This window comes from Acomys russatus, chromosome 17, assembly GCF_903995435.1.
Source record: "Acomys russatus chromosome 17, mAcoRus1.1, whole genome shotgun sequence".
NCBI lineage: Eukaryota > Metazoa > Chordata > Mammalia > Rodentia > Muridae > Acomys > Acomys russatus.
Genome location: NC_067153.1, coordinates 64635600 through 64704516, shown reverse-complemented (window position 1 = coordinate 64704516; position 68917 = coordinate 64635600). Strand labels below are relative to the sequence as shown.

Sequence of the window (68917 nt, the reverse complement as noted above, 5' to 3'; positions counted from 1 at the left end):
TCTTTCTGTAACTCCCCCCGCCCCGTCTGCCTGCCTCTGCTTGGGGAGTCAACACCAGAGTTCAGTCTGCCATTCTCGGATCTTCCTTCTCTCTTCCTCACTATAGCAGGCACCTGGCAGAGGCCTTGCAAGTTTCTGTGGCGCTCAGAGCAACTCCTACAGCAACAAGAGAGTAGCTGTTCCAGAGGACTGGTCTATATGGTCCAATTACTCAACAGATCCCTGAGGTGGAGGAGTGCCTGGGGGCATATTGGCAGCAGTGGAGGCCTAGCTGTAGGGGGAATCAATTCCCACCTCTGGTGGAAACTCTGATGCCAGGGGCAAGTTGCAATTGCTATAATAATAGTCATAATAATAACAATAATAATTTATTTAGCATATCATTAGATGTGTATTTACTGTTTTCCCTCTGCTTTTCTCACAAGTGTCTCCTAAGGAATTCTCACAACACCCAGGGGAACCAATAATAAGCTAATTACCACCTTTCAGCTCAGCTCCTTCTCTTCCCATCCACAAAGTTACCCTCTCAGAGCATTTACCAAACTCCCTCTTGCGGGGGTTTTTTTGTTTTTGTTTTTGGTTTTTTTTAACCTGCCTAACACATTCTTTCCCCTGTTCCCACTTCCTCTCTCCTATTCCTGGTTTCACTCCCACAGTTCTGGAGAAAGGGCTGGGAAGGGGAGTGGTTGAGGCCCAGAGACATCCACTTTTCTGTGGCTGTTGTGTTAATACTTTTTTCCCCTGTTATTGCAACAGTGTTTGGGAGGAGAAACAATTCCTTACCCCTCTGGCTTGTGCTGCTATGACGTGAAGGGGCAGGCGAGGTAGAGGCCAGAGCCAATCTTGCAAAGAAAACATCCACTAAGTGCCTTTCAGTGTTTAGATCAGACCTCAGATCTGCCTGATGCCACATATCTTTTGGACTCTTATTTGCAAGGGGAAGGCAGGAAAGAGTAGAGGGGAGAAGGGAGCAGGGGGGAGGGAAGAGGAAGAGGAGTGTGTGTGTGTGTGTGTGTGTGTGTGTGTGTGTGTGTGTGTGTCTTGTATTTCCTTGCTGGGAATATAAAATAAATATTTTTCCTGAGTATATAATCACAAGAGTGGCTATTCCCTCACAATGCTGAGAATCAAACCGAGATACTCATATATGCTAGACAATTACTCTACCACTGAGCTCTGTCTCCTTGGTTACACTTTTAGAATATTAATTTCAGATCATGGTGGCTCATATTTGTAATCCCAGCACTCAGAGGGCTGAGGCAGGAGGATTGTCAAACTTTAAGGCTAGCATGAGCTACAAAGTGGAACCTTATCTCAGCAACCCCCACCACAATAAAACATTAATGTATTTGCATTGTTTGTTTTTTGGTTTTTCAAGACAGGGTCTCTCTGTGTAGCCTTGGCTGTCCTGGACTCTCTTTGTAGACCAGGCTGGCCTCGAACTCACAGTAATCCGCCTGCCTCTGCCTCCCTCCAACTGCTGGGATTAAAGGTGTGCGCCACCGCCACCCAGCAATGTATTTGCATTATAAAGTGTACATTTATATATTTCCAGAGATTATAATGAAGAGACAGGACAGACACATGCTTTGGGGTGTTGGATTCTGACTGGACTTCTGGGCCAGCTGAGGAGGCCCTGGGGTCCCAGCGATCTGCAAAGCACAGCCTTTGTTACCCATTTCCTTGCGGAATCATCCACCAGCCCTTAAGTCACAGGGAAGTGGATGCCTGGCATTCTCAGTGGGTCCCATCCTCATTTGGTGTCTTTTTCCCTTGTTATTTCCCTAGACCGTTTGCTGCCCATGCCTTCCACTGTGTGCCTCCTGAATAGTGGAAGTCTGTGCTCTGGCCCGTTGGTAGCGCCAGTCCTGTTCAAACCGAACTTGCCCTGAGTCGCAGTCTCCTCTTCTTCACTGGTTAGCAGCCAGGTTAGGAAGCCTCCACTAATGTGTTGACACACATTCTTCTAGGCAACTTTTTTTTTTTTGCTTAAAGTCTTCAGAAGCCACTGTCCAGGAGGAGGGAAATGGGTATAAATGATGGAGTTTCATACCCATGTCTCAGAACCCATGACACAATTGTTTTCGCTGAAAATAATTTTTTTCACATACTATGTTCTCCATGATACAAATGTGAGTGAGGGCAGTGGTTTTTTTTTCCCCTTAAACCATAGCCACCCATCTTGTCTGTGGCCGACGCCAGTCTTACCCCAGGTTCCCAGGTTACATGGAAAGGCACAGGACTTTCTGTTTCCTTAATTACCAGATCTCAAAAGGTTAAAGTACGTTGCGTTGCCTAAACTCATCCAGGTAAGAAGACTACACATTAGTTGATCAGAGCCTTCTGCTATATTGGACCACAGTGGTCCAATTTATTCTATAATTTATTTCCAAATTACAGATAGTGTCCTTCAGCTCCCTCAACGTTTATGACTATGATAGTTTCCATTTACAAAGACTGCTATTTGCAAGATGCCTTATGCTGTATTTGATGAAGAAACATAATCTCAGGAGGCAAATTCACCTGCTTAAAGGTCACATAGTGGGACTTGAACCCTGGTAGTAGCTTCCCTATTACTGTGTGTCAACACTTCCACATGGATTACATAAAATGGCGGTAGTTATGGGAACGCAATAGATTTGGGGGGGTGTCCAAAAGTAGTTTTATATCCTATGAGCATGTTCACCTTATTTTTGGCTTTTGGGTCAACGTTTCTCTGTGTAGGCCTGGCTGTCCTGACACCTCCTTTGTAGACCAGGCTGGCCTCAAACTCAGAGATTCCCCTGCCTCTGTCTCCCGAGTGCTGGGATTAAAGTGTGCACCACCCCACTTAGCTTCAGGAGGTGTTTCTGCACTGCCCTCTCCAGTGACTGCCCTCACGTATACCACGGAGCTCTGCTTCCCTGAATTCAGCTTTACCACAGCCCATGTCATTTTCCAGTCTGATCAACCACTTTGAACCCACCCCTTCCTCAGACATAGCATACACCCATAATTGCAGGCATATGTTTTCTCAGGGAACCCCTGAATTCCCACCACCTCCTCCAAGCTCAGCTTCCCCACAAGGGTCAGCTGGCGAAACGGAAGGGCTAGCAATTGATCATGCCCCGGAACTCCCCCAGCACTACTTTTCGGACTCTATCCTTGTTTGATAAACTATCCCGGTGGTGCAGTTCTATTTTAAAGATGTGGCCTGCAGAGAGCTGTACTTAACACCATGTGCTCTAATGGTGGAACTTAAGGCATTTCGGCAGCAGGATAATTGGGGAGGGGGAAACAGAGCTTTCCCAGAGGCTAAAACTGCATCACTCATAAGGCTGATCCTGTATCTCATTATCCACGTACTCCAGATGAAAGCAACAAAATTGGATCCCTTTATTCTCATATTTGAAGCTAAGCAGATAGTGAGCTGCTTTTTTTGTCTTCACCTGACTGCTGGCATCACAGAGACACACTGGGCCCCCAGCTATCTACCCCATCTCCCCCCTCTCCCCAGTGAGCAGGGTCCTCAAGGGAAACAGCTCCCCACGGCGTGTCTGCAGGGGCCCTGTGGAGAAGGTTGAGTCGTGAAATGAGGAGGCACCACAGCAAACACCCTACTCCCCCACCCCCCACCAACTCTGGAATGAAGATGGAGAGTTTTCTGTGCCTGGTTTGGTTCACAGAGACACGTAGTCCATCATTTGATTTGCTACAAAGTATTCCTTCTCCCTGCCCCCAGCATCCTCCATCCAGCCTTTACTTAAATCTCAGAGCTGGAAGGATCTCTGTGCTGCCTAATCAAAGCGCCTTACTTTGAAGGAAGGGAAACTGAGGCCCAGAGCGGGACCACCATTCAGGCTCTCTGCTTCCGGTAAGTTCTCTCCAAAGCTCTCCCTTGAAGGTGGTTTTCTTTATTCTTCAGCTGGATAGCTTCCAAAAACTGAAACTTGATCTCCAATGGCTAAGGAACTGGCACATCCTAAGTCAGTGGGTCCTTATTCTTAGTTGTGTCCACTTTGGGGCACGCGCTACATCGTCACACACGGTTCTCTATAATCACGTGATTTCTGTGGCCACTTTGCTACTGTGTCTGCCCCACCTTACGAAGTTTCTTTCCTAGAGCCAGCTTAGGGTTCCAGGGCCAAGGAGTGAGGGCAGCCCTCCTCCCACCCCCCCACCCCCACAGGGTTTCTCTGTGTAGCCTTGGCTGTCCTGGACTCACTTGTAGACCAGCCTGGCCTCGAACTCACAGGAATACACCTGCCTCTGCCTCCCAAGTGCTGAGATTAAAGGTGTGCGCTGCCACCGCCCCGGCTTTGAGGGCAGCTCTTATGCCCACCCCCACCCCCTACCCCATCCCCATCCCGGACTGAGAAGAAGATAGAATAAGACTCTTGCCTGGCTCTGGATGCAGCCAGCCTGTCCAGCAACCTGGAGGCAGGTGATAGGGCTGAGCTCAGCACGGGGCACTCTGGTCACATTCTGGAGAGAACTTGTCAGATGTGACAGTTGCCAGATACCTGGCTTCTCTGAGCATCTCAGGCAGGGTTCTCACTGAGTTTATTTCAGTCAAGTGAGTCTAGTTTTAAATACCTGCCTATGGGGTGGAGAGGTGGCTCGGTGGTTAAGAGTTCTTGTTGGGACGATGGAGGGGTTCAGTTCCCAGCACTCACATGCTGATTTCCAGCCACCCTTACCCTCCAGTCCTAGGGGAACCAACAATCTCTCTTGAACTCTATGGGTACACAAGTCTGTACACAGTGCACATACATACATGCAGGCAAAACACTCACACACATAAAAAATTAAATAGTTCTAAGAAAAAAAATCCTGTATAGCCACAGGGCTTTCCTCCTGGTTTGCTCTGCCTTCCCCTAGGCCTTGACAGCAAGAAATGCTTTTCAGTCTCTTGTTGACTCTAAAGGGGTCTGGAACTCCATTTGGATCTCCTATCTGCAAAGTTATTTGGTAGTCTGAAGCAGGAAGATTCAAAGTTCAAGCTTTGCATCAATTACACAGTGAGTTCAAAGCTGGCCTGAGCAATTAGTAAGAAGAAACATGGCTGGGGCTGGATAGATGGCTCAGAGGTTAAGAGCACTGGCTGCTCTTCCAGAGGTCCTGAGTTCAATTCCCAGCAACCACATGGTGGCTCACAACCATCTACAATGTGATCTGATGTCCTCTTCTGGAGTGCAGGTGTACACGCAGGCTGAACACTGTATATGTAATAAATAAATAAATCTTTAAAAAGAAAGAAGAAGAAGAAACATGGCTATGGGTTAGTACAGAGCATTTGCCTAGCTTGCATAGGCCCTAGGTCCAATTTCTAGCACCAGAAAGAAAAATAAAAATTTTACATTATTATTATTTTTTTTTAAAGACAAGGTCTCTCTATTATGCAGCTCCGGCTGTCCTTGAGCACACTATGTAGACCAGGTTGACCTCAAGTTCATAGAGATCCACATGCCTCTGCCTTCCAAGTGCTGGGGCTAAAGGCTCACACCACCACACTTGGCTCAATTTAAAAATTAATAAATGAAGAAACAACTTTCTCAGAACTAGGAAGCAAATAAGAGTTGACTAAAGCGGAAGCCGATTCACCTGATTTCTCAGTCTGATGTGAGCTGACATCATGGCTGGAAGTCCAAGGCTGGGGTCAGTTATGGGCTCAGCCTCAACATTCAAAAATTAAAAAAAAAAAAGCCCTTTAATTTTCATACATTGAGTTCCTAATTTCTAGTGCTTCCAACTGTGACTGTGGTTTGTAAGGAGGTCATCGGTTTCAAATGCGATTCTGAAGGTAGACCCCCTACATCCAGGATGAACTATGTCCCTTTTAAAAGAGGCAACTGTCTGATGTCTGAAGGACATGCCAGTCACCTCTAATCCAAGTAAAGGGGCCTTAGGAGACACCAACACAGCTAACCCCTTGGTTTTGGGCTTCAAGCCAGCAGGATTTGAGAAATGACATTTCTGCTGTTCAGGTCCCTCAGCCTGTGGTAGACTGTTACAGTAACCCCAACAAACCAACACAGTCTCTAAATATATCGAAGCCACATGCTCATTCTGTGCTTTTGAAAGAGTCACTTAAAACTCTCCAAGTTCAGCTGGGCCATGGTGGCACACGCCTTTAATCCCAGCACTTGGGAGGCAGAGGCGGGCGTATCGCTGTGAGTTCGAGGCCAGCCTGGTCTACAAAGAGAGTCCAGGACAGCCAAGGCTACACAGAGAAACCCTGTCTCAAAAACAGAACAACAACAACAAAACAACTCTCCAAATTCAGCTTCTACATGGTCTCAAAGGCTCTTCCACGCCTTCTGTTCTGTGGTGTTAGCCTCGGCCATGGTACATGATCACATACTCACGTGATCACAGACATAGCCTATGTCACTGCCTTATCCTTCCAAATACAAGTCACTGGTACAACCCCCCCTTCCCCACTGCCAGGGGAGGGTCAGGGTCAGACACATGTGGGTCCTGAAACCATCAGATGTTGTTGCTGCATCTCTTAAAAATGGGTTTGAAGGGGGCTGGAGAGGTGGCTCAGAGGCTAAGAGCACTGGCTGCTCTTCCAAAGGTCCTGAGTTCAATTCCCAGCAACCACATAGTGGCTCATAGCCATCTATACTGGGGTCGGACGCCCTCTTCTGGCATGCAGATAGAGTGCTTATATATGTAATAAATAAATCTTTAAAAAAAATGGGTTTGAAGGGGCTGGTGAGAGGGCTCAGTGAGGAAAGGGGGTGCTTGCTGCCAAATCTGATCACCTGAGATGAGCCCAAGAATGTATGTGATGGAAGGACAGAACCAACTTCTACAAATTGTCCTCAGACCTACACACACACACACACACACACACACACACACACACACTACAAAAATTGGCTGAAAAGAAACCTTTCAGTTAGTCTGCTGATGCTTAACACAGTGCCACCAGGTCTTACTGGGTGACCTCTCTTCAATCTGTGGATCTCATTTTTAGCACTGTCAGATTCTAGCCTTTCTGACTCAGAATCACTCTGTGGTCAGGCCTGGCCTGGTCAACCACTGAATCCAGCCATTCCATCACCCCAAACAACCGTCACAGCCTCACTCAAGCCCAAATGAAAGTACATCTATAAGATACCAAAACACCCTCCTAGGTCCTCAGTGCAGTGAAAAGTCAGTCTAACCCACAGCAAACACAGGTCTCGTGCCTGTGTGTGGCTTGTATCACTCCTCCCCTCACCTAGCTGACTCTGTGTTTAGGAGGGTACCACATGCACATGCTCACGGCACACCATGCCACCGTCATCTCTGCCTCCAGAGAGAGGCCTGAGGGATAAAGAGCACGTACTGCTAAGGGCAGAGGAGAGAAGGCCACGGGAAACACGAAAAACAGAAGCACAAATTCAAAAGACTTGGAAACAAAGAAATTATATTCTCTTATGGCCAGGGAAATGCAGTTTGTATTACTCGATATTACAGAGAGTAGAGACTTTTATGTTGTTGGGAATATTAAAAGAATGTTCTTACACACACACACACACACACACACACACACACACACACACACACACACACACGCCACATACACACGCACTCATGTACCCCTCAGAATGTGGGTTTGGTAAAAACTTGGCCCACTTAATGGTACAACAGAGAAAAGAGCTTGGCTCCAGTGCGTTTGAATGTTGTTGCCTTTTGTGTTTGGCCCCAGGGCTGGTGTGCTTGCACCCTCACATATTCATGTGTACTTGGATGTTCAGGTTTGCATCTCACTGAGGTCGCTGATGGGTACTTGTATTTTCGCTTCAACCTCTCAGCCTCGGCGTGGGCTTGAGTAGGTGAGCTCCCCTGTGCCTCCATGCAGTCTCCTTTTGGGTGTTGCTGTGAAGATGCTATTACACCCTATTACATGTAGGGGCCACTAACACCAAGGTGGCTTAAGACACCTCTCAAGCCTTTGGCAAGCCAAGGGAGAAATAAGAGTGGTGGGCAGCCCCTCGGCTCGGACCCTTGTTGGCTCAGGTCCTGTTTTCTTCCAGTTTGAGCCCTTTTTGGCAGCTCCCATATGTGAACCTCCAGGGCCTCCTCTCATTCCGTTTTTAGTAGACTCAGTGAGGAAAGGGGAAGAGGAGCTGGCAGTTGCCTAGGACTTAAAGGCAGAGGTAAACATGGAAATGTCATCCTTTCCCCACTGTTTTCATTTTCTTTTGTTGACATTTATCCACTCTAAACATGAGACACAGGGGAGCTAGCTGCTCTGCATTTCTCAGGCCCCTTTTTACTTTTTAAAGCCAAAGAATTTTCCCTTTAAAAAAATCGATAGCTCGCATAATGACATTGTAGTCCTGTTGCAAAAAATACAAAATAAAAAAGCTTTGTACAAGCATCACTATGTAGACCAGGCTGGCCTTGAACTCACAGCGATCTGCCTGCCTCTGCCTCCCAAGTGTACCGAAGAAGTGGAGACTCTTACCTGGCAAGGGATTTGCTCTAGGCAGCTGGGAGGCTCGGGGCAAAAGGGCTCTTCTCACTGCGTCCCGCACAGCCATGAGCCTCTGAGCTTCATGCCGTCACAAAGTTCACAACATAAACACCTACCAGATTAACAAAAAGGACTGAGGCTGCGGCTGCTCGTACGCCCATATGGGGCTTACCTAAGCAGGTGTATGGACTTCTGAGGGTTCCATTCACACAGATATGATTGCCTTAGTGGAACATTTGTAGGCCACTTAAGCGGAAAAAGTATCTCAAACATGATGGACGAGAAAAGCAATGGAAATAAGATTGCTATCCCCAAGTGAGCTCACTCTGTATGCTCATGTGAAAAGCTGGGCTTTCTGTGTAATGTTGTTAAGAATATGCCAGCAGTGAGCCTGGGAGAAAGAAGTACCCTGAGGTCAGACATATCAGCTTGGGACCTTTGTGAGGATGGAAAAAAAAGACATTAGCAAACTGGTGCTCTGTAACTCAGCAGAGCTGTAACTTAACTTGCAGAGGGAAGAGACGTATTTCTCTCTTTTTATAGATATATTAAAAAAACAAGCAAACAAACACCACATACTTTTATAAATGGTCTTCACACCACACCTGTTTGCCTTTCCGAGACATTCTAAGCCACATGTCTCTACAGAAAGGGCTGTGATGAGGTGAGCACAAATCCAGAGCCAGAGAACTGGAGTTATAATCTGCTCCAGCGTCTGCTAGCTCTAAGTCACAAGAAGTCACATTGCTCTCCTTTGTCTCAGTTTCCCCTTCTGAGAAACAAGATGGATATTAATCATTGAGCCTCCTTAACTCAAACAAGCCCGAGTGTACGAAGGCTGTGTTGCCCACTGATTTATATTTTACTCTATATAGTTCTATTAAAAATGATGAAAAGCGCATTCTGCTTTGCACACCGTTTACTTCCTATGCATCTCTGTGTCTACTTGGGTAATTCTGTGAACTAGAAAAATTTAGAGACATCCCTAAAATAGCTCAAATTTGATGCCATATAGTATAGTGAAATGGTGTTGAGTTTGAGAGTTAGAAGCATCCCTAAAGGACGCAAAGACGTCCGACATAATTGTTACAGTGTACAGGCATCCCTGAGTGTCCCAGGGGCTCTGTGTGGAGCTCTGTAGCGTTCGCACTCCCCTTTCTGTACCAGGCTGTGCGTCTCAGCTACTTCAACCAAACGGATGTGCAGAAACGTAAAAGGACAACATTATGACACTACATTGTTTCTGTCTTAGAAAATGGTCGTTTTTTCCATTAAAAGTTTGTTAGGTATAAATATTATTTTAGAAATATATAATCTATATTAATAATAGACTTATTGAAATTCTTGTTTGTTTGTTTTGAGGGGGCAGGGTTTCTTTGTGTAGCCCTGGCTGTCCTGAAGCTCACAGCTAGCCTTGACCTCAGAGATCTGCCTGCCTCTGCTTCCCAAATGCTGGGATTAAAGGGGTGTACCACCACCACCTAGAGGTCCTTGAAATTCTTTACACACACACACACACACACACACACACACACGCACACACGCACACACATGCGTGCACACTTTTTAGAGATGGTCTCCTCCAGGCCAGGCTGATCTCGACTTCACTGTGTAACTGAGGAGGTTAACACTCTGGTCCTCCTGCCTCCACCTTCTGAGTGCTGGGTCTCTGGGCAGGCATTGCCACGCCTGTGTTATGTCCTACTACGCAAGGCCTCACGCATGGTAGGGCAGTGCTCTAGCAGAGCTGAGCTACATCTTCAGCCTAAATGTCTTCTAACTTGTAAGACCGCACCAAATGTTGGGTCCAGACGTGGAGAACTACCAGGCCAAGGAGGACGAGAACCTGCCAAGGCAAAGGCAGAGGAGAAGGCAAAGCCCAAAGTATTCTAGGTCCTTCCAGTCAAGGCTCCCATGGCCTCACCGTGGCTGCTTGGCCATACTGTCTCACTTTAGCAGCCAGACTCTACATCCATCATAAGCAAGTAAATGGAACAATTCTGAGCATCCAGTCAGAGGTCAGGCAAGTCCAAGTGGATTCTGGGCCCTCCTGGTGCCCAGAATCTTGGTCTCCTGGGGCTTGCTTACCCCACCCCTACCCCTGCCCCCTCATGCTCCAAACTCACTTTGTAGACCAGGCTGGCCTCAAACTCACAGAAATCTGCCTGCCTCTGCCACCCAAGGGCTGAGATGAAAAGCCTGTGCCACCAAGCCTGGTTTCAGTGTCTCTCTTGTTAAAGAGAAATGTAATAACTGTCTTACCATGTTAAGGCTTAAATGAAATAATGAGTCTACTCCAGTGCCTAGTCCATAGCAACTACTTGTTAACAGGAACAACAGACGATGCCCCTGAACAGAGTCTCTAGCATTAATCTATTGGTTCCCTACAACACCATAAATAAGACTGCTAACAGGCCTAGCACAAAGTTATCGGATGTTTGCCATGTTGCTGTGGTGGAGACAGGTTTTAAGGCCTGACCCAGGGGTATAATGTGTAGATTAGAGGGCTAGATGAACATTTTTTAAAAATTTAATTTAATTTTAACATTGAAGCAAGTGAGGCAGGTAAGGGTTCTACCTCCTTTGACTCCTGCCTCCTTCCTCTTAGCCACCCCAGGCCTAGCAGAGTCCTCAGGCCACACAGTCCACAGAATACAGGTAACACAAGCCTCTGGTACCAAGAACATCAGTGGCAAGTGAAAGAATTGACTTCTTAGGTGCCCGGCTTAGATGCTATTCTGTGTCACTTGTGGCTTCTGCACGCATATACACACAGACATACGCTGCCTTCAGCAAAGTTAGCTACACGTGAATAAATGAACAGAGATATTTTGGGTTTTGCATGTGTGTGTGTCCCACGTTTGAAGCTGTGCCTGCACATAAATGTATGTGCCGGGAGAAAGGACCACGGGACAATTAACCAGACAAGACCTTCTCCACTCTCATCCAGGACAGCAAAGACACTTTTGCCATCAAGGTCTACCATGCTCCCACGCATGTGCGTGCATGTGTGCACATGTGTCTTGGTAGGCAGTTCAGCTGCCTTTTGTCACCATGGAAACTGAGGGGTAAGCCACTGGGAGCACAAATCTGAGGCTCTTGACCAATGCTGCTCTTCTAGGATAAGGAAACCAAGACCCCAGCAGGGCTGGACTTCAGGGCAGGGCTGCAGGGAGGCGGGCACTGGGGTGGGGGGGAGTTCCTTAGGCATTAGGATCAGGAACTTCCAAATATTCTATTTAGAGGTCCCGAGGCTCTAAAGCTGACTTTGCTGGAGGCAGCTCTATCCAGCAGTGCTCAAAGATCTTGCACCTGAGTTATCCAGTCCTACACACAACTAAACTGACCAAGAGAGAAGAGATTGGCTATCGCCTACCTGACTGGGACTACCATGATCTCCTCCAGACTTGTGAGGTCAAGTGTTCTCTGAGGCTACATGTTAGGAAAGACGCTGTAATGGAGTTGTCTTAAAATACTTTTTTTTGAAATCGTTCTGGAGGACAGAGAAGAGAGGCCAGCAGTGCCTTGCTGCTCCACTTTAGACGGGAGAGTTCTGAGTGGGACTAGGGCCCTTCTAATTCTGAAGGAAATTACTTTGTGGGAAAGGGATGAAGAGGAAGTAATTAGGAGGAAGAAAGAACTGTGATTTGAAGACGGGCAGGAAGAAATGCACGGGCAGATAGAGAGGTTAGAAAGGCCAAGTCCTGTTGTCTAGGGCCAGAATGTGAAGAAATGTCCAAGCCTCAGCTCACAAAGCCCAGCAGAGAACAAGCTAGCAGCCCAGGCCCAAATGCTTCCAGCCAGAGTTCCTAGGTTTTACCTCAACTTAGTGAATAGTTGTCCTGGTAGAAGGATTGGGTCTTGACAAACCAAGACTTAGACTGTACACACCCAGGACTCTCTAACTGGAAGAGTGGAGGGGGCACAAGTTCTGGACTCAGGGTGTCTGGATAATAATGTGTCAGAGCCTTTTGTAACTGCTGGGGGGGGGGGGAGAGAAGGAGAGTGGGGGGAGGGGCAGACAGGAACAGATGCTTCCAGATCTAAAGAAACAATTTGGGGAAGGGGGTGGAGAGGATCAAAGGGAAGAGGAGGGGGGGGGAGGGAGAAAGGGGAGAAGAACAAAGGTGGAGATTGGAGGCTCTGCCTCGGAGCAAAGATAAAGGGGGATCTGGTGGGATGGCTGAGCCAACATCTGCCCTGCTAATAAAACCTTGTCCTCTTTGCTGCTGGCCAAGGGACAACTCTAGAGTGGTCAGATCCGGTTAGAGGTGGCCAAGCCTGGAGGCCTATCCCAGGAACCTTTGAACCTCAGCTGTCCCTTCCAAACTGTCACCTTTTGGCTCTCCTTCTTCTGGTTTTACAGTTGGGGGCAGGGTTCCTAGAAGAGAAGCCGGGCCTGGCGATTATCTCAGAGGATTATTGCAGGAAAGAAGTAAAAAAACAACGCAGGGAAGGGTAGAAGGCAAGTGCAGAAGGCGGCAGACATGACAGTTAAGAAAAGACAGACCTGGAGGAAGCAGGGTGCAGTCATATTCCAAAATGTTTTGAAACCCTCTGAGACTGAGCCCCACCCCTTCACCCCCACCCCGTAGGAGCCTCTCACCACACCTGACAGGCCCAAGGTGGGGAAAGCACACCCAGATCACAGATCGGCCATACCTATCCCATTTCCCCTCTTCCCAGCTAGAACCCAAACCCCAGTCTGTAATCTTAACTTCCTGAAATCTATTCCACCTGAGCTCAAAGTCTCCCCTTGTATAAAGTTACAGACACAATGTTGCAGGAAGGAGCAGAGTCACTGCTAAGAGCTTAGCTACTACCATGCTGGGGAGGCACCACCCCAACAAGAACAAACTGGTTTTGGGGGGACTCCTCCTAAGTGACTCACCTTCCAGTCCCTTATCAACAGTTTGAGAACGACTTTCTTTTTTAATTTAAAAAAAAAAAAAAAAAAGCCAAACCCTAATCTGGCACAGAGACAAAGGCCACAGCATCTGTGCAGCCCACCTCTTGCAGGAAGTGGCCTTCTGGCCTGCAGTTCTGGTGATGGTCGGTATTAAAGGCCTGTGATTCTTTCTGGCAGGCCCTGGTGCAGCTCACATCAGCCCTTCTATCCAATCCAAGCCCTCAGAGATCTTCTCCAAAGGGTCTCATTTCCTGCCGATTAACTCGGTGAAAACTATAATTTTTTTTAAAGAAAATAAATAAATAAATAATCTCCTTGTTTGGTAGTAGTTAAGTGGCACATTGGTGGAGGAGTAATTGGGAGTCCGCTCAATTTTCCATGAGGTAGCAGGGCAGCTTGGAAAGAAGGTGGTGATAGGAGAAAGAAAGAAAATAGGGACCCACAGGCTTCGGGAGTTCACCGCGCAATGAACCCGCCCAGCCTGGGTCCTATTGTCCGCAGCCAGAGCTCGGGGGTCGTGACCTAGGAGAAGGCGACACCGAGCCCAGGGCAGACTCGGCCTGCTGCCCGGAGCAGCTCTTGCCCGGCTTGGCCCTATTTCCCCATTTCTCCATCCCAAGACACTCTCCCCCAGCTGCCTTCCTCGGGCAGTCCCAAGAAAAGGAGCTGCCTTCTCCTTTTTGCCAGAATATTTTGCGGGGCTTCCCAGGCAGCCAGAGGCCGGGAGGGAGAAGCTAGGGTTTGGCCAGTAGCTTGGCAGTGCCCACACACTCTGTTTCAGGGTATCTGTACCTGCCACCCCCCCCCCCCCCACCATCACCACTACCACCACCACCAAATTCAAATATACTTTTCTCTCCCAGGCTCTAAACTTGGGCTGGGAAAAGAGAGAGTCTGAAACAAGCAGGTGAGCCCCGGTGAAACTGGCTTTGCTTCACCTTACCCCTGGGGCAGGAGGAGCAGAGCTCAGAACACTCTTCAGATTAGAGGGTCCGGCAACGACTGGGGGACATTTAAAACGAGCCCACCCTTTTACTAGACTCTGTAACCCTCTCTCCTTCCCTGAGCCTTGAGCCTGGCAGGAAGGAGGCAGCTTCAGCCTTTCTCCCAGCTTGCATGGGTTTATGTTTCCCTGGATCCTGTGTGGTGAGAAGATGCTAAGCTGACACCAAAGAGAGCAGGGTGAAGTGAGGTAAGGGGTAGGGTTGGCCTGAGAAATGGAGGGAGAGCTCATCTGACCCCCCCACCCCCCACCCCCACCCCGGCCTTGGGAAGTCTATGACCAAACCTCCTTCTCTTTGGCCTTAGTTTCTGCCAGCCTTGCAAGCCCCAAAGGGAATAGTCAGATTATAAGGTGTGCAAGCCTTCAAGTCTCTAGTTCAAACAGCGCATCTTACCACTTTAATTCTCAAGAGCCAATACCCCAAACTTCCACACACCACAGGGGAAAAAAAAAAAAAAAAAAAAAAAAAGATTAAAATGGGATTAGAGATACCAGGAGCAGAAAAAGCAGTCTGAGAGGGGTAGTGAGTTCTGTGAGGAGCTTGGTCAGAGTCAAAGGCATTTTTTCCCACCTAAATTCTGCAAATGTTTATTTTGGGCTTCTGCCCATCCAGATAAATCAAGCTAACAGATTAGGAGGTTCATAAAATTGTATTCTTAGGTAATGACATCCAGAGAGGCAATAAATATTCCATCTGCTTTGGTGGCCGCTGGAGTTAGGGATCTCCAATCGCTTTTTACCAAGCCTAGGACAGGCTTCTAGGAAAAGAGGCATTTTAATTTGAATTAGCTGTCCAAATTGGGGTGCCAGATAAAAGCCGCGGAAAGCCCAGAGAAGTGGCTTTGTCAATACAGCGCCATGCTACCCCAGGACCTGGCAGAAAGCCCGAGAAAAGGATTGAAGTGCCCAGCATACTGCTCCTCCTTGTCATGGTACCCTCCTAAGGGCCCTTTTCCGGATTTGTCCAGAATCTTAGGAAAACAGAGAAACTAGCCCTAGCAGAGGGCACCCTAGCCCACGCTCTGGTAAACTTCTTACACACACGCGCACACACACACACACACACACACACACACACTTCGGATTTCAGTATGCAAGTCCGCCAAAAGAAAATTGAGACATTCAGAACTGTAAGAAACGTCATATAAATGGCAAAGAGATCCTCAGAGAAACAGTGGCCTAGGCCTGTCCCCCAAGCCTTACTCTCTCCACATTACCACAGGTTTTTTTTTTTTTTGAGCAGTTTTCCCACAACATTCCTACTTGTACGGACGCCTATTTACCCCAAGAAGACCTTACCCATCTACATTTGATTTACCATCTTCTCTCTCAAGCAAATGGAGTTGAAACAAAGTTTAGTGCAAGACAAGAGTTTAGACTTGAGCTCCTCTGGCCCCAGAGAAGATTGAGTGCTAGCTACTTACACAGTGAAGGGGTTTGGGGCGTGTGGGCATCTCTCCTGATGCTCGGAAAGGAGGACTTTGGAAGATTGGTGCTTCACAGGTCTTCATGTGGTTTAGCCATTGAAGATGATACAATGCTGGGCCAGCAGGCATTCATGCTGGCTTCCTCTCCCATGAGCCTGGGCAAGAAATCCTCAGCCCTACAAAAGCTGGGGCATCCTATCTGGAGGCCAGGGGCTGAGCAAGGACTGGGCTTAGGAGGGTGGGAGATGGGGGTGGGGGAGAGGTCAGAGGCTCTGCCGAATATAAAAGCAATGGGAGAGAAAATGCTGTGTCCTTCCCGTGAACCTAGGCTGAGTCCTCCTCCCCCCCCAGCCCCCCCACCCCCACCCCCAGCCTTTCCCCACTGCTCTACTCAACTTCAATAAAAGCCTTGCCCTCCACTTCCCTATGAGGCCAGGAAGCATCAGGGGCATTGAGACCAGGACTGCTAGAGCTTGGGGCCTAGGCCCAGGTTAGCTCCTGCCCAGCTAAACTGAAGGCTTTCTGGGTGGTCAGGGCCCAGGCATAGGAAAGCTTTTGGAGAAAGGAGAAGAGATTCCTGGAGGTCAGATGCCCAACTCTTCAAAAAACCCTAGAGTAAAAATATTTTAATTGGTCAGGATTGTATGGATTTGGGACGTTCCTTCCTTTCCAGATCAAGAAAGATAGAAGTAGGAAGATAACCACTACGTGTCACAAGAAGAAAGAATGCAGAAGGCTGCAAAGAAAGGGAAAGAAATGTCCCAGACCTTAGAAGCGGCTTTCCCTGGGTTCCAGAGTGTCCCTTCAGAAAGGATAAGTAGTAGTGACTCTCCCCACCCCACCACATCCCACAGCTCAAAGCTGCCCCTCCAAGCAGGGGACACAGGGGACACAGGGGACACGGGACAGTGGGTCTGAAGACCACCCGCCACCTCTTCCCATCCCACCTTCTTTGCAGGCTAAAGCCACCCTGGCCTGCCCCTCAAGCCTGCCTTCTCTCTCTTCAAGCACAGATAGCAACCTCGACTCACGCCCCCCCCCCAACCCCAAAGGCAATGCCCTCAAGATGATTGGGGCTACAGTCACATCAGGCTCCTAGAGTGCTTGGCTACATAAAAATAACTCCAGATGATGTTGCCTCCGCTTCCTCACACTGGAGACAGCGTGTTTTGCTGTCTCCAGGGAGGAGGAAGTAGTCCCCAAGGACTAGGTGACTCTCAACACATAGCCAAACTCCAGAGACACACAGAGACACTACCAAAGACCAGCTAGCACGTAGTTCAAAGAGAAAAGAACTTTAAAACATGTCAAATAGATTTTCACAACTTGCTGTCTCCCCTGCCTGCTGCTGCCTTCCTCTCCTGGATGCAGAATAGAAGAGGGTCCAGACCCCTGAGTGTCCTCCACCCTGAAGTTTAGATAAATCAAATGCTCACCTCACCTTCACCCGCCTCCCTCCCTGCCCCCCCAAAAAAAGAAAAGAGCAAGCTTAGCTTTGGGCCTGGTCTCTGGGGCCTGATAGACCCACCTGGGATCCTTTAGTGCTTTGGATAATCCGAGGTAGTTTTTTGATTTTGGTTTTGTTTTGTTTTCCTTTTTCTGGTGGTGCACCTCCCCATCCCCAAGACAACTCTGTTGATGTATCTCAGAACCTCAGTATGCTCCCAAGCTCTGCCAGGACGGTTGTAGGAAGAGGGTAGTCCTTGAATTTCTCAGCATTTTCCCTTAACACCTGGCAGACTCTGGTCAAAAGTTCCAGAGAAATATCATAGTCCTTTCTCTGCTAGCTACTCCAGCTTTTGAGGCCTGCCCATGCAAGGGGCCTTCCAGGCCTCTGGCCTCCACTTCACCTTTTCCCCCAAGGCTAAACAAACAGACATGCCATCCTGAGAGGTCACCTTGCAGCTGCAGAGCGACCAGCTTTCAACCCTCCATCCCTTTAGGAGAGTTGTAACTGAGGAAGGGCAGTCTTCCTCAAGGTCTTATTCCAAGAAGTCTTGAAAGATGAAAACTTTTTTTCTTTCTTCTTCCCTTTCCCTAAACTGCCTTCTAGTCTTCAGACTTGTCACTTAAAGGACAGAGAGGCTGGGATGTGAAAAAGGAATGTCAAAAGGGCCTGATTCTGTCTAAGGAAAAGTGAGGGCCCCCTCATGTTCAGCTTCACTGAACCCCCAGGTCTGGTTTCTCTGAGAAGTCTCCACACTCTGCCACGTCCTTTACCCCAGACTCTTTATTGGTTTTCCAATAAGCACTGAACACCTGAAGCCAAATGTTAAGGTTTGTGTGTTTGTTCAGAGTAAACTCAGGCAACTACAGAGACCAGACCAGCCGGTAAGAGATGTCACCAGGCCAGAAGGAGGAGGGTTAAAAAGAAACCATCAGACATCGACATAAAACTAATTCGCAGCCACTGGTTTATTATTGATCACGGGGCATTTCACATCAACACTAAAATTCTTTATTGCAAGTTTTACAATAATCAAGTAAATTCAGTCCAAAAACACAATGACCACAATAGGGGTAGGGGGAGCATCTACCTATAGATTGCCTCTCTGAACTGAAAGTTCATTTTTATTTTCTTTTGGTTCCTCAAACTGAACAGCTCTCAGAGGCTCTCCAGATCCAGATGCGTTTAGCTTTGTCTCTTGTCCTCCCCCCTCCTCCCCCCCACAAGAATACAAAAGAACTTCATAGCTTTGTTCTCCTTAAAATGACTTCCCCCTCACTAACCTCCTCTGGTGCATTTTCAATGCAAAAGGCCTAAGGAAAGATGGGGGAAGGAGGAGGAGAGAAGAGGAGAATCCACTTAAAAAAAATCTCCCTTTCCTTTTTCTTTTCCTCATTTCCCCTGAAATTCACCCAAAACCAGACCATCGCACCTTGCAATATATAATTTTTTGCAGCTTTTTTTCCTTAAAAATAAATACCCCCCAATGGCCTTAAAAAACAAAAACAAAAACCCAGCAGGTACCACGCTAAGACAACACCACATGCTTAAAGGGGTCCTTAACAGCGAAGGGGAAAAGGGCAAGGGGCTTGTTTGTTTATCTGTTTTGTCTGTTTGGAACTGACAAGGGAGGAGGCAGGAGGAAAGAGAGAAAAAAAGAACCAAAATATATATATATTAAATTCTATAAATAAGAGTCAATTTGTGTGTGAGGGGGCACGGAGCACAGGATGGGGGCAGGGGTGTAAGTTATGTCTTATAACCTGGTGATGTCCTCTGCCCGTTGCTGCTCTGGCGGCGTGGCGCTCTGGGAGTGGTCTTCAGAAGTGCCGGGGGTGGCTGCCGAGAGGGTGCTGGAAGCAGCGCCGGCCGGGGGCGCTGACCTCACTTTGGTGTTGGGGAGTCGGTGGTCCTTCTTCCATTTCATGCGACGGTTTTGGAACCAAATTTTGATCTGCCTCTCAGAGAGGCACAGCGAATGGGCGATCTCGATCCTTCTCCTTCGGGTCAGGTAGCGGTTGTAATGAAACTCTTTCTCTAATTCCAGGACCTGCTGCCGAGTGTAGGCTGTCCTCGAGCGCTTGGGCTCCCCTCCGTTATAATTGGGGTTCACTGGGGGAGGGGGAGGGGAAGCAAATAGTGGGGTTCAGAGGCAGCAGGCTCCCTGCCCCCACCCTCACCCCATCCTCAGCTTTGAGGAACAGGAGGGAGTGGTAGAAATAAAGTCATCAAGCTAAATGGGTTATAAAGAAGTTGAAGGAAGCTGGAGACTTTGTAGTGTAATAAGAGGGGAACCCTCATTGTAACGACACTGAATTATTTATGCGCCCTTAGAAAGCGAGCATAGTTTTCACACATACATAACAGATCGTAGCACATGGCTTGGACTGCCCAGAGTAGCTAAGCCATAAAATTTATGGGGGATGTAATTACCCATTCTCGCTCGTAAATCCAGTTCAATTGTGCTAACCCAGAGTCGCTCCTGGAGAGAGAGAGGGGGAAGGAGAGAAAGGAGGACGGGGCCAGAGGGGGCCAAGGAGGGTGGGGAGCGCCGGGGAAGAGGGGAGGGGGGGCAAAAAGCAAAGTTGCCTACCCGTGCTAACGTGAATTTTTTTCATCCAAGGGTAGACTATGGGCTGCTTGCTGGCGGCGCTGGAGGGATGGTCGGGGGCTGGCTGGCTGCAGGCTGGCGGGGCTGGGGACGGGGAGGCGGAGGCGCCTGAGAGAGGCGCCGGCTCGCAGAGCGGCTGCGATTTCTCAGGGTGGTGGTGGCCCGCCTGGGCCGGCCCGTGGGCTCTCGAATTGCCGGGCCCCTGGAGACTGGTGCAGCTATACTGACGCTCAGGGTAGCTAGGGCGCGGAGGCGGTGGTGGGTACAGCTCCTGGTGGTGATGCTGGAATCCCGATTCCCTGGTCCGGCCGTAATATTCCGGACTGTGTTCAGGGATGTAGCTATTTTGCGAATATTCTTCGCATGGAGGAAATTTCGGATCGATGTAGTTAGAGTCCATCAAATACGAGCTCATGATCATTAATTTCTGGAGTGGAAAATAATTTTTCTCGCTTTGTCGTTTTTCTGCTCCATAAAGCCCTCCTACTAGCTAGCGACCCTGTAAAGTTACTTTCACCATGTGACTCCGCCGGCCAATCACACCGAGCAACCCAGTCCCCGGATAAGGAACCGAATCGCTTTATTCAAAATGTATCCAATTTTTTGTGTGTGTGGTGCTGCTGCTGCTGCTGGGGGGTGGGGGATGGGGGGTGGGGGATGGCTGGTAGAAGCTGGGGTGCTCACCGTTGCACTCCCCACCAGACTGACAGTCCTCCCCTGCAAAAGAAGATGGGAGGCTCCCAGCTCGGCTCCAATGCCTGGGCTTTGGAAGCTGTGATTCAGCCCCCGCCCAGGGTCTCCTCTCCGGCTTCCAGTGGGCCCTGTGGGCCTCGGCATCAGTGCCTTTCCAGTAGTCTCCATTATCGCAATCACGTTGCAGTCCGTATAGGTCACAGGGCAGCGCCTCTCTTTCGCAGGAAGAGGAAGTTCAACGAGGGCTTCAGTGGAGGTTGGATGGGGAGGGGCCCAGGCTGAGCTTAGAAGGCCTGAGGTGCCCCACCCAATTCAAGGGTCCTAGTGTCCAGCTCCCCTCCCCCATACACACTCACCCAACCCTCTTGGCCAAGGGGCCTTGGAGACAGGGTCCCAGCAGTACTAGGCAGGTTGAGGCAGCGGGATGCAAACGCTCCTCCTGACGTCATTTCTGGAGGTCTAGGGCTTGAGCCCCCGCTGAAGAGAGACAGGAAGTGGTTGGCAAAGCAGATTTCAGAAATCCCACTGTCCTTCCCGGCCCAGGCCCCAGAGCACAGGGTATCTCTACTGATGGTCCATGTTTCCTGACCTGATGACTCCTCACATCACCTCCCAGACTGGCTCCAGAGCAGCTCTGGTGAGAGAGAGAGAAGAAAAGAAAAAAGAGAAGAGAAGAGAAGAGAAGAGAAGAGAAGAGAAGAGACAGATTTCTGCCAAGAGCCAGTGTTCTGAAATGGGGCTCAACCAAAGCCCTAGGAGTTTTTCTTCCACGTCTTACCCTCAGATAGGCCTATTTGGGTAGAGCCTGCTTGCTTCCAGTCAGGGACTGTATCCGTGTAACACGTGTGTTTACATATAAACACATATTCCCCAGGGCCAGCTCCAGGCTGCCTTCCAAAAAGAAAAGGTGCGGTAACTAAGCTTTGGAGGCCCTGCAGGGGTCTCTGGCCTATTCTCACCACTGTCCTCTCCCTCTGTCACCCACTCACAGAATACCCCCCAGGAGAGGTGGCAGAGCCAGGGAAGAGAGAGGGGGCAAAGGAGGGGTGTTTTTCTAGCCACTGCTTCAGCTAGGGGTGGCCTCGTCATCGGACTCCAATTAACTGATCTTCTATAACTCAGAGTTGGGGGGGCAGCAGAGGGGAAAGCCCAGGGAGGGAGCCAGGTCCCCTTGTTGTACTTGATAACAATTATAGTTTAAAATCATAGCTTGCCGGGGCTGGGCTATATTTTACTTGATAACAATAAAAGTGACACATAAAGTTAACTGTTTATGTTTTATTTATTAGACTAAATCTGCCAGCGGTGGTAGGAGCGCTTGCCTCGTCGCTACAGCTTTTATAGGGCTGTAAAACGTCATAAATCAGTCTCGCGGAATCGCCCGCACTCTTTGTGTCGGGAGGCACAGGGCTGGCGGCCGCTGGCTGCCTGCTCCCTCCTTTCCACGAAAAGTCGTAATGTGATTTTTTTCCCTCTGATTTTATTATTATGATCGCCGCCGTGATTAGTCAATCTACCTTTAATTCGCCGCCCTATGCTGCCTCCTCCCAGCCCAGCCTGGTTGACACTTGAATAAGTACCTTTTAAAACAGCATAACAACTATTTGAGGGTTTAATTAGAACATCTGCAATTAAGGGAATGAGGAGAGGAAAGAGAGAAAGAGAAAAAGCCCCGTGAGGGAGATACTTAAAAAAAATAAACCGGGAGATTCACAACATTCTTTTCACCACCTTTGGGATGTAGGAGAGGGTCTCCACTTCCAAATTAGGGCTCTTTTAGAAAGCCCAAAGACACCAATTGGGCCTGGGCCCCTGGCTGCCTTCCCTGCCCCAATACTTAGGGACCAAGCCTCTGGCCAGGTTCACCGGAGCTTGGCCCCATGACTTGGTGCTTCAAAGTCCTAGATACCCTAACGCCAAGAGACAGCGCCCCCTCCCCCACCAGCTGGGTGAGGGAACCGGAATTCCCTGGAGGTCAACCATCTCTTACAGGAGACTCCCAAACTCCCAAAGCTTGGAGAATCCATGCTCACTTGGACCAGCTGTGTGCTTGGAAGAGGAGCTCAAGGCTGTGAGTGAGGGGAAAGCAGATAAACGGTTGTTGGTGGCTGGGAGCTGTGTGAAGACTTTTAAATTTCTTTTATACTCTCTCTGTCTCTGCCGCCTCTGCTCTGTCTCTGTCTCTGTCTCTGTCTCTGGTCTGTCTGTCTGTCTGTCTGTCTGTCTGTCTGTCTCTCTCTCTCTCTCAAGTTGTTGCTGGTAGTGATAGACTAGAAATTGCTGGAAGTGGGTAAAGGGAAGCTAGCACCAAATCCTCACTCTACAGAGATATGAGCAACAGTGTCTCATCTGGGTTCCAAAGGCCCAGAGAGCAGTGAGGGAGAGCAGAACTCCTACAGCCCTTGGACCTAACCTCCTTTCCAGGCCTGTGTTGGCTATGCTGCCTCACTCTGCCCCAGCTGTGAGTAATACCCTTTCCCACCTGCAAAAGTGAGCGGTCCGAGTGCCTCTCCTCTCAGCCCCATTCCTGTCACAGTCTCCCAGCCCTGCCACCCACCCCAGCCTTCTTTTCTTTAGTTCTAACCTTCTGGAACTTACTAAGGTCCCCTTCCCAAGACATTACTGTCATAGTACATGCCAACACCTCCTAGATTTCTTAGTTCCTGAGGTGAGTCCAGGAGATTCTCAGTGAACAGATGCAGAGTCAGATGCCTCAAACTGAATGCCAAGTTTGTCTTTGGCTATTATGTTAACAAATACATATCCACACATGCTACTAATATGTCTTAAAATATTAAATGCCTTTTATGCAGCCATTAATAAATGGAGTTCCCATTCCAGATTTGCACAGCAAATTCAGCATGAATAACAGAAGGTAAAAAAAAAAAATCTATGAAATCTCCCCCAAATGTGTCCACTCTCATCTACATCGCTTATAAAAAAAATAATAAAAATAGAACCAAATAACAAACAGGAATGCTTTGGGGCTCCTGTAGCTTTAGGAAAAGGAAGTTGCCCTACCATGTCAGCTAAATACCTCAGCACACAGACCCAGCCAACATGTTTGTTTACCTGAACACTGTTACAAACAAGGAAATCTTTTCCTGTAGAGGGCTCCTGCACTTAGCAGGGGCTTAACTGGTGTGGGAGGGGTTGCTCAAGAGGCCCTCCCCACTGATGAGTCCTTGTGTTGGGTCTTTTGTGCCGTCCTCTCCTGCTTTGCCAGCCCACAGACTCTGCTCTCTACTTCGCTTGGTCCCAGCTTTATTCTTTATGTTTTCTGACCACCTCTCTCTCTCTCTCTCTCTCTCTCTCTCTCTCTCTCTCTCTCTCTCCAGCATCCAAAAGCTCTCTGCATGCTGCCCCACACCCCCATCTCCTTTCTAAATCTTGATCTGATTTCTCTTTTGGAAACATGTTTCAGTACAAAGCGTTTCCCTTCTGACACCACTGAAGAAAAATATGTGTCCATTGTTGTGAGAGGCCTTATTGTGGCCCGATTACCATACTGACCGTTGGCTAACCCATATTCCTCCCTCCCCAGTAACAAGATGCTGGCTGAGATACCCCAGCGGCTCCAAGGATTCTGTGCTGCAGTAAAAATCTCACCTCATACCCCATAGATTTTCTGAGGGGCAAAAATAAATAAATAAATAAAATAAACAATTCAGGATTAAAATTGTAAAAAGAAGGAAAATAAATGTCACTCTTTCCCACTCTCTGAAGTACAGGGTTTGGCTTTCTTTCTTCCTTTCTTTTTAATGTATGTGCTTTGTTATTGTTTTGGGGATTAAAAATTATAGCGTGCTTCTTTCCTTTTCCTCAAATAAATTGACTTTTAGATGGTATGCAATCAGGCAATTCATTTCATTTTGATTTTTTTTCTCCCCAGGGCAACTTGAAAACCCCAAACTAAAACAAGACTCTTATACTATTTTTTTCTTTGTGTGTCTCTCTGCGTTTACATGGGTATAGTATATGTATGTTTTTGTCTTTTCCTAATGCTAGCAGGCAGGACTAATGTATGCAAAAGAATATGCAAATGCTTAATTGATTTTTTCTTAAATCTCTTGTCAGTAAAAGTAATAAATTGGTCTAGAATGATTTTAATAACCTGGATGTGTCACTAAAAAAATACTCAACCTTTTTTTTTCCCCCTGCTGGAATTGCTTATAGTTTCAAAAAATAAAAATAAAAATAAATAAAGAAAAAAGGGAATAAGAAAAAAGGGGGAAGTAACCACAGAATGTTCATTTACCCCCTTAAAAATATTAAAGATAAATTTCTCTTGTTTGTTCAGAGACCGTAAGCAAGACCCTCTTGTGCATCGCCCCCCGCCCTGCCTTCCTTGGAATTCAATTTTCCTCAAATCTCGTTTAAAGTGGCTTTTTAAAAAGTGGCTGCATTTTAATATTGGTTAGACAGAGTGACCTGCATTTCACCTCGGGTGTTTGACTTGTTCCAATAGGTCACTGCCATGGGGTTATTGATGGGGAAACTCCATTGAAATTTGTCTCTTCGCAAATGGCCTTTAGATCTTCCAGCGAGTTCAATAACTAGTTATAATGTGGAAGGGGAAAAATGAAGGCCCTGGGCTAACGAATTTGAAGCTTCATTTTTATGCTGGAGAATTGTTAGTTAGAGGAGGTTGGGTTCCCCCCCACTCTCTGTTCATCCCAGCTTGGGTGAACCCCACTCCCACTCAAAGCTGCTGGATTGTACCTCCCATGAAGCCTTGTTTGAGGTATCCCTTTCTCTCTGATGCAAATCTTACTTATGAAGACTGTTGTAAACTCTGACGAAGGAAGCTTGCTTTGTTGGAGGCTTGAAACCTGAACTTTTTTTAAAAAATCAAGATAACTTTCAAAGGAGATTAAATATGTCTTGGAAAAAGCAAAGTAAAACAAAACAAACCCCTAGATTTGGGCTGGCCACAGTTTAGAGAGGGTTCCTTGGCACCCACAGTGGAGGAAATTGGAAACTCTTGGGTGGGGGGACCTATAGGGTGCTTCCAGGCGCTCTACCGTGTTCCTGGCCTCGGAGGAGTTCCCAGCCACAGGAGAGATTGGGCAGCCAGGACCAAGACAAGAAGACTAAGGACAGAGGAAACATCTCACGAGGGCCCAGGCAACCCTAGAGTCTCCCTCTAGGGTCACAGCAGGACTCTCTTGGGGACTTGGTTGAGTAATTGCTCAAAGAGCTCTATCCCTTCTGTAGAAGGACTAAAGACCAGGGCGCTAGAGAACTGGAGAGGAGGTGGGATGGAGGAGCAGAGACTTTCCTTCTTTCTGGAGCGCTTTCGAGGTAGGAGAAGAAAGAAGATAGGGTAGGTCTCCATTAAATTCTTTCTAACCACAGCCAAGATGGAGAGTCCCTGGCATGCCCAGAAATCCTCTGTGAGAAGGAACTGCACTGCACAGTTTGGCGGGCCTCGACCCCGCCACAGCAGATCATTACCACTATTAACCTCAATAATAACCGTGTGTCTTCTTTTTACAGAACGGAGCTCCCCAGAGCCTTATTCTCCCCTTCAGGTGCCTTTTTGCCTCTCACCCTGTTCAGCCCAGAATCTCCCCTGTAATAAGCCCGGTGGCCTCCTCCCAAGCCTGTCTATTACCGGAGTCATCTAAAAGGTATGCTTTGGATCCTGGGTTGGGGGAAACAAGACCAAAGGGGATGAGTAAGTGCCTAAGAAACTGAGGTGCTATCTCCAGCTCCCCCCCCCTCCGTTGGCTTAAAGCTAGAGGAGTTAGGTGCTACCCTAGTTCTTTGCCAAACTTGCCTAGGCAGATCCATGGTACCACTGGGATCAGGGAGAAGCCTCAACTGCCAATGGGCTTCTTAACCTCATAAAATAGGGAAGCCCAGAAAAGGGTTGTGGCAGCCGCCAGAACGGCCTGGGAGGTTTCCCAGACTGCTATTCTTGCCCAGCTGGGACTAGCAGCAAGAAGCTCTGAACTTCCCACAGCGGCTGGGCGTGCGCCCCGCCGGACAGGCCAGTCACACCCGCATCCTCCACACCTCGCGCCACCCAACAGCCCCCCACTCCCGCACTTAGGCCACATAACCCCAGACCCTCAGCCCAAGCCTCACCCCTCCCCGTTTTAATTACGTGATTGATTTTCTCTAGGGCTGCTTCTCGAGGCGCCTCTGTCTCCGAATGTTTAAAATTTTTGGCTCCGTTTTTTGTTTGTTTGATTTTTGTTTTTTATTTCCGAGTTCCCCTGAGGTGTGCCAGCGGTCCCTTTCGGGGGTTCTTAGGCCCAGGAGGCGAGGGCCTTATACTCCACGGAAATGACCAAGCCACACAGTCCTGCGACAATATGACCCTACCCACCCGCCTCGGAGTCCTTCCCTTTTGAGTTGTCCTCTGGCGCCTGGCCTGGGAGCTGGTGTCTGCAGGTTTATGTTTCTGTCTACCACCCCCCCTCCAAGAAAGTGTGAGAAAGTCTGGGCTGAGACCGAAGGAAGCGAGAGCGGGCATGGACTCGAAGACCTTTGCCTGGCGAACACCTGGGCTCAGCGCTGGCGGGGAACCAGCAACCCCGGGAAGCGTACCCGACCGCAACACTCCTCGCCTAGGCGCCCTTTGGACTACAGGCTCTGATGAGGTCCTGGTTGCCGACCCCAATACACATCAGGCGATGGGGTCCAAACGTTACCTCGCAGCCAGGAGGTCCCTCAACTTGGCCGCCCCGGCAGTAGGCAGCAGCCTTTCCGGGTGGCTTCAGTCACTTATGCCCCGGGACCCTGCGGTCCAGCCCCCTCCACTTCGAGCGCTGCAGGTGAGGCGAGGAAGGCAAAGGGGCAGGGGCAAGAGTGTTAAATTTGAGAGGGGTAGGCTACGGTAGGGGTGAAAGTGGAGTCTTGGAGTCAAGAACTCGGCCTCTCTCTCTCTCAAGAGAAAAAGCCAACTGACCTCTTGCTCCTTTTTTCCATCCGGAAGGAGACCTTACAACCTTCCCAAATTGCTGGACTTCCGCTCACTTTCTTTATTTACAGTTAATAAACACTTCTCTGCTTCCTCTTCTACCATCATGTTCGTTCACTGATGAGTCACTAGTAGCGATTTTTTTAAAATGACACTATGCAATTTTTCCACAGGGAAAGGAGGGGGTTGGGATGCTTCTCTCATGCAGAAGTTCAGGGAAGCTTGGTTTGGTCACAACCTCTTCCCTGCCCCCTGACCTACAACACCCCAATTCCACCCTCCCCCTAATCCCTTCTGCGCTGTAGTCGCCGGGTAAATAAGAGTCCGTCTGCCTGGCTATTAGGATTCTGGAGACGTGGGCATCTGTAGCAATCATTAGTCAAAGCCGCAGAAGCCAAAGCAGCCGAGGAGTTGGACAGAAAAAATCTTGGAAATGATATACAGGAGCTGAGGCAGCATCAATCCCGGCGATAAGAGCGTGGCTGCCGAAAGCAGGCGGCCAGCTTAATTGGGCCCTGGGTACCAAGAACAACGCTGGAGGGGAGTTTAGGATTGTACAGTGACCCTGGCACCATTGAGGGCACCTACAAAAATATTTAGGACCTAAACACATTTTCCTCCTAGTTTCAAAAAATCCTGTGTGCGTGTGTGTATGTGTGTCTGAGTGTCTGTATGTGAGTAGAGTTAACCGCCCCTCTCCCCTATGTGCAGGGGCGCTGCACTGGACTGCTTCCTGGCCACTACCTTTTAGTAGATGCCACGGGTGGTACTGAAATTGGGAAGCTGGAGCTGGGGTCTCAGGTCCCAGCTAGAGCCTAGGAGGAGGCTATGATCCCCGTGGAGGGTTTTCACAAGCAGCGTTTATCAGCCAGACTAGAGTTGCAGATAATCCTGGAGGTAGTGGACAAAATAATCTACTTTAATAGACAACACGTTCCGAGTGCTGCTGAGTCCCTTCCCCACTCACCAGGTCAGAAGGTGCTTGGGGGCGTGACAAACAACTTTTTTTCTTTTTTAATTTTTAGGGGAATATTGTGCCCTTACACCCAGATGCATTGTGGGAACTATCTCTAAGCATATGTTTAAATATTTTAAGTCTGCAGAAAAACTGAAATACCTATAAACATCTCCATATACATAACTTCATTGTGTAGATATTTTATGGCGTAAGAACCTTGAATAAATCTAGATTTTAAAAAAATTCAAAGTAAAAATTTAATCATACACACACACAGCTCTTTCTAAGGAGGAAAAACTCCAAATATTCATTTAAATGTTTAGAGAGAGCTGCACCAACACATCCCAGAACATACCTACAACCATTATTGAGAAAGATTGGTCATGTGCACACAAGAATCTGACAGAGGACTGTTAGGTTCGCTGTGTATCTATAAATCTAAAGATCCATAAATCTGCATATAAATTTGGAGCAGAGAAAGCTGTGAACATACATCCTGACACAGACACAGAAGAGTCTAGAAGAACATTCTTATGTGAGCTGAGCCCTCTGCGTTCTCTAAAGACACAAGTGCTGCCTTGTATCTGTTCTAAGAATGAGGAGGTTCCTCTGGTGTCTGTGGGCTTGGGGTGGCCCACCCAGACTTCTCTGAAAATTGGATGAGGGCAAATTAGCTGTGCACTATTGAAAGACCCCAGGGTCTTACGTACTTTGTGGCTTTATGTCCTATGTGTAAGGGCATCTCACTGGCAGTGGATGCCTATACTCTGAAAGTATTTAGGTAAGCATTGCTCAGAAGCTCTGAGTACTGGTGAATACTTTTAAACCCAGGACTTGGGAGGCAGAGACCAGCTGATCTCTGAGTTCAAGGCCAGCCTGGACTGTAGAGCAAACTCCAGGACAGCCAGGGTGACACAGAGAAAGCCTGTCTGAAAAAAGGATAGATTAAAGGCGTGGTGGTGCACGCCTTTAATCCCAGCACTCGGGAGGCAGAGGCAGGCGGATCGCTGTGAGTTCGTTCGAGGCCAGCCTGGTCTACAAAGTGAGTCCAGGATGGCCAAGGCTACACAGAGAAACCCTGTCTCGAAAAACAAAAACAAACAAACAAACAAACAAACAAAAAGAATATATGTCTATTCCAGACTTTGAGGGAGGGGAAAGGCTGTTCTTTTTCTTTAGCACAGTAGCCCGATAACCACATAGGATGGGGAAAGAACTGTGGGGGCTGAAGTGTATTTGGTACCTGAAAACTCATTAATTGTCACTGCAAAATAGAACCATTAAAGTAAAATGTATTCAGTTTGGTAGAGAGGTCTGTGTGAAGACTGGGGACTTTCCACACAGCCTTGCAGTCACCCAGTCCCAGCCAACAGTTCTCATCATTGCCAGGTGAGACCTCTATAAGTCTCACTCCCATCTGCCTATGTTTCTTATGCTCCAAAGTTTCTCCTTGTCGAGAAGGGGTGTCTTGGGAAAGGGTCACAAAGAGACAACAGAAAATCGGATCTCTCCCTTTGAGGCTCTCAAGTTGTTTGTCTTCAAAATTAGTTCCTCTGTGATTAAGGTTATAACTAGGCTTGCATTGGTGAAAAGGAAATGAAAGTTTTGATTTTTACAGTTGGAACTTTGAGTGTCTTGGGGGCAAAGGGAAGTCACCAACTGGCCCCTTTCTTATTGAAGGCAGAGGATTTGGGGGAATCTGAAAGTCCTTTTATTTTATTTTTTCTTTGGTTTACTGGAGAAGGGAGGTAAAGATAGGCCTTGGGTGGGCTTGGGGAAGTGCAGTCCAATCTAGTAGCCAGCTTGTGAGCAGGGTGATTTACAAAGCAAACCTTACATGCCACTTCCTGAGAATTCACCAGATCAAAACAGCCTCCTTAGGTGTTTATGACCCATCTCTGCTACCAACAGGAAAAGCTCCCTCAATAAAACTTTAGCCACCTCCATTCTCGATGGGGGAGGGGACACATACACAGTCTGATGTGAAGGACCTGACCCCTTATTACACACACACACACACACACACACACACACACACACACACACACACACCACACACACACACACACACACACACACAGAGAGAGAGAGAGAGAGAGAGAGAGAGAGAGAGAGAAACAGACAAACAGAGAGAGAGACAAAGGAGAGGCAGAGGCTTTGTTTGTTTTTTAAGTTAAAGAAGTTCTTTGTTTGATTTTTGGTCTTTCAAGACAGGGTTTCTCTGTGTAGCCTTGGCTGTCCTGGGCTCGCTTTGTAGACTGACCAGGCTGGCCTCAAACTCACGAACTCACAGAGAACTGCCTGCCTCTGTCTCCCCAAGGGCTGGGATTACTGGCATGCAATACTGCACCTAGTTAAGAAGTATTTCTTAGAAATATATTTTCTTTAATATCTGAGCAAAGAAGTGTTTGAGAGTGGCGAAGAAGGCAAAGGTATTCTATTACATAGGGGTCTGGTTTCTGAACACCACCACAACCACCACCACCACCCCAAGCTCTCCAGCTCCACATAGTTCAAACTCTAGGACAACAGGGTACCAAGAGTCATCAAGACTATGGTTTCTACTTATAAGGGGCTAGCCTAAGGCTTGGCTTTTTCAGAGATGGAAGAAGACTTGAAGAGTGGGGGTGGGATGGACAAATGGTTTCTATCCTGGGCTAGTGGAAAGAGATGGAAAAGGAAAGAAGGGAATTGGTTGGCGGCTGGTTTACTGTGTCCAACCAGGCTTCTCGCCTCTATCAAAGCATGATTTGGGCATACACATTTACTTCTGGACTGTGTCCTGGTGTCCAAGGACAGGTTATGAAGAGAGCTAAGGGTCCCTGGAGGGCAGAATTAGCCTGCTCTATCTCTCTGAGACTTATGGTGCAACAGAGAAGAGACTCAGGGAAGTGAGCCTACACATTCCATGTTCCATCCACTAGGCAGATAGGCAGGGTGCCTAGAACCTTCTAATATTCTAACAGTTTCTAATGGTGGTCAGAGACTGAGCAAGATCCTAGACAAAAGTTCTAGTGCAGCTTTCCCAAGTCTTGTGTTATTTACACACACACACACACACACACACACACACACACACACACAGAGAGAGAGAGAGAGAGAGAGAGAGAGAGAGGAGAGAAGAGAGAGAGAGAGAGAGAGAATCGTCCTTAGTTTTTCAGTCCTTTAGCCTTAGGAGTGGGAGAGGGACAAGAATTGCAGGGTTCTGAGAGACTCAAGAACAAAGTGATCTATCTCTGTGGTACTTGAGTCACATGCAACCTGCAATTTTTGGGAAATTCCTCCTCGAACTCCACTAAAGCAGCCCAGGCAGATCTTATCAGAAAGAGCACACCCCCAGGAGTTACAAAGAGCCAGCGAAAGTAGACTAGGAGGAAGAGATTTGACTTCTTAGCCTTCTAACAGTCATATCTTCTATTAGCTCCCTAACCCCAAACCCTAGCTCGGCATCATCGTAATTCTGTACTTCCTTTTCACTTTCTACCTGCTACTGTTGCTCTAGCTGCATTTTGGAGGAGGCTCAGAGTGCTGTCCTCCCAATGAAATGACACAGAACTGGGCTGGAGAGATGCCTCAGAGGTTAAGAGCACTGGCTGCTCTTCAAAGGTCATGAGTTCAATTCCCAGCAACCACATGGTGGCTCACAACCATCTATAATGAGATCTGGTGTCCTCTTCTGGCCTGTAGGCACTACATGCAGACAGAGCACTGTGTGCATAATAAATAAATAAATCCTTAAAAAAAAAAAAAAAAAAAAAAAGACACAGAACTAAAGCAAAGATGCTTCAGCATCTTCTCCTTCAAAAACAGCCCAAAGCATCTAACTCAGGATTAAGAGAGACATTATGCTTGGACATGAGAAATCTCTCTTTCTGGAGCCCGTGGGAGCAGAGCAGATCTGCCGTCTTTCCTCGCCCATCATGTAATCAGGGGAGCTCAGAGTGACGTGTCCACACTGAAGGTGAAGCTTGGTCTCAGGCAAGGCTCCCTAAGGAAATGTGTTCTAAGGAAGAGGGGCCCTGTTTCTGACATCTCATCCCAACCCCCACCCTCATAGCCTGTGGCATTATTCCCAAGTCAGCCCCACCCAGAAGACAACCAGGCACTTCTCATTCTTGCATCCTACCCATAATACTTACAGAGGAGGGCTTAGAGCCCCAGGGAGAGTGCCTACTCTCTAGTTCATGGGGGCAGAAGAATTCCTTTAGAAACTATCCCCCAACAAAACCTTGGAGATGTGAAGAGAATGCAAACACAAGCATTTCCTTTGTATGCACATGCTATGTTGATCAGAGTTATTTTGATTTGCTTATTCTAGTTTGATCCGCATAAATTCAATGTCAATGTGTCTTCTGGCAGCATAAAGATGGGATCATTATATAATTTACCTTTACATGGATCAATATATGTATATTTTGAACCAGGGTCTTGAGCATGCTAAACACGTGTCCTACCACTGAGCTGCAGTCTCCAGCCAATTTTATTATATCTTGTTAAAAAGAAAGGAAGGGAAAGTGGCTTAAGCAAACCCATCAGCTGTTGAGTATGGAAGCAGAAGATTCTTTGGGTCCACTCAGTTTTTAAGACTCCCCTTAACTGATTTAAAGTCATTTTACAAACTAGAGGTACCAAGCATAATTTTCAAAAACCATCTCCACTTTTGCTACCTTCTCCAACTATGCTTGAGGCAGTCTGATCAAGCTAATTCCTGGCGCCGGTCCAGAAAGTTAATCTTTTAACCATTCTACCTGTCCCTAAGAGGATCGCAGGTGAATGAAAACTCCAAAACCTTAAAGGGGTGGGGGGCTGAGTACAAAGCAAGAAACAACCCAGAATTTTTAATTCGGGGGAGCTGTAGTTCCACCCGCATTTGCTCTGAAGCCTAATTCAGAGTCAGGCCAGCATATTAGGCTGCCTCCAGATGCCCGGACAACTGGGATTTTTAATGCCACAAACAACTTTGTTGGAAACCAGAAACTCCTCAGAACAGCTTTTAAAACTGAAGGCGGGGCTGTAATCTGTTTAATATAGCTCCTACCTGCACTTTTCTGCTCTGGTCTTACTAGGGCTGACCCAGGTCCTTAATCCAGGACTGAGGAGGAAGGAGGGAAGGAGAGAAGACGGGGAAGGGAGGTGGCCCGGATCTAGACACTGACCCAGTCATTTTTTTGCTGATTGGTTGATGAGGGCATGTGACTCCCCTAAACACTTTCCTGATTGGTTGTTATGCTTCTTCTGGGGGTTGAAGGCCTAGGAACAAAATTAAAAGCTTTGGGGGGGGGGGTAGGCTGGGGCATCTTTGGCATCCGATTGTTTGCCCATCCCCCCATCTCAAATTCGTTTAGAAAAGAGGGTGGGAAAACTAAGAATCTCAGCTCCCTTTTGTGTTTGCTGTTTTCCAGGTGAGATCCTGCAAAACATTAAATATACATACATACATACATACACACACATGCATACGTGTATATATGTGTGTGTGAGCCCGTGCATATATGCATGCTTGTATATAGGCTTGGCCAAAACAAAGCATTGGCAGGGAGAGAGGACCACTTGTGAAAGAAAGAAAGAAAGAAAGAAAGAAAGAAAGAAAGAAAGAAAGAAAGAAAGAAAGATTTTGAAATAGAACTTGTGAGCCTGAAGATTAAAGGGGCAGAGGAGCATTGAATGCCCCCAAGAGATGCTGTGTAAATCCATGAAACATAGAGACATCCCCAGCTCGCCCTCTACTCAGAGAGAAAGAGAAAGGGCTGAGATGGGCGGGCAGGGAGGGTGCTGGAGTGTTGCCAGGGAGTGCAGCTTTGGCTCAGGCTCAATTCTTAGTTAAAGACCCTTGAGTTCTGTTGAGACCCTGGGGGGACCCGAGGAAAGGAAGAGAAACTCCCGTCTTCCTGATGCTTGGGTCAGAAAGTTTCCACAAGTCCTCAAGAATCACAGACTGGTGGGAAGCAGAGTAGAAGACAACAGGCAAAAGGCCCCAAGGAAGAAACTTTTTGAATGGGCTCCTGGATAGTCCTCAACGGTGAGGGAGGGGGTGGAGGGAGCAAGACCAGGGTCCTAGGATAGGGCGTCTGAGGAGCCCTCCACACTGAGGCCTGAGCTTTTGGTTTAAGCACTGGTGGGACATGATAAAGTTGGTTCGTGCTGTGCTGTGCTGCTGTAGGACTGCCCCTCTCCACAAAGCAGGTGCACAGACTCCTCTCTGCCAAAGCAGCCCTTTCTTCTGGAAGATTGCTCCCCTCCCTTCTGTCTCCTCCCCTTCCCCATCTCCTCCCAGCCCCTGTACAAACCTTCCCAGTTCCCAGCCAGTGCACAAGGTCCCTGAGTCCACAAGCCACTCTCCTGGGTTAGTGCCCTCCCCGAAACCCCCTGGGAGGTACACCTCACAGGTGTGATGGGCATCTGCCTCCTGCTTCTGCTGCCTCTGTCACTCCTTGAGGTAAACCCGAATGGAGCCCCAGGGTACCCACGCACAATCTGGGTCCTGCTAGTTCCACCCCTAGGGAACCACATTCTTTTCTCTCCCCACCTTGGGTAGGGAGGCTTTCCAGAGCCTAGAAAATAAGTCCAACACACATTTTTCTGTACGCTGACCTGAGACCTCTAGGTCTCCAAGGCCCGGCTTTTTCTAGGCAAGGCTGGGCCTGCTGAGAGGGACTAAGTAACCACTGTTGGGGAAAAGTATAAGTCTTAAGGGGCCCAGACCACACTCAGGTCCTGGACTTTGGAGGCTTGGGTAGCTGCCCACCCAGGCCTAGTGGTGAGACTTTGAGATCTGTTTAAGCAGCAGTTTGTGGGTTCAGAAACCACACAGCTGCCCTTCCTGCTCCCGTCCCGTCCCCAGCTTCCCCAGCCGGCACCTACTCTTGGCTAGTGGCCTCTCTGTGGAACAGGGGACTCCAGAGGCTCTTTGCCCTTGTAAGAGTCCCACAACCAAACACCCACTGTCTGGCCCTGGCATTCCTCCCAGCCCAGGAAGACCTTGCAAAACTCTGAAGATGCAGAGCCCCTTTCTAGCCAGGCAGGCGAATGAAAGCTGTAGAGGAGAGGCCTGATCTAGGCCCTCCATCGGCCTGCTTCCCAGGAGCGCCCCTTTTTCTCCCACCCAGGCCTGAGGAAGTCTGCGAGGAGATAATTTTTTTTCCTTTCTCGTTTTCCCCCCTTAATGAGTGAGATTCCTTTTCTTTCAAGTTGGGGAGGGAGTTAGGTAAATGCAAGAGAGAAAGGGGGGGTGCGAAGAGAATTAACTTACAGCAACGGACCCGACCGCCTGGGATTCATTTGCGAAGATGTACCCTCTTTCACCATCATCCCCAGCGCCGTAATCCCCTCTAACTGCCAGGCCCTCTGTCCTAGCATTAAACCTCACCAGCAGCTGCGTGGCTGGACAGTTAAGATTATATATGATGTAAATATATTGTGGGTTTGTCAGCTCTCCCTACACCATAAAACTTGGTTTAATGACATCACGTGGTTCCCCAAGAGCCACTCACGGGCTTGCCTCCAGGCCATTCACATAAATAACCTCCAAAAGTTTCAAACTCCTAAATTCACATAGAACCTTTTCCTATTTCTCTAATGCTCAGTTACACTAAAAAGCCCTTGTGCCGCTTGCTCCTCTGCCCCCCGCCCCTTGCAGGGTGGGGAGGTGGGGAGAAGGTAGAGCCTCATTTATTTCCCTACTTATTCCTATAAGGACTCGATGCGTGTTGATATTTTTTTCTTCCCATTTTTCTCCTCTCTAATTGCTCAGAGTGGGTGGTGTCCCCTCTTCTCACTCCCCCGAAAGGTAAGTCATGATTCTTCCCCCTTCTTTTCTGCTGCCAGAGTGGGTGGGTTCCAGTGGAGAGCCGGGGCTCTACCATCACCCTTTGGGACCCAGGAGCCCCGTCCACTTACTCTCCCAGAGCAGTGTTGAGCCCTGGAACTTGACAGTTGTCCAGGGCAGCTTGGTGGGGTAGACCCTAAGCAGAAGCGTCTGGTTCCAGAAAGAAAGTGAATTTCTAGGCCTCACCCACCCCCAGTACAGGGGACGTCTGAGGCCTCTGGCTTTGTGTCTTCTGCCTCAGTTGCCTCTGTTGGCACTGCTACAGCCGTGACCGGACAAGGGCTCAAGCCTACGGTAGAAAGGAGGAGAGCTGGTAGGCACGGTCCCCTCCCCCTCCGCGTCCAGTCCCCCTTCCCAAGCCTGGGCAAGCTAAGACAGTCCCTCAGCTAGCTCCACCAGGGAATAAGAGGTTTAGGCCTGCGGTGGGTGTGGGGGAAGGGAGGAGGCAAACAATTCACAGAGAGCTGGTGAATTTTGCCAGGTGAGTCTGAGCAGTATCACCACTACTCCCTCCACTCAAGGCCTTGGCTCACCAACCCCTGGGGAGGAAGCACTGGGCCTCTTGAAGCCTGGAAGTCTGGAGCTGGCTGCCATAGCCACTTCCTTACTTAACTGTTACCCATCCAGGCCGCCAGCACTTTTTTCATGCTTCAGGGCTCACCCAATAGTTTTACTCAGCATGTAGAAAAAATTAAAATAGCTCCCTGAAGAAAATCACACATTCTATTTCAGAGAGAGTGTATATGTAGAAGCAGAGAGGAGAGGAGGGAGAGAGAAGGAGAGAGAGAGAGAGAGAGAGAGAGAGAGAGAGAGAGAGAGAGAGAGAGAGAGAGGAGAAGAGGAGGGGAGGGGAGGGGAAGGGAGAGGAGAGGAGAGGACTTGGTTAGGACTGAGCTGCCTGCCTGAAAGGTGCAAGTTGAGGGGAGACTTCACCTGTGCTCTAACCTTGCCTGAGCACAGAGGGGAGGGGAGGGTACTAGTGGGTGCAGCTCAGCAAACAGTTGCTGAGACCTCCTATATGCTAAGCATGGGATGAGGACAGGCTCTTGGGTCTTCTCAAAATGACAGACACAATAGCTTAGTCAGCAAGATGCAGTGAAGCCATCCCCTTGGTAAATCCAAGGAGCTTAAGCACTAATAATCTCCCTGCCCTTCCCCAGAGCCACTCTTTCCCTTTCTGTCCTAAGTGTAGAGCAGCTTTTAGCCCAGTTTCAGATCTGTATACCTCCAGTATGTTGGGGGGAGGCCTAGGCTTGACTCCAGCAGGCTGGGGAGGAAACGCAGTAAAGTTTTATGGACCCTTCCCACATTTGTTTCTCCTGGAAAGTGCTTTGTCCTCTAGAGCATCCCAGGAGCCTGGAGGGGAGCTGAGCAGAGCTTAGGCCAGCCCCACCTGAATTAACTGTGCCCCCTCCCCTATAGGCCGCCCTCTCCCTCCATACAAAAATCTCACAGACTGTGATAAATTACGGCAAACAGACCTGATTCCCTCTCAGTAGGTCTATGTAGCTTTTATTCCAGTTAACTGTCCTTCATTGGCTTAGACCCTAAAAGACAGGGAGCACTCTGTCTGTTTTCTCTAAGGCAGGCACACACTGCAGGTTTCATTACCTGTCCTCCAGGTCCCCCTTGCCCTAAACACCCCTTTACCAAGTGGCACCTACTATTTCTGGGAGTCCTTCTGCGGTCAAATATAGCCTTAGACAGAGGACTCAGCCTTTCTTTCTTCTATGTCCAGAAAGAACCCCCAGGCTCTTGAGAGCCAGAAAGGTCTGAGTTAAACCAGCAGAGCCATGAGTTCCTAATTCCTGGCATAACTGCAGACTACAGACAGTCTAGAAACCTTAAATCTTTTTAGCTTAGGTGAGAATAGGGTATAGAAAAGTGTAGGTGCCTTAGACAGCCACAGCACGAGGGAACACCAGTGCAGGAGCCCTCAAGTGTGCTCCATTTCACTCCAGAGTCCCTTCTGGGCACCATGAACTCAGTTACATTCCCCACTGATGCTGCTCCCAGACAGGTTTTAAAATATATTATTTTTAAAGGGACGGCTTAAAGACTGGGCCTCTCTCCATACACCTTGGAGCCTGACACATCTACTCAATGCATGCCCTACACAGACAGAAGTCACTGCATGTTTAGTCTTGTCCTTTCTTCATCTTTATTTGATATGACAAAATATAGTTTCAGGAAGGACCTGGGGTCAATAAATAGTTAGGCAACTGAAATGGGCAGGAAAGTGAGAGAGTCGTGACAAGATATATAGGATAGCAAAAAGCCTCAAGATCCACTTGCTAGGGTCCAAAGGCAAGAGACCCCCCAATAGTTGAGCTAGCTAGGAGGCTGGGACTGTGAGCCTGAGAGTGCATGCAGCAGGCCAGGCTGGGGAGGTTCACGAGTTTTGGGGAGGGGGTTAGAAGATTTGGAGGGCATAAGACAACCTCCACAGCTACAGGCCCACTCTCACTCTTTTCTCTCTTTCATATGCAAATCGTTAATAAGTAAAGACAAGTTTAAAAGCTATAAAGGTTAATTGCTATAGGAAAGCACCCGAAGTCTGGTCATAGCCTCGGCCTGGCACAACCAGCCTTCCCCGGCCTGGCCAGCCTAAGCGGGAACAAAGGAGAGGGCGAGGTGGAGGTCGGGCGGAGGGGTTACAGCCGGGCTGGTCTCACCTTAACTCAGGCTGGCCAAGCTAGGCCTGGAGACTGAGGTTTATCCAGCACCGGCTCAGTAATACACCGTAACCCTGCGGGCAAACCATACAAGAGTGTGCCCTCGGCATGGGGTGCTCAGCTGAGCTGAGGCGAGACAAGCTGGGCAGGCAGCCCTGCGGAGCCTTGGGTCGATAGGGAATACGGAATGCCAAGGAAATGCGCTTTTGTTTGGGAGGCCCAGAGCCAGTGCTCCAGCCTCCTTCCCAAAATCTAGAACGAGGAAAACCGAAAAGGACAGGCGGCGGTGCAGGGACCAAAGCCGACTGGGGTGCACTCTGCGGGGGCTCCCCGCTTCCTCTAAAGACCCTCTTTGTTCTTCATTTTGGAATCTTTCTTCCACTTCATCCTGCGGTTCTGGAACCAGATCTTGATCTGTCTCTCGTTGAGACACAAGTTGTTGGCGATCTCTATGCGCCTGCGGCGAGTGAGGTAGCGGTTAAAGTGGAATTCTTTCTCAAGTTCCAGTGTCTGGTAGCGCGTGTAACTGGTTCGGGACCGCTTGCCATCCGTTTCTGGAACATAAATCCCCCAAGCCCAGGGGTGAATAGCGAGCACCGCTCCAGAGTCCCTACCCCAGTCCCAGGCCCCCACCCGTGGTCGGAAGGAGTGGTAGTGAGCCTGGTGGGACAGGCCAGAAGGGCCGCCAGGCGGGCAGGCCGGGCCCCGGGAGAAGTGCCTCTGCCTGGGCAGGAAACTTTCCACCGCCGCCTTCACTCTGCGGCCGGAGGGGCTGAGGGGGGATGGGGGGAAGAGGGAGACCCAGGCTCGGACCGAACAATAAGCACCCTCGAGATCCGAGCACCGGGGACCCCCCTCCCGCCCCTCCCGAGTCGCTGGAATCCTCCGGAGCCGCGAGCACCGGCCGAGCTGGCTCCGCAGGAGAGGGAGGGAGGGAGCCGCGGGGGGATCCCCACTCTGGAGCCCCATGCTCCTCACCCTTCAGATCCCTCTATTTTTTTAACTCCCTCCCTCTCCCCCAAAAATTGAATATTGCCTTTTATACACGTTTTGTTCCTATGATCCAATTATGTCGTCGTAAATTTGGGCGCACACAGCCTCTAAGCCTTTTAGTGGACAGTTTTACGAGCCATTGATGCCTGGATCGTAAAATTTATGGCCGCAGGTTTTTTTTCTTTATTTGCCCCGCATGGCCTATAAAACCCAGGCGGACCCGAGCGCGCAAAATGAAGTCCTAAAGTTTACCGTGGCTCATGTGCAGTTTGGTCATCCACGGGTAAATCTGTGGCGGAGCCGGTGGCTGGCTCAGTCCGGCGGGCTGCCCTGTCTGCGCCTGCTCCTCTTTGATCTCCCCACTGCTCTTAGCTCGCTCCTCCAGCGCTGGGCGAGCTGCCTTCTGACTGTACATCCCGGGGTTCAGAGGAGCCGTTTCATCTCTGCCCAGAGCGTGTCCCGGAGCGGCTGCGGCGCTGCAGGCGGGGCGGTCGGGGTGAGCCCGGGGGTTGGCAGCCATGTCTACCCCGTGAAGAGAGTTGGAAGGCGCAGGCGGTGGGAAAGTGATGCTTAAGTCCAATCCACCGTAGCAGTACCTGGATGCCTGCACCTCTGAGGCCGATCCATAGTTCCCACAAGTTTGCATGTTATAGGCAGGGATATTGGGGCTCTGCTTATAGAATGAATTGGCTACGTAGGAGCTCATGGCGGGGAGGGCCCAAAAAAAATTTCTGCACCCTTTTTGATTAAGGGTGATTTGTGACTCTTTGAAGTTGAGGGGTTTTTTGTTCTCCAAAGTGCACAATTTATAGGTGGAGATATCTCTTTCTTTATCCTATGCGCTCTTCCCAAATAAGGGAGCCTTAAATAGAGTCACGTGACTGGAGCGGCCACTCATAAATTTGGCTTGATGACCTCCGGGAGGTTAGTGATGGAAGCCGGCGAAACGCATCTTGATATGTTGGCAAAGCCCAACGGCGGGGGGTGAGGGGGGGCAGAAGCAAGGGGGAGAAAAAAATGGTTCTTGGAATTGGGGGGTAGTCGGGACAACAAGCTCACAGCGACATCTGGTGCCGACTCGGAAGAATTGCATCCTGAGGCATCTCTTGGCCTTCTGGCAGCTGGATGGTAGAGAAGTTGCCTGTTGGGCAAACTAATAATTGAGCTGGTCTTTAAATTTCTTTTTAAATTTGAGAAAAGATGAGGCCTTACTTGGGATTTACACGGGTGGTTTTGCGATGGATATTGCCAGTTCCCTACCTCCAGAGCCTTCCAAGCTTCAAAGATGACTGGGGGGGGGGGGGGGGAGTTGGGAATAGCTACAGCCCCGGGTAGAGAACCAAGAAGGCTCATCTTGGGTTCCCTAAACTTCATGTCAAAGCCTCTTGCTTGGGAGGATTGGACTCAGTTCTGTTGAAGAGGAGCTTGTCTTGTAGGCTTGGGGAAATCAACTCAACCGCTGGGAGAGAGACAGGGTCCCCCAAGAGGAGGGTGGGTTCCTGAGTGAGCAGAGGCAAGCAGAGAGTTCCAGAGGCTGAAAATCCCAGGGAATCTCTGGGATGGACTGAAGGTGAGGAGCCAGGTGGACTTGGGTAGACTTCACAATGTCAACGTTCCCATGTGTGTAACCAGACCCAGGGGGCTGGAGGACAGTTCTACAGCTCTGTATGATCCTAATGGGGTACTGAAGTCAGATATTTCAGACAGCAAATAGATGGCCCCCAAGAGCATAGAGGGGCAAAATTGAAACCCCACAAATATTATGGGCAAGGCAGTGATAAAGGCCTGATTTTACTCTTTTTTGGGGTAGGCCCTTAGTGGAGACTTCCCTTCAAGCTAGAAGGCCCATAGGAAGGGGGCTGGGCAGGCCAGGAGCCTGGGCAACCCAGAAAATCTTTGGCCAGGGTCTTTTCAATGTTTGGGTCCTTGCCCCTTGCTTTCTTAGTTCCAAATCCCACTCTCTGCTGCCTGCCTTCCCCCAGGAACTCTCTGCCTCTATAAGGAGCCCCCATCTCTGCTGTCGGAGGCTCTGGAGGGGGATGGCAGCAGGGACCTGGAAAGTCTGGAAAACTCAGGCGTATTTTTTTCCCTTTCTGGAGTCACACACACACACACACACACACACACACCACACACACACACACACACCACACACACACACACACACACACACACACACACACACAGCCCACCCCACCCCGGCCTCTCCCCTAAGCCCACTCAGGTTTCTCTGCAGAGGCTTAGGGGAAAGAAGGCTGGAGCCAAAAATGGTTAGGGTTCTACTGAGCTCCTCATGCAGCGCTAGGTCTGAGGAGAAGAAAGAATTTTGTCTGGCGGGTCAGGAGTCCCAGTACAGGCCAGAACTCAGTTTCCAGTCTTTCTCTTTTGAGATGTCCTTGGATCGCTCAGTCCCTGCAGGCAGACTCGAATCCCTCCGTCCTTGGGTTTCCAGGGCGCCTCAGCCACGTTTCACAACAGCCAGCTTGGTGGGGGCCGAGGGCTTCCTTGCTGGTCCTCCTTCTCTTCACGGTGCTGGCAGAGGGTGGGGGCGACCCAGGTGCTCGGATCTGGCTCCTTTTCTCTCCATTTGAGCTCAGAAGCCGAAGATCCCTGGCTCCTCCAGACAGGAAGAAAGGCCTGTGTAGGGATTGGAGCCCAACCGGCTCACTCAAGCTTCCCGCCCCCAGCGAAAGTCCAGGAGGCCCTTTTTCCTCCTTTTCTTTTTTTGGGGGCGTGTGTTGCTCCGCGCAGAGAGGGTCCCAGAGGCCTTTCAGAACCCCATCGTGGTCTGGAGAACCCGGAGACCGAGAGAGAACAGGGCTCGGCCGGCCGCGGGGCAGGCGAGGGGCTGGCAGGGGGAGGGTCGGGGGCAGGCAGGCAGGCAGGCGGCAAGCTGCAGGGAGCTCTGCTGGCTGGCCAGCGAGCGAATGAACATACAGGCGGATTATAAACTTTTAAAAATAATATCAGTTTTATTAAATATTCGAGAACGGATCCAGAGGTCGGATTTATACAGGAGTATAACACGAGGGAGTTTATTTATTTATTTATTTATTTATTTATTTATTTATTTTCTCCTACTGACTAAACAAACGTCATTCACTTTTTTTCTCTTTTTGTTATTTTCCCTCTTTTTTTTTTTAATCCTTTTTAAAATGAGATCGGAACACTGACGGTGCTAAACATAAATATAAATACAGAGACCACAAATACAGCTAGAAATATTCACACAGAAACGGTCACAGTTCGTAATATGCCATAATGACCCCCAGGAATCTTTAAATACAATTTGCCTGGACTGGGCATTTGCTGGGGCAGAGGGGGCCAGGCAGGGACTAGGGAGAGGCCCTAGGGGTTGTTGCGTAGCCAAGGCGCACCCTCCTGAGGCCTTCCGCCCCTCCCGGCTGCCAGGCCAGGCCCTGGGGCCCCGGAGTGGAGGCCCCAGGCCCCGGAGCCAGCTCTCTGCGCAGGGGGGGGGGGGGGCGGGGGTGAAGGGCGTCAGAGGGGTGGGAAGAGAGGCTACGGCTCACTTGGAGGGACATCTGTGGAGTCTGAAGCGAGGTTCAGGGACCGAGTCCCCTAGGCCTGGACGAGGGAAGGGGCCTTGCAGACAAGCCAGGAAGGAGCTAGTGAGGGGCTAGAGGAGCAGGAGGAGGCGCGTGAAGAGAGTTGTGCAATGAGGAAGGGGTCCAGAGCTGACTTTCAGGTCCACGTCTGACTCCCTATTTTGTTTTAGGAAGTCACAACACATCAATTGCGCCAGTGATAAATACAGAGTGTGTGATTCGGGGAGCTGGGATGAGCAAGGGAGGACAGAGGGGTGCGAGGGTAGCCCTGGTCACTCTTTCTGCTTCTCCTCTTCTGTCTCTTCCCGCTTTTCCTCCTTTCCTCCCAGGCTGTCGGCGGTTGCCCCTCCGCCGCCCCCTGAGAGCGTGGACGTGAGATTAGATTCTTTTTTCCACTTCATCCGGCGGTTCTGGAACCAGATTTTGATCTGTCGCTCGGTCAGGCACAGAGCATTGGCGATCTCGATGCGCCGGCGCCGAGTTAGGTAGCGGTTGAAGTGAAATTCCTTCTCCAGTTCCAGAGTCTGGTACCGAGAGTAGATCTGGCGGCCGCGCCTCCGGTCCGCTCCGTAACCGACCCCTAGAGACCCGGGCACAAAACACACTAAAAACAATCAGCAAGGCGTCCTCTGCAGACTTTTTCGTCTAGCAAAGTCCAGACCCTCTTAACTTGGCCCACAGCTTTCTTGGCCCCTTCGGGCTCTAGCGTTTTCCCTTTTGCTCTGCCCCACCCCCACTGGGGGTACAGCTAGAACCCCGACTTCATTCAGTCCTCCCACAAGGTGGGAGATGTGTGTCCCAAAGAAAGCTGGGGGGCGGGGCAAAAAATCAGGCAGAAAGCTGGCTGTCTAAAAGCTGATTTAAAAAAAAAAAATCCTTACTACTGGGAATAAGGGTCCCATCTCTTAAGGACTGGGCTCCCCCACCTTCCCCAACACCCTAGCTTCCTGGAAAGTTCTCCCCACTTCTTTGCCCTCTCCTAACTCCCTCCCTTCTCTCCGGCCTAACTAGACTTTGGGGGGGCCCCCACCTTCTGTCCCCTCCCCTCATTCCCTGCCCTGTTCCTGCCCCCTTAGCTCCTCTTGGCGCCCTCCAATCCGTCAGGGACCGAGGGGGCCAGGCCTCTGCGAGCCAGCGCGGGAGGCGGCGAGCAGGGGGCCCTGTCTCGGTGTCGGCGAGGAGACGAGCGTGATTGTTTTTATGGGGCCATAAAAAACTCTCTCCGCCCGTTCTTCTAGGGAAGCCGGTCATAAAGCCAGTTCAGTTTATTTAATTTATATCTCGGAGCTGTAAAACTCACCACTGTGCGAATTCATTCGCTGCATCCAGGGGTAAATCTGGATACTGGCTTTCTGGTCCTGGGGCGCAGTCCTGCCCTGCTCAGAACTAAAATCCTGAGCGATTGAGGTCTGTGTGTTATGTCCTAAGGTGTTTTGTCTGCAGTTTGAGAGCATGTCTTTCTCCTGGTAAAAGGAATTAGATCCATAGTCATACGGCCCCCGGCTGGAACTGAACACGACATTCTCCTGTGGCGAATAAAAGGGAGTCGAGTAGATCCGGTTCTGAGCTACGGCTGCTCCATAGGTCGAGAAATGCCTCACTGGATCATAGGCGGTGGAATTGAGGGCGACGTTGGGGAGGACGTCCTGGCCCCCGGCGAGGTGGCAGGATAAGGAAGGGTTAGTGAAGTAGGAATTCATCCCTTTGCCTTTACCTGGTCGGGCTATGATTTCTTTAATATTTATTTCTGTCTCCAGTTTGTACTCGGAACTAGATGGTTATAGGGACGGCTCCAATCCAGGACAGACAAAATGACAAAGTCAGCTGACCCCCTTGCAGCCAATCACAAGCCAGATGTCAAGAAGGGAGAAAAAAAATCGCTTCTGCTTCTGTTGATTCCCTAGTTGAGACTAAGTGTGTGCTTTGAAAGTAAGACTTGGATTTCTTTTAAGAATATATATATATATATATATATGGGAACCGGCTGGCGGCGGGGGTGTGCAGGTCCGTGAGCTAGGCCTTGTTCCCCGCGGAAGGAAAGGTCTAGTCCCAGGAAATCTCTCCGCCCTAGCTAACTTTGCTGTGCTGTGACTAAACATAGGGCAGAGAAATATTTGTGTTTTCAGTCCAATTTCATCTTTGTATCTGCCCCTTTTCTAAAATTACATCCTGGTGGCTTCATTTGAGAAGATCCTTCCCAGTGGAAGGAAGTTCTCAGAAACTCTAAAAGACGTCTGTCTTGACACCCATGAATTGAGTTCCCATCACTAGACAGCACATTTTTCCAATATTTTTTTAAAGGAAAGGGAAATTTCCTGAAACATGTGCACAGCGGAAGACGGTGTAGCTAAGAGTCTTGGGTTAGAGGATGGGGGGGGGCGGAGGCAAGTAGATCTAAAGGGTGAGACATTTAGACAGGGTACAGTGGGGGTCCTGAGGTGAACACTTTTGCCTCCTAGCCTTCTGCTCCTCCATAGGACCTACCTTTTGGGGAAACTCTTGCAACATTTTTTTCTCAAAAGAAAGCAGAGGGAGAGAGAGAGAGAGAGAGAGAGAGAGAGAGAGAGAGAGAGAGAGAGAGAGAGAGAGAGAGAGAGTCTCTGAAGTTCTTTCTGGAGACATCAACTCCTGTTTATGTTGGTGAAAATTTATTATTTGAAACAGCCCCTGCCAGTGGGGCTGTTTCACATAGGATGCAGCCTGAAGGAGGAAATTGGTGGTACTCCAATGGACGGTTACCTTCCAGCAGGCTCTGCTCCTGTTCAGGTCAGAAGGGCCCTATCTGCTTTGAATTCACTGCCCTGTCAGGGGAGATGGCCCTGGACCTGAGCTGGAAGGCTTGACCCTAGGAAAGGATTCCTGGAGAGAGCTTGGGTTCTCAGCCCAGCCAGTCACCTCTGGCTTCTCAGCAGTCCTTATCTCCATTTTCTCCCCTGCCTTGAGGCTGAGAAAAGGGAGAAGAAGATTAGAAAAGAACAGTTTTGTAGAGGAGAGAGAGAGAGAGAGAGAGAGAGAGAGAGAGAGAGAGAGAGAGAAGGTGAATGAACCAAAACATCAGAAGGTGTGCAGCTGGGGTTTCCCTCTGAGTAATCCAAACTGAGTCTGATATCGACATAGGCTTAGAGATGACAAAGAGAGGATGGTGAGGTACATGCAGGAAGCAGTGAAAGCTCATATTTTTCTCTCACTAATTTTTTTTTTTTTTGAGACTGACTATAACAAGAACCCGGATGTCGCCCGGTTTTATGATCTTTTCCTTCTGTGTAACAAAGCGGAGTAATCAATGGGTAGCAATAAAGCCATAAACGAGACTACGCTGGGAAAAAAACTCATTTATTCATTTTCTGTAACGTTAAGGTTTCCCTGGAGTGTCACTAGGGGGTGGGGTGGGGATAAAGTTTTGAACCCAAAAGCAGACAGTGTGTAGGAGCTAGTGCAGACAAAATGTTAGTTAATACATGAACCTCTTTAGGGGGTTGGGGAATCTCCCTGTCAGATTTGTGTTGGCTTTTAAAAATCCAGCCCTGCCTTTGAAAAAGAGGGAAACTGGTTGGAATTCAGAAGAGTAGAGGAAAGATCCCTGTAGTTATGGAATTTTATACCTTTACACTGCATTATTTTAGAGGATAAAGGAAGATGCTTACTATAAGAGATTTTTAAAAGTTATCTCATCTGGGGGTCACCTGGCAGTTACTCTCAAACACAGAAGTAGTGCATTGCTTTTTGCTTTCTATTCCAACTGTACTCAAATTCATGGCATGCCTGGACAGAGGTTTCCAACAGCTGGCTGGGGCTTTAGTCCCCCTAGAGGGCAAGAAGTAGGGGGAGAGATAACTGAGGGCAGAGTATCCTGGGGCTGAGCTAGGAAACAAGTCAGTGCACCCCTGGACACCAGTAGCCTCTTTCAAAGTTCCCAGCCTCCTGTCTGCCCTGGGGTGGTAGTGTAATAAGTAGAAGCCAAAGAAAGAGTAAGATGCCCCCTATTTCAGAGTGTGATTGCTAGAGGGATAAATCGTGTCAATGGTACTTCATTCAAGATATTACATTGTTGCAATGTAAAACAAATTGAATGATAGAAGTTTTGCTTTCAAGGGGTGTGGACTTTTGTATATTTTAAAATCCTTTTTATGGGTGTTGGGGGGAGGGAGGGACCTTAAAAGAAAGAAAGAGCTTTGAGGTAATTATGTGCTACAACACACACACACACACACACACACACACACACACACACACACACACACATCAAGGATGCCTGAGTTTGCTGGAGCCCTTCCCTCAATCATATCCAGAGATGAAAGGGGCCTCAAAGTTAGGGAGGTTCTCTTTGGGGGCCTAAAGGTGGTAGGCTCAGGGGTGGGCGACCTGAGGAGCAGAATGTAAGTCTCAGGCCCGGAAAAGTTAAGTGTTTTATTACGTTCCTAAACAGAGGGCAGATCCTGAAAGGTCTCCTCGATTTATAATGAACAGAAACCAGCTGCTGGGGGTGGGGGGGGGTGCGGAAAAGGCAGAAATGCTACAAGGGGGAAGCCAGGAGAAGCAGAGGCACAAATGTCCTGCGACTCATTCCCCTGCACCAAAGGGAGAAAACCCCTCTGCTTCTAGTTAGACCTTTAATTATGCAGTTTAGATTTACTGAGAAGATTCGCTCCAAGGGGGCAAGCGGTCAGATGAGTTGGATCTTCCCTCCTTGGGATTTTTCCCCCCCTTTTTCCACCTTGTGTTTTCCCTTCCCTTGGCAAAAGATTGGGCTGTCTATGGGGGAGGGGCTGAGACTTGAATTTTTTTCTAAATATATTTATATTTTCCTGTTAAATTTGTTTGAAAACAATTATGGAAGCTCGTCAGCAGAAGTAAGAACAGATGTTTTATTAAAACTGCAGTGCAGCTCTGTAAATATGCAGGAATCTCGGGAAGGAGGGAGGCTCCCCGTTCTTTGGTTCTTTGTTTCCATCCAAACAAGCCTAGAGAACTCAAGAGAAGCCTCCCCATCAAGCCGGCTGCCCGGTCTATGCAACGTCCTGGGCCCCAGGTCTTCTGAATTAGGCATTCAGAGGGAACTTGGTGTCAAGAGCAGATTTTCGCTTTGGGAAGCTGTAATTACTGGGTTCAAAACAGAATATTAAAACTCAGAAAAGGAATAAAAGGGGAAAGTTGCCAATGGCCGCTCCAGTCCTCTTTCTGCCCCCTCCCCCCCCCCCAATCCAAAACACATGCCTTCCAGGAGCACTAATTATAGGAGAGGAATTTACTGCCTGCTTCTTGGGCCTGAGTGGGTGTAGTCACTGGCCTGGAGGCTAAGGGCTTCACCCGAGCTGGGGCATTCAGGGGTTTCCCCCGATTTCAGTCTTGCCAGATCTAAGCCAGGGGAAGGCTGTGGGTGTCCCTAAAGTTCTGATCTGGGAAAAGATGACAGGAGGTTCTAGAATGGCCACAGTCAGGCCTCACCTTGCCTGCTGCCTTTGCTTTCTCCTCTGTTCTGGTAAACGCAGTAATTTTGTGTGTACAGACATCTGAAGTGAGCCTGAGGAGGTCTGGGATTTTTTTTTTTTTTTACTCAGAGATATTTTTTCAGGAAGGTCCTCCTTTGTGTTCTGCAGGTCATCCTTCTCCCTAACCCTCCCCCCGCTACACACACACCTTTACGAAGATGCTTGTGACTGACGCCAGCACAGAGGCACAGATGTACTCAATTCCTGGCCACGGAGGCCAACTACAGCTCCCTGCCTCTTTAGGCTGCTCGCGCACTCCAACACTGGAGCGGGAGCGGCTGGACTCTAAACTCCCTCGCCTGCCTGGGCTCTTGGCTGCCTAAAAGCCACCACTGCTGCGGGGATCCTGCCCCTCCACCATCTCAGTTCTTGATTTCCAGAGACACAGCACCCCCGTCAGCCCCTTTTGTGCCACTGGGCGAAAGCTGAAATCCCTCTTAGAGAGAAAGCTGAGTTCAATAGTTGCCCAGTTCACCTCACAATCGCACTATTTGGTTAAGGCTTTGCTGTTCCAGAGTTCAGCTAGCTGTATGGGCTTATGACTAAATTAAAAAAAATCTTTAAAAGCCCTATATTCCAAATGTCTGGTGTTTTGTGAACAAGCCCGTTTGATCTCCGTGGACCTCTCAGGAAAAGAATTGTAAAGAGATCGGTGCAGGCCAGAGAAGCTAAACACAAGGCTTGGGAGTGTCAGAGCACAGTTCACCCAAGGGGCTCCCAGTTTTCCTAAGATGTGGCAGGGAAAGATTTTCTAACACACACACACACACACACACACACACACACACACACACACATCCTTAGTACGTACAGTGCATTCCAAAAAGGAATGCTCCTTTCAAAAGTCAAGCTTAGAGACACTGGGAGAAAAGTGAAAATTGACAGATGCAATGGGAGTTGGGGTGTCTGCGAGGAAGGGGAGAAGGTGGACAGGACCATATGGGGCTCAGGTCTGTGCTGTGATTTCCTGCTTTTGAGCTAAGAAGAGGTTATGAGCTGGAGTGGCTTTGCCGCAGCTCAGCATTGGAAAACAAGGCACACCGCGCTCTGCTAACTGAGGGGTACCTTCTCCCCTGCCTCTCTGTGAATCTCTGCCTGACCTTTCCTAACTACTACACAAACCCCTACCTTTGCATGCCTGGCTTCTGTGGGTCTGACTTAAAGTCCAAAAGTAAAAATAGGCTCCATCACACTTTGCCCTGAAACCCCTTCAGGCTTCATGTGAAAAATATATATATATAGTTTCTGGCTTTTGGGGGCCAGGCCCTCCTCAAGCCTTCTACCTCGATGCCAAAGCAACAGAAATGTCATCTGGAGCAGGGTGGGGGGTGGGGTGGGGAAGAGGGGTCTTGTGTAGAGCATTTCAGATCCTTTGAGAATGGAGAGTTCAGCTGCCTTAGGACATTTCAGGAGGGCAAAGCAAGTGGCCTTACTTGGCTTGGAAATAAAAATCAAGACCTTGAATATTTAGGGTACTTTGTATTGCCAAAATAGAGCCTCAGGAGAGGGTCAAGTGAGGAAAAGGGGCAACAGGAAATGTGTTGTTCCATGCAAGGCCAAAGGAGCCCCCAGCTTTTTGGTTTCTCCTCTGCTTCTGAACACAGATCATTACTTGGGGCCATTCTGCAGGTTAATGAGAATTTAAAGTTGGAGAACTTGGCATTCACGACATCACAGTAAGTTGTTGTATGGAAAAGTATGGTAAATCTATGCATCTTACCATATAAGACATATGAATGCCAATAGGAAGCCTCCTCTCACACACACCCCATCTCTTCCTGCCCTGACTTTTCTCCCACTCGGAAATAAGATGCTGTTACATTCTGAAACAGTAAGCCAGCAATAAAACATCATTTTTCTATAAAGAAGTTTATCCTTTATTATCAGCAGATCTGAAAGAACCATTTAATTCATATACTAGTGAAGAGAGAGAGAGAGAGAGAGAGAGAGAGAGAGAGAGAGAGAGAGAGAGAGAGCTGGGGTGAAGGGAATTAATATCAGAAATAAGAATATTACTTATTGCAATGATGCTATTTTAGACTTGATAGCCAGGAGCAAAATTAAAGGCAAACACTGACCCTTGTGACTCTCCATTTGGCAGGATTGGGGGTTTATAGGACACTTAAAGAAGGGGCAATTAAATTTTGTAGAATTTGCTTAAATTCACTGCTATTTTGGGGGACTGAAAAGAAATGAGGGAAGATGACATATTTTATCAAGTTTTTATGAATCCAGCGGAAAACTCAACCGCCTATGTCTGGGAGAAGCCTACAAAGAAAGGAATGAAGGAGCCTAGCCAGGAAGAGGAAGAGGAGGAGAGGAGGGAAGGGGGTGCTGAAATGTTCTCAGGGTCTGTAGCCCTCTTACCCAACTGGTTACCAAGGCTAAGGAAGAAAAGCTATAGAAAAGAGAAGGAAGGCTTGGAAATCTCTGGAAATCTCCCCAACACCAGGACACCAGGAGGTTTATGGTGTCTCTGTAATTCCCCCTTCCCATAAACACCGGCCCTATTTTAGGACAATTTCTGCTTTCTTCCCTCAGAAAGGGAAAATGAGGGAGCCTGCCAGGGTAGGAGGTAAGGGTACTGAGAGGGGGCAGGGAGTTCGAAAGAGCCTTGCACTTTGTTCTCCTGAGCGATTTTGCTGGTTTGGCGGGTTTCTGACGCAGGGTGGCAGCAGACAAAACAAGTAAACAACACACAGACACAATAAACAGGGTCGGCTGACCGCACCACGGCAAAGGCCATGGGCTGCTTGAGGGGCATGGTCCTGAAATAATGTCACCCCGAAGAAGTCTGTGTGGCCAGGGCACGCAAGCCTGAGTTACCGAGGAAGAAACTAGGAAGAAAGGCTGTGAACCTCCTGGAGCCACAAGTCCGGGCAGGAGCCTGAATGTCTTGGGAGCAGCACAAAAAGCCCACCCAGTACTGCTTCCGTCCTCACTTTCACTTGTTGGGGCTTTCCAATCACACTTATATTCCCCTCAGCTTTGACTTTTTTTTTTTTTTTTTTTTTTTTTTTTAGCCCTGGAAAGGCTGCAAAAGGAGGCCAATTGATTCCCAGCAGTGGTCCATACTCAGGGCTCTAGGCCCACAGGCCAAAGGGACGGACCAGCTTGGATCCTAGAGGGGCCTCCACCAGCCTTCTTCTCTCCTAGTGGGCCTCAATGTAGTTCAGGTCACTGACAAGATTAAAATGCCCTACACCATCGTCCCCCCCCCCCCAACACGCACACACATGAGTTTCCAGATCTGGGTACCTATAGGATCTTCCAGAACTCCTATATGCTTTACAGACAAGGAAATCTAGGATGGGGTAATGAGCCAGGGAGGCAAAGGGAAGGAGAGCTATTCACACAGTACCCTTGTGCCTGCTGCTTTGCCTTCCCTAGGAGCCTCTTTAAGCACCTAGGCCTGCAGCAACCTAGACTCCTGCCCAGAAATATTAGCCACCACAAACCCTTTGCCATCCTAATGGAGGAGGCTCCTGGTGGCTCAGAACTGCCCACAGCCGGGACCACAACGACGACCATGAAAAAGCCCCACAGACGTCACTTTCAAGACGATTGGATTCTCCTTGGGAAACAGCCTGTGAGTTGGCAGACTTCACAGGGAGGGAAGGAGAGACAGCAGAGGGGTGTAGTGTTTCTCAGGCCAGCTTAGACAGCGAAAGCAATAAGCCAAAGCCCTTGTAGCTTCTTTGGATTTTTGGAAGCCACATACTCCCAATTCCAGCACACACATTTCTGCAGAGCCGTGCCCCCTCCTCCCTGCTCTCAGCCAGTGAATGCTAACAAAATTTTGCATGCACATAAAATGGTGTTGGTCAAACATAGCCACAGTAATATACAATTAACCACGAGGAAATGTGAGTCTTTATCTATTCTTCCCGGAGTCGGAATCTGCATATTTGAGACCGTATATAGTAAATATGTAATTCCACCAAGCCTGGCTTCAGAACACAACGTTAGCTCAACAAAGTTGCCTTTCCGAACCAAAGTCACATTCTGTAAGAAAAACAGCCGTCAGACAGAGGCGAGAAAAGGTCTGTTCTACCCATTTCTGCCAGGAGCCTGGCCTGAAATACAAAGGGTGGCAGGACTTAGGGAACCTCTTAAGGGGCAGACCTGAGGGTGTCCAAAAGGTGATCTCAGAGGTAGTGTTTCTGGGTCCCCGGGGTTCTGGGGAGGTTGCCAAAAGCCTTGACCCACAGAACCAGCATTGAGCGTGCAGAGTCCTTGAGCAAAATTCTATTCTTGGCCTCCCTGGCTATTATTAGACAACCAGGAGAGCTTTCCTGCAGCGAAGAACCACATCCACACAGAAACTGGCCTCCAAGGAGGCTGAGGATTGCCACCAGTAGCCCCTCTCGTGCTTCCGTTTGGAGCAGCCAGGGGAAAAAAAAAAAAAGAAAGAAAGAACCGAGCAGCGGAAAAGCGAAAGTAACTGACGAGCAGATTGCTCGCTGTGTTGAGTCGAGGTCTGGCTTATCCCTTGGCCAGACTGGAAACCCAGGGCCAGTCACTGACTGCCAAGGAGGGCTTTAAGGATAAAGGGTATAGCATAAAGTGGGGTGGGCTTCAGTACTGTAGCCAAGAAGGAACAGGAAATCAATAAAAATATAAAATCCACCTCAAACTGGTGTTTTTGATGGGTACTCTAGCACCGTAGCACCCCATATGGCTATTAGCACATCCAGACAGATCCCCCTGTAGGCCTAGAGAAATGTCCCCCTCCTAGCCCAGGCCCGCCCCTCGGATGGGAGGGGGCCTCTAACATCCCAGGTGAATCCACACTGCTCTGAAGAGCCTTCTCCAAAAATGGTTTTCTTTTGGGACGGAACAAAGGAGACTTATGCCCCCCCCCACGAACATCCCCTCCCTCCCACGTCACTGCAGCCATCCGCTGGGACAGGTTCCGACAAAATACAGGCAGAAGAGAGAAATTGAGGCCTCACCGATCAGCGGTTCCCACAGCATGCCAGGAGAAGGCTGACTTTGGGGCCTCCAGGACCCCTCCACTCTCTCGACGCACTCCCCTGGCCCTTTTCTGGTCCCACGGACTCCGGTCAGCCCCAGCCTGGCTTCCCCGGGGCATCCGCCTAGGGGCCAGGCTCCAGCGGGCGGGAGAATGCGCTGCAGCCGGAGCAGGCGGCGGGCTGGGCCCATTTGGGGAAAGCCAAGCGTTTTCTCGGTCGTAAACAAGGAAAGCGAAATTAGCCCCTCGGCAGACGCCTCTGCCGACACACCAGTCCTATTGGGGGGTGGGGTGGGAAAGGGGAGAGAAAATGCCATTTCTTCCCCTGGGAGAATACCTCAGAGGCCTTTAAGTCTACTGGAAAAGGGGGATTTTGGGGGGGCCTGGAGAAGGGAAGGTGGTTGTTGGGGACAGGGGAGGGAGGATTCACCATCGCCTTGGACTCAAAGGATTTGATTCGAATGAAATCGAACTGTATTTTTTAACAATCTGATAAAAATGGGTTCTCTAACCACTGTGCGCCCCCCCCCCCCCCGCGCCGGGTCTGGGTTTAAACAGGAAATCGAGCTATCCCCTCCCCCACACTGCTGGGCGAAGACTCTCAGCGGAGCTTCTGAGAGGAGATGGGGGGGGGGGGGAATTGACGCAGACTGAAGGTGTGAGTCTGTCTCCCAGTGTTCTAGTGTTTGGGCCCTCGCCAGGAACTTGCCGCTTTCCCAGATCTAAGGTGTGTCTGTTTGGGTGTGTTAGCATTTTGTGTGCACGTCGCTCTTTATAAGCACACTAATCTCACACTCACAGGGTCTCTTCGGACCCAGGCCTGGGAGCAGGGCGGAGTCATATATCAAACTGCAACAGTCAGGGCCACGTACATTTGGAAGAAATTAAGCCACTATGTTATGAAACCATATGTGTCAGGTTAAGATTATACAACACGCCATTAGCACCAATTAATTGGAAGATCCAAGACTCTCCCCGCCACCTTAGTCTGACTCCCTTACCAAGGGAAACCCACCCACCTCACCCATTAAATGCCCAAGGCCTTGCAGCACCCCCAGGCCCTGAAGGCAAGGCCCGGCCTATGCTCGCCCAGCCTGAGGCCCCCCCATTCCCACCTCCACCCGGACAAGGCAGGTTCTAATCTAGAGCAGCACTGCAAGACTCGGGAGGAAGTTAGGGTGGCATCGTGGATGGGGTGGCCGCGAGTGGGCGTAGGGCAGCCGGGCCCGCGGTACGGACAGGCCTCTTCTCCGAGCACAAGATGGCTTTTGAGCGCAGCATCCCCACCCCCAACTCCTTCCACCCGTAGCTCAGTGCACCTCCCACCCTTCTATGCGCCAGGGTGGGGGCGGGAGCAGAGGTGGGCAGACTCTCTCCCCTTGGCTGACGCGCACCAGCCACCAGCCTCCCCCTCCCCCTAATTGCCAATTAACAGGCTCCGCCGCACGCCTAGCAGCGCCCGCTTCCTGCTCCGCAGCCCGGCCCTGGGCTCACACTGCGCATGTGTGAAGTCTGGCTTCCAGCTCTCTGGGAAGGAGGGGGCTGCCGGACCGGGAGGGGGCTCTGGAAAGTTTGTTTGAGGGTTGAGGGGCTGACATTGCTTAGGGGGCAATGGGCCCAGACTACATATTCTCTCTCTTGCCTTGAAGTTTGAACTTCCAGGCCACCACGTCCCACTTCCCTCAGCCAACAGCAGTCAGCTCTAACAAGCGGGTACACACACTGGGCATCAGGCAGAGGGCCCGGCGCCCAAAACCAGAGACTTCCGCTCCGCGCGGGCCAAGATCCCCCCAGGACCCCAATTTCGGTGCGTAACGACACCAGGACAAGACATTCTCCCCACTGCCAGTTGCCAGTATTTCAGCTTTAACCCAGTCCTCCCCCTTTACCTCCCCTTAATTACCCACGCGCCCACCCTCTCACCAGCCCCCTCTTCTCTCTAACCAAGACAAGCCATTGCTGTCCTTATCTTGAAACCGCCACCCAGCTACGGACCATTAGTTACATATTTGAACCAATAAGGAAACACTTACCGGGCGCTGCTGTCACTCTCCCTCTCTCCCTCTCTCTCTCACTCTGCCTCTCTCTCTCCCACTCTCTGTCTCTCTCGTCTTTCCTGTGCGGTTGCCGAGCCTCTCTGAGCTCCACACACACACACACATATATATTTTATATAAATTTAAAAAGAAAAAAAGTCCTGTTAAAAAAAAGCCAAATAAAAATTAAGGAGAGCAGCAGGGAAGGGGCAGGAGGGAGAAGCTGGGAGAGGGGAGGGGTGAAGGCGTCGGCAGCTCCCGATCTCAACCCCCACACCAGCGTACCTCCTGCCCCTTGGGGGCCAGAAGGTCGGGTAGAGGGAGAGAGTGGTGAGGTGCTCTCAACTCCTGCCTCTCCCCTCCCACCCTGCCCTCCCCAGGTGCCCCAGCTTCCGGCAACTCCACTTGGAAGAAAAAAAATAAATAGGGAAAAATAATTATTAATCAGATCAATAAAAAAATTACTGGTAATGAACGGAGCGCCCAGCGCAGGTTTCCCTGGCAATGGTTAGGCTCTTACAGGGAGGACTGTTCTGCGGAGCGCTCGGAACGGACAAACCACAATAAAAAGTTCACGTTCATGGATGGAATCCACATGACTTCTTGTGGCCAATCCAACTTGTGAGTCGATCGTAAACTTTTATTACTCAGCTGTAAATTTTCTGCAAACAACCGGGAATGCGATGCATTTGTGTAGCGTGTGCAAATGGGCGCCACGGTCGCCATGTTTACCCAATTCTCTCAGAAAGGAGCATCCCGACCCCCACCCCACCCTCACCCACCGCCCATTTCCCAAGGGCCCGCCGTTCGAGTCCAGCAGAAAGGGCAGACAGGGGATGTAGGGAGGGAAGAAAAGAGGGTTCAGATGATGAGGGTCTACTGCTTCCTCCTCTTGCGGCCCCAAATTTTAAATACTTTTCTTAATAAGTGGGGGATAATAATATTGGACCTGATGAAAAATCAAAGCTTTGCAGAGCTCTGCAGCCTTGGGGCAATGAAGGCTGTTAAGATGAAGGAACTGAAAATGAATTTGGTCCCCACTCCTACCTTTGTTTTCTAGAAAGAGAACACATCTTTTCTGCTGTGCCCCAGGCAAGCCCCCACGCCCCACTCATCAGACAAGAACAGGAGTCTAGGGCGCTGGCAGCCCTCCTGACCAAGCCTAAAGACGAGGATTTGGCAGTCCTTTGGAGGCAGCAGAAGGGGTGACGGTTTTCAGCGGCTTCAAGGACCCTCAAAATGACTTTCATTTCCCAGGTGGTCTCTTTCTCAGGCAGAATGGCACCCCCCTACACCAAAGAACACTCCTAGCTTCAAGTCAGCTCGCTTCCTAGATTCTAATGGCAACTTGCAATCCTCAAAAAATTAAAAATAATGTTAAGGCCGATGATGTTGCTCTGGCCTTCTTCTTCTTCTCCTTCTTCTTCTTCTTCTTCTTCTTCTTCTTCTTCTTCTTCTTCTTTTTTAATTGAGGAGCAGGGCTCTTTAAAACCTTTCATCCTTTCAGGTTGCCCACACACCTGTCTTTTCCAGAGGTGGGGGGGTGGGCGAGCAGAGAAAGATCTCCTTCAACGCCTGGGATCTGGCTGCGAAGTTCGCCATTTACTGCTCTGAATTCTGCCTTGTGCTCTAAAGGTCTATGTACCCCATTTCCCCCAGACCTCCAATTTTGGTAGTTAGGTGCAGTGTGGCAAGGCCAGGATAAATAGAGACTGTTTGCTAGGCTGTATCCCAGCCACTCCCCACTGGCTGGGGATCTAAAGGCGGGCAGCTCTCTCCTTGGTCAAGGGCTGAGCCAGGCAAAAGAAGACCCTCCAACCCCTCCCTAAACTTCCTTCATAGTAAGTAAAGCGGTTGCCTCAGCCGGATGTGGAGACCTCGTTTCTTTTACAAACCCACCCATAAATTTTATAACAGGTAGTTAAAAATTACGACGAGGAAGCTCTGGCCCGGCTTTTCACAATGGGCAGCGGGGAGAATGGGTCAGCGCTGCCGGGCAACTCGCCGGAAATTTTACTTCCAGTTTGTGGCGCACACAACCTGTCCTGGGTCCTCTTGAATTGGGGCTGGGGGTAACTTTTCAACATTCAGGCACCCTCTGGGGGCATCGCTTACCAGGAATATGAAACTAAGGAGGCCAACCCACCCTCTTCTTCAAGGAGTCCTCTGGGAGCCCCTCGGGGTACACACTATTCCCTTGGTGCCCCAGATTTCCTGCACCTTCCTTGGGCATTCAGTGAAAGAGTCGGGAGAGAAAATGCGGAGCTATTTTTTTTTTAGTCTCCAGAAACGAATTTGGCCCCCAACTTAATAGCTACATCATCCTGTCTCTACCGTTAAGATTAGAATAATAAATTCAAGGCGAAATGAGCGAGATGCTTCAACTCAGCATTTTGAAAGATACTATTTTTCACAAATCACAAATAGCTTTCGGAAACCAGTTTGATTGGCTAATAAAAAAGTAAAGAATGGAGGAAAGTCGTTTCTGCAGCAGCCGAATGGTACCCATTTCAGTAATGGGACGGCGGCAGCATTTAGGAGCACGCATTTCTAAAGAGCGCATCCCGCTCTCGCAATTACATTCCCCCATAAAACGGGTTTTTAACCTCCTTTTCTCTCCAAACGAGAAAACAGAAGTGGTGGGCAGGGGAAGCGGGGAGCGGGTATCTTAGGAAGGGTCGCAGGGGCTCCTTAGGTGTAGGCCTCCGACTGCCCGACGTTTCCAGAGAAGCCGGGCACTAGACGCACCCCGCCCTCTGACGCGACGGCTTAGGGCCATGGACGTCGCTGAGCCGGGCTGGGCATGAATGGGAAAGCTGGTGTTGGAGGAAAGGCGCCGAGGCCCTTCAGAGCCGTTTCAGGAGGGGTTCACCACTCTCTGCTTCGGGGCACGATGTGTTTGTTTGTCTGTTTGTTTGTTTGTTTTTGTTTTTATCAAGAGCAACTATAATCTCACGATTAGAACACAAAAAACAAGAAACGAAAGGTCTTTCCCTCGGTTGTCCCACAGAATCTAGTGTTTCCAGGCTTCCCTAGCCAATAGCCTATGCCTCCCAAGTCAAGCTGGAACACTTGGCTGCTACCAGGGACCCCAAATTCTACAGATTTCCCCTGGAACTCCTACTTAAAGTTATCCCCAGCTTCCACCAGACAGCCTCTCAAGGCAGGGTAGGGAGAACCCTAGGAAAATTGCCTGACAAATCTTGAACCCCTTTTATAAGAGCCAGTGATCGGGACCCTGATGAAACACTTGGCCTGGGCCTAGGTTAAAAATCATTGACCCAGAGATCTGGTCTCAAAATATGTGTCTTGGCGGGGGGGGGGGGGTGGGGGGTGGTGGTGGTGTCTGGTTTTGAAGACCAGAATCCCTCCCTCCTCTCTTTCTCTGGTCTGGCTGAGCCAGATGGCTTGTATCTCTGGAATTTGAGCAGATTTTTTTTTTTTTTCATAAACAGATTTGTCTGCCTAGGACCCTCCAGAATGGTCCCTTTACTACCTGAGTTCCTGGGCATTCAACTTTTTATTTTAGAAAATGTAAAGATTCCTTTTACCCTGCTGTGGCTGGGGTTGGGGGGACTGTCCTGAGCAGGCCCATCCTCCCAAATCAGTGGTCCCTACTGTGGTGGCCAGGCAAGCTGCCCAAATGGTCAAAGTGAAGCCAGCCAGGAGCTTGAAACAGCCAGAACAGAGGCTAGGTGGACACAAGGGGGCTGAGTGGTAGTGATAGCCTTGTGCCGGTTGGATTTGAATTCCAGGATGCAGACCCTGGCTGGTCCATGAAACTACTTACTCATTTGCCTGTCCTTTAGACTCTGCCCCATGCAGAAGCTTCCTTCACCCCCACACTTTGGCAATTTTCAACCAAACGCTGCTCCTGATGATTCAGCTACCTTTAGCGTCACACCAACCCCACCCACATCATCTCCACTATTTCAGGATGGGGTACTGGGTGCTAAGGGGTGACCACAAGCGGGAGACCTGTAAAGATCAGAAAAGAACCCCACCACCTCACTCTTAGCCCATGGGAGAAAGGGCACAGTCCCAGGGGGGATAGATTCTGTATGTGGACCCAGCCCAGAGATAGGGGAGGTGAGGGGGAGGGGGGCTGAAGCTCCACCTTCCCCCTGGGGTCCCAGCACCTACAAACCTTCTTTGACACTAACACCACTGTAAGTAACCCTTCTTCCTTTCAGTAGACTTTCCCTCATCATCTTAACCCCCCCAAACACACACACACACACACACACACACACACACACACACACACACACACACACACACTGGTCCTCTGCCCTCCCAGCTCTGCCTGCCCTCCCCACTCCAATCCCAAGCTTCTCTCCCTGCGAGTTCCAAGTCCCGCCAGCCAAAGCCAGATCAGGGTAGGCCCTTTGCACAGCCAGGAAAGGGAATAAAGAGGGGGAGGAGTTGAAAATGGGGGAGAGTTGTAGAGAAACAGCAAGTCACTCCAGCTTTAGGGTTTTTTTTCCTTCTCCTTTCATTTTTTTTATTATGATTCACGTATACAATACAAAGTACTTGGACCAGGAACAGGGCTTTCAGGACACAAAATCTACATTCATAGCTGGACATAAAGACAAATGACCAAAAATTATTATTATAGATATATTTTAACGTTTTTTTTTTCCTTTCGAGCACATTGCATAAACAGAGAATTCAAGACAGAGTAACTATACATTCAGTGCAGTTTAGTTCCTACTCTACTGGGGTTAGAAGCACAATAAAAGCGCACAAGACCGGCGGGCTAGGCAGTCTCAGTTGTTGGGTTTTTTTTTTTTTTCCCTTAGTGAAATAAGCAGCAACAAACGACAACAAAATTGCATTACAAATGCTCTCAAAGCAGGATTTCTTTCTATAGGTAGTGATAAAATACATTGGAGGTTTCTTGCTTTTCTTTTTTTTTTCTTTTTCTTTTTTTTTTTCCTTTTTTTTTTTTAAATCCTGTATTAGGATATTTTGTCTCTCTCTTTTTCCCCAAGATTATTGCAGGTTCCCTTTAGGTAGTATGTTAAAGATTTATTATCAGTATATTATTTTCATGATTATGGTGATTTCTGAGCACAAACACTAACATAGCTCAGAGGAAACCGGGCCCAAAAGAACAGAAATCAAACAGCAAAGGCAAGGCAAGGAAGGCGTGGGCCCAAGTGACTGTGGGATGGGTAGATAGGATTTTAGAGGCCATTGGAGGGGGCTATTGTCCCCTCGGGAAGGGGATAGACAGAGAAGCCCACTCCTTGATTTCCATCAGGTTCCTAGAGAAAGTCAGGAGGGTTTTCTAAGGAAGGAGCCTCAGATGGGGAAGGGAATCTTCCTTGCTATATTTTCTTTTTATTTTTTCTTTCATTCTTCCCTTTTCCCGATTTTTCTTCTTTCCTTTTATTAAAAAAAAAAAAAAGTTAATCCAGTATTCTAATTCCTAGCATACAAGCAAAGCTAGGAATCACCTTCTACATCTTCAGAGGGAGTCCCTTTTAAAATAAATACCAGAGGAGGGATGAAGTGGAGAGAAGGGGGGGCTGTGTGTGAGAGGGTGAGGGGGGATGTGTGTGAGAAGGTGCAGACCTTAAAATGCTGGAAGGGCTCAGAAAGTGGGAGTGGGGGGGCAGGTTGGAGGGGGGTGGACGACAAGTGAGTGTGTGCTGAGCACGGAGTGAAAACGAACTTTTCCCTGTGTCTCAGATTCCCCCCCCCCTCCCAGACAAATAAAGAGCGGAGGGAGGGGGAGTCCAAAGGTAATAAAAGCAGAGCTGCAACTATCTGACAGGTAGTTAGAGTTGTGAGTGTCATTCTATTCCCTACAAAAGCAAATGACAGTCGTAAACTTCTCAATTTATCTGCTACCATAAAACGAAACTTCAAGGGAGTTGCTGGGGGGGGGGGTTCTTTTCTCTCAGTCCTTATTTTCTTCCTTTTCCTCCTCTTCTTTCTCCTCTTCCTCATTCCCTTCTTCTTCCGCCTTCTCCTCATCTCGGGCCCCGGGAAGCTTGTCTTTGTTGTTTTCTTTTTTCCACTTCATCCTTCGGTTCTGGAACCATATCTTCACTTGTCTCTCGGTCAGTCCCAGGGCGTGAGAGACTTCAATGCGACGCTTCCGCGTCAGATAAGGATTAAAGAGGAACTCTTTCTCTAGCTCCAAGGTCTGATACCGGCTGTAAGTTTGCCGTCCACTGCGCCGTCCAGGAGCTGGGCAGAATAGAACCCCGGTCTGATTATGTCTGGGTGGGGGGGCTCCATCCGCACAACATAGCTACTCTGCCTTCTACAAAGTTCTTCTCCCCCCCCCCCCCAGCTCTTTCCAGTCCTCCCTCCCTCCTGCCGGTAAGGCCGGCAGCAGAAGGCAAGCAAGGGCAGGAAAAAGTTTCCAGAGACATTTTGGTTTGACTTCCTTCACCTTGGGAGGTGGGTGAAGGTGGGAGGAATGTGGCTGTCTGAAAAGTAAGGGCTTGAGGTGGCAGGGGGGTGGGGGGAGATGGCCAAGGAAGCCTTGCAGGGTCCCTCAGGCCTACAACCTAGCCCTTACAGCTTTGTTTACAAGTACAGAGTGGCGTTTAGTGAGCCAGCCTGGGGACACAATCTATTTCCAAAAGAAAGGTGCTGGGGTTAGAAGAGAGGGGGCTCTGCCCACTGCCCCCTCCTTACCTATCTCTGCCTAATGCTTTTCCAATAAGAAAAATAATTGATCTCCTGGAATGTATCAGAGCTCTGCTTGATTGCTAACTGGAGACCAACAAATAAATCAAGAGCCATCCCTGACGGAACTTGTAGTCATCGCTTCCCCCTGTACTTCGAAACTGGCCCATGAGGGGCCCCCTTTGGAGGGGCTTATGACCTGAGCAGCTTGCCAAGAGACCCCATAGTTCTTGACTGGAGGGTAGCCTGACTAGGGTTCCCTGGATCTCAGAGGCCCCTACTTTGTGTGACACCCTCACCCTCTCTCTCTCTCTCTCTCTCTCTCTCTCTCTCTCTCTCTCTCTCTCTCTCTCTCTCTCTCTAATTTTCCACTTCTCAGGCTCTCAGTCTTCTCCCCAACTGGAGGAAGTACAGAAAAGTTGGGGTAGTGGCCTTCAGGCTGTTTCTCTGAGGGGAAGAAGTTGAAATCCCAGAGAACCAGAGTGTTTTTCCTTGGGGTTCTTGCCCCTCTCTCTGGCTAGGGGACACCCAGCAGTCTGGCCACTGTCTTGGAATGCCTGGCTGGTTGTCTTTGGGAAAACTGGCTACCAGCCTCAAAGACTGGATAGCCTCAGTTTACTCAGGGTGTCCTTGTCAGCCACCTCCCCAACTTTGACTTTCGAGATGGGGGAGAAAGAGAGACAGAAGAAATGGAGAAAACAATTTTTAACCCTTTGCACCCACACATCACCTTTCTCCCACCTTCACCCCAACACTCACACTGTCTCTGGAGCCCGCACCCCGCCCCACCCCCAGCCAAGCCTTTCAACCTCCAAAAACCCACCCAGGCACTGGAGTGGAATGGGAGAGACCCCCAAAGCCAGGAAGGAAGGCGAGGGCAGACAAAAAGGAGGCAGGGGAGGGGGGAGACCCCGGAGCGCGGGAGACCAAGGGGGAAAGAGAAAAGGCTTCTCACCGTGGGGTCTCATCCATGGAAACATGAGGCTGGGAGACGAGTTCTGATTTAAGTGGCCTTGTCCTTCGCTACTGTTAGTGTTGGCGGAGGATTTACAGTCGGGATATTGCACCACGCTCGCCTCTTGCTGAGCCCCATAAAGGGACTGTCTGGGGAGCGCCTCGTAGCCATAGAATTTGGAGGCGTCTCCGTGGCAGCTTAGCGAGCATGGGTTCTGCTGGTAGCCCGAGTTGGAGATGCCGGAGGTGCCGTGGTGGAAGAAGTCTTGGACGTGGTGCGAGGCGTGCTGGAAGCCGGGCGCGGAGCCGCCGGGCCCATACACCAGCGCATGGCTCCTGCCCACGCTCTGAGGGAACCGGCAGTCGTAATAGGCCGGTTCCAGGGACTCGCCGCCTTTGTATTTCGAGAACAGGGGGTTGACGAAGTAGGAGCTCATGCTGGGTACATGAAAACCCACGGCCCCCTCCCCTTGGATCACGTTCCCCCGCCCGGTATCCCCGAAACTCCCCTCCCCCCGGGACCGAACCCCAAGCTGGCCGGTTCCCCCGGGCTGGACTGCTGGGCTGGGGGCTGGGCAGGTGGGGGCGCGGTGCCGGCTGCGGGCTCAGGCGGCGGCGGCTCTGCTCACTGTCGGGTAGGTAGAGCGCGCGCTCTCACTTAGCTCTTTCCTCTAACAGCCCAGGCGAATTCCTCAGACTCCCGGCGGTGGCGGCGCTTACACGCGATTCGCGTTCATCAATCCACGACATGAAGACAGGCGAGCGAGCGAGCGAGGGAGCGAGCAAGAGAGAGGGAGAGAGAGAGAGAGAGAGAGAGAGAGAGAGAGAGAGAGAGAGAGAGAGAGAGAGAGAGAGAGAGAGAGAGGGAGAGAGAGAGAGGCAAGAGAGGGAGAGAGAGAGAAGAGGGGGGAGGGTTGAGGGGTTCAGGGCTGGGGGGACCTGGAGGAGAGGGAGGGAGGAGAGGGGAGAGATGGGGGTGTGGTGTGTGTAGGGGGTGGTGAGCCAGTCCTAGCTAATGGCCAAGGCAGCTTTTCCAAGGTGCGCACTACAGTTTGAAGGTGCCCCCCTTTTTTTCCTTTTTGAGAGATACCTGAGCCATCAGGTCAACTCAGGTTACCTCAACAGGTAGAAGACCCCAGAGGGTGAACGTTGGGGCTGAGCCTTAAACCCAAAAGATGAGCTCCCTGGGGTTTCTGAAACCTGGGGACTCTGAGAAGAAGCTCAGCATGCTGAATATGTACCCCAGACCCTTCAGCCTGCAGAGTCTCCAGCCCCTGGTCCCTCCAGGGTCTGAAGCTGCCCTGTCTTCTCTCTGGAGACTCTTGTCCCTTGACCCCTCTGGGTAGGGAGTGGGGGCTCTCCATATACCCCATCAGGACCAGACCACCCCTGCAAAAAGCAGACCCTTCAAAGAGTAGGGACCCAAGCAAGCTTGGCTGGGAGAATCTGAGAGCAAAGCTGTTTATGAGGACTGGAAGGAATAGCTTATGTGCCCAGGCTTCTGCCTAGCCTAACTCAAGGGATTTCTTTTCTGGATGCTATAGCTGAGCTGAAGGGTGCAAGGGTGCTTAGTGGTTGTCATAAACCACCACCTCAGAGGAAACGCCAGCTCGATGTAGAGGGGCCCTCAGGCAGCCCTGCACCCCCTCTTCTCCAAGCAGGCTGCCCAGGCCAGGATGTGGATAGCAACTATCAACAGACACTCTCTAAATGTTTACCCACACTTTGTGGGGGGGGATCCCCATGCCCAAGACTGGACAAATTCAAGATAATTATAGTGGGGGAAAAAACAAAAAACAAAAACAAGCCCTGGCCTGTCAATACCCTTCCTGGCCATTCTGTCTACAGTATGTGGGCTTAATTCAGGGAGAGAAGAAAGCCTTAAGAGCAGTGTGTGTGTGTGTGTGTGTGTGTGTGTGTGTGTGTGTGTGTGCGCGCGCGCTATTGTGCTCATGAATGAAGATGAATAAATGCTTTTCCTGTCTTCTTCCTCTATAGTATATGAGACTGTGACAAGGCCACCTTGGAACACACTTAGAACACACACACACACACAAGACACACCAAGTGTAATGTTCACTTTACACTGGCCTTCCTGACTCACATGCCTGTACATACACATGCATACCAGGCACATAATGCTTGATAAACATATACATTTGTAAGTTTTTACATCAAGGAAAAAAGACTTACTTTGTCCCACACCCTGGGGTTTCTGGGTTGGGTGAAGTAGGGTGTGGTTAGAAAGCCAGATCTTTTCCTTTCTCACCCCATATGGAGCCAACTCTGGGCTGGCCCTGAGCATGAAGGAAAGAATAGCAGTGGGATGGAATAAAAGAGCAACTCTCCCCTGTCTTTTTATTTAAACAATTATTGGGGAAATGGTACTATCAGCCACTTTTTTTTTTTTTTTTAAAGGAGATTCACTGGTGTCCTCGAAAGAGACCCTATTGGGATCTTTTGCGTTCAGGGAACTCACCGCTGTTGAACTTAGCAATTGCCCAAACTCCTGGACACAAGCTCAAGCTCTGAAGCAGCAAAAGGAAAGGGTCCAGGTCAGGGCTGCAGCCTCCCTGGGGTCCAGAGCAGTGGAGGGCATCCCAGAGCATCTCCACCCAACCAGAGCTTGCTGCGATGCATCTTTGGCTCAAGCTTTGTCGATCCCAGGGAGCCTGCTCAGTGCAGAGCTGAACAGGGTGGATTATAGCTTCCTAGCATCTGACACTGGGGACTGTCATAAATACTTTCTCTTCTTTGACTGGAAAAAGGAGGCTCAGAGGGTCGGGATCCTCTCTGGGGCCTGTGCCTTATCTTTTAGGGGGTGGGGAATCTATTTCCAGATTTTATGGTCCAGCAAAAAAAAAAAAACCTGCTACAGAGCTATTCTTCTGGGCCTTTGTGTCTTGGAATGTGAGTATCCTGAGTGTGGCGGTACCATTGCCTGTCTGGGAACCCATCAGTCCTGTAAACCTTGGTCGGACTTGGTTTACTCTTTGGAAGCTTCTCTCAGATTTCATTTATTTATTTATATATTTATTTTCTCTTACACGTCTCTGGTTTATTTTGCTCTCTGAGCCTGGAAATAAAGGAACTGCAAGCAGTCATCCTCTGTCCCTCTGCACGAGGCCTGCACCGCCCTTTTAGGTACCACGGGTTTATGTTCTTATGTTCGTTTGTTCGGGTCATTCCTCCTTTTTGTCTTAATTACCTGTTCCTCATTTCCACCAGCGATTATTTTTGATGCCTGCCCTCTTTTTCCTCCTGAGCTTTCCAATAGAGCAAGGGCTCATCTCCCGCTGCCACTCACAAATTATTTACACCCCGCAGGTGAGAGGGTTTATTTGTTCAGAGGCAGTGGGACCCCGAAGCTAGGAGAAGCCAGGGTTCTGGCCAAAGCTCCCAGACTAGCCTGAAATGTCAGTGCGCCCGGGGGGGGGGGGGGGGGGGGCTGAGTACGACCTCTGTCTCTAACATTGAACAACAGCGCCACCTCGCGTCCACTCGTTCCAATGCAATCTGGCTGAGGAAAACCCAGTAGCGGTCTTTTAGCTGAGCTAAAAGGTGACAAGTTAGGAGGGAGAAGCCTCTAAACCGGTGCAAAGGAGAAGGATTCCCAGGCTGGCGGTTGCCTCTGTTCTTTGGTTTTCTAAATTCTTGAAAATAAACCTTGCGAAAGGTTCCACACTGTCCTCTTCTTGTTACCCTCCTTTCTGGAATAAAGAGACCGGCCGCAAAAGAATGGCTGGAATCTTCCTCCATTCAGGCTCCCCCCCCCCCCCGTCTAGAAATCCCTTTGCCCACGCGGATGCACTCTATCCCAAGATCTCACGACCTTCTGCTCCAAGCACGCACCCTAAACTTCCAGTCCCTCTTACCCTGCCGCAGCCTATTTCCGCCGCCTGCAGGACTTTAGGGTGGGACTCTGTTCCAGGCTGCCCCCACCCCTTGGTTTGTAGCCCATCTCCTGAATGAGCTTGCGCGCTCTTCACCTCTCCCCCTCAGCCAGAGAGGTCCTGATCTTCGTAAGCCATAGACAAAACATTCCTATAATCCGATTTCAAAGGAAAGTGCGCACCTTATTTAAACCATAAAACAATTAAGCCCAGACGTCTAGCCAGCTCCGCACTGCTGTTTTGTTCGGCTCCATTCAGAACCCAGAGCAGGGAGACAAACAGGGCCATAAAAGTGGCATTTCTGGGCTACGGAAATGTACCTATCCTCTGCCTTTCCAAGTGGGACAACCTTTAGGGTTTTGTGATTCCGACAAAGGAGCAGAGGAGAGGTGGGAGGGATGAAGAGGGGAGGAGGGCGTTTGCTAGCCCCTCTCTTCTATCGTGCTTTCCTTTCTCTCCCCAGATGTGTGTCATGTTGTTTTAATTCATAAATAGCAAGGAATAAAATAGAATCTAATCCTGATCTGGAGGCTGGAAAATCGGGATTAAAAGGTGGGCCTACTCTGTATTCACTTCCGGGGTCCAAAAGCTCTGAGGCCCTCTTTCCTGCCGGCAGCAAGGCCTGCTTCAGAGGGCAGGCTTCAGGAAGCCGGCCACGCTGACGCTGACGGTGATGGACGCAGAGAGGGGGCGTCAGGGCCTTGGAGCGGCAGCGAGGTGGAAGCCGGGAAACAGTGCTGAGCTTAGGCCGGGAGAGAGGCCTGAAACCCACATCCTGCTGGCCCAGACTAAGGGAGAGAAAGGGTGGACTTGGTTCTCATCAAGTGAAGAACTGAAGCCAGGGTTACCACACAGCAAAAAAGGCCAAAATGGAAGAATGAGGCAGTGAGGAAATATAGACGAAGTAGCTTTCCAAAAGACCAAGGAGTGGGAGTGAAGTCTCCCAGGCAGGAAAGAGTGAGTGCATTAAAGACCGCTAAATCCGTTGTTGCCTCTTGATTGCAGGCCCCTCAATGCTAAGGAAACAAAATTCCAACCCTTCAAATTGGAAGAAGAGGACAGAAATTCAAATAGGCAGAGACTGTCACTATAAGTGTCTACCAATCCTGACGGGGATGCTTTGGAAGGAACAACACAGTAGACCTCCCAATGATATTCTTTTAGGTGGTGTCCTCCAAGTATTCAGAGCGACACCCTGTGTCCTTGGCAGAGTGGACAGCCCGAGATATTAAAGAGCTTATATTTCAAACAGTCTAATTTTAATAGTTTCCAGATTGGGGGATTTCTGAGAAAAGGGGCGCTGAGCTGAGGCAGACTCCGCAGCGCTGTCTGCTTCTGATTAGCCCATTACAACTGCTCCAGAGGGAGAAGGTTCTAGAAAGGGTGCAGTGGAGTCACCCAACCCTATACGTATCAACACCTCTGTGCT

The 68917-nt window shown here is 49.6% G+C and overlaps 4 protein-coding genes across 9 annotated transcripts; all 4 read right to left on the bottom strand.

Moving 5' to 3' along the window:
• Positions 1-18739: 18739 nt before the first annotated feature.
• Hoxc4 (homeobox C4) lies at positions 18740-56072 on the bottom strand. 5 transcript variants are annotated; one of them, XM_051160432.1, is made up of 5 exons: positions 55988-56072; positions 20899-21019; positions 20534-20753; positions 19832-20206; positions 18740-19350 (listed from the first exon to the last, which is right to left on the bottom strand). In XM_051160432.1, the coding sequence occupies exons 2-5, from the start codon at positions 20989-20991 to the stop codon at positions 18995-18997; spliced, it is 1044 nt and encodes a 347-aa protein (XP_051016389.1). In that variant the 5' UTR covers positions 20992-21019; positions 55988-56072; the 3' UTR covers positions 18740-18994. The 5 variants fall into 5 exon arrangements, with proteins under 5 accessions (XP_051016389.1, XP_051016388.1, XP_051016390.1 ...); XM_051160431.1 differs by lacking the exon at positions 55988-56072 and adding an exon at positions 53935-54301; XM_051160433.1 differs by lacking the exon at positions 55988-56072 and adding an exon at positions 21321-21451.
• Hoxc5 (homeobox C5) lies at positions 38318-40875 on the bottom strand. The gene is made up of 2 exons (XM_051160474.1): positions 40177-40875; positions 38318-39485 (listed from the first exon to the last, which is right to left on the bottom strand). Exons 1-2 carry the CDS (start codon positions 40628-40630, stop codon positions 39271-39273), a joined length of 669 nt encoding a protein of 222 aa, XP_051016431.1. The 5' UTR covers positions 40631-40875; the 3' UTR covers positions 38318-39270.
• On the bottom strand, positions 43630-45439 carry Hoxc6 (homeobox C6). Of its 2 annotated transcripts, none has more exons than XM_051160470.1 (2): positions 44791-45439; positions 43630-44094 (listed from the first exon to the last, which is right to left on the bottom strand). In XM_051160470.1, exons 1-2 carry the CDS (start codon positions 45188-45190, stop codon positions 43763-43765), a joined length of 732 nt encoding a protein of 243 aa, XP_051016427.1. In that variant the 5' UTR covers positions 45191-45439; the 3' UTR covers positions 43630-43762. The 2 variants fall into 2 exon arrangements, with proteins under 2 accessions (XP_051016427.1, XP_051016429.1); XM_051160472.1 differs by having other exon boundaries at positions 43630-44070; positions 44791-45430.
• Positions 56073-61703: 5631 nt separating the features above from the next.
• Positions 61704-64070, bottom strand: Hoxc8 (homeobox C8). The gene is made up of 2 exons (XM_051160473.1): positions 63597-64070; positions 61704-62194 (listed from the first exon to the last, which is right to left on the bottom strand). Exons 1-2 carry the CDS (start codon positions 64030-64032, stop codon positions 61902-61904), a joined length of 729 nt encoding a protein of 242 aa, XP_051016430.1. The 5' UTR covers positions 64033-64070; the 3' UTR covers positions 61704-61901.
• Between the last annotated feature and the right edge of the window lie 4847 nt (positions 64071-68917).

Bases quoted from the DNA above. Each gene is read 5' to 3' on its own strand.
- Hoxc5 (XM_051160474.1), bottom strand. From the start codon at position 40,630: ATGAGCTCCTACGTAGCCAATTCATTCTATAAGCAGAGCCCCAATATC. The intron at 39,486-40,176 runs GTAAACTTTAGG...TTTATGTTCCAG, and splicing joins CAAACTGCACATGAGCCACG to AAACGGATGGCAAGCGGTCC.
- Hoxc8 (XM_051160473.1), bottom strand. From the start codon at position 64,032: ATGAGCTCCTACTTCGTCAACCCCCTGTTCTCGAAATACAAAGGCGGC. The intron at 62,195-63,596 runs GTGAGAAGCCTT...TATTCTGCCCAG, and splicing joins TCCATGGATGAGACCCCACG to CTCCTGGACGGCGCAGTGGA.
- Hoxc6 (XM_051160470.1), bottom strand. From the start codon at position 45,190: ATGAATTCCTACTTCACTAACCCTTCCTTATCCTGCCACCTCGCCGGG. The intron at 44,095-44,790 runs GTGAGTTTTACA...GATTGTTTTTAG, and splicing joins GCGAATGAATTCGCACAGTG to TGTGTTTTGTGCCCGGGTCT.
- Hoxc4 (XM_051160431.1), bottom strand. From the start codon at position 54,074: ATGCCCCGGGGAAGCCAGGCTGGGGCTGACCGGAGTCCGTGGGACCAG. The intron at 20,754-20,898 runs GTGAGTGTGTAT...TGCGAAAGAGAG, and splicing joins CCCTTGGCCAAGAGGGTTGG to GCGCTGCCCTGTGACCTATA. The intron at 20,207-20,533 runs GTGAGCACCCCA...CTCCATGCGAAG, and splicing joins GTCTGGTGGGGAGTGCAACG to AATATTCGCAAAATAGCTAC.